Below are 70,679 nucleotides of genomic sequence, written 5' to 3'. Positions count from 1 at the left end.
AAGAGACGTGGCTCAGGTTGGGAGGGCTGAAGGGATGGGTGAGGGAACTCTCTCCTCTTGCGGGCAGGGAATGCTCTAGGCAGGTTCACACAAGCCGGAAAGGGAACGAACTGTGGGGTGGAGTACATTCTGGGACACCTCTCCTATCAAGTCCGAGCCTCAGTCCTGGGCGCCGGGTGACAGGGCCTCAGTGGGGTAGGAGGAAAGTTCAGGACCCCCCTGGAGTCCCTCCCGCTGTAGCGGGCCGCCTGTGGCTGTGAGCTCGCTGCAGTGGGGAGAGGGGCGAGCACAGGACATTTCGTGGCCGAGCAGGGTGGGGTTTCCAGACCTCCATCCCCATTCTCCACGGCAGAGCTGGGTACGGGCTGGGCTCGGGTGTCTCCCAGCCGAGAATCAGGCTTGTGACCTCAGCCATCCGGGCCTCTCTCTACAGGGTAAACATCCTCTATACTTTGGAAACTGGTGGGACAAGAAAGTCCAGGGGGTGACAAGGAGAAGAAGGGAAGGGAAGATCTGGGTTCTAAGGAGGAGGGAGAACCGGAAATTCTCTAATATTCTCAGTGGCCTTCCATGCAGACGGTTCGAAGCAGAAAATAGAGCTGTCGGGGTGGGTGGTTGTCTGTCCCCAGCTACAGAATGGTTCACAGGAACCTCAGAAATTAGACAAAGAACAGTGAGGAGGTCCAACGGATGAGAGAAGCAGAAAGGGAAGATTCCCAGTGTCATTTCTTGAGAATCACCCCCAAGAGCTTCTGTGGAGGACTAAGGACAGGAATAGTCAGCTTTCCCCAGAACAAGAGTGGGCACCCTGACTCTTAGAAAGGGACTCAGGAAATTCAGAGGTAAGGGTGGCTGTGGCTCTTCCCAGTGGTGGAGATGGTGGAGGTCGGAACAACTCCATTTCCTCTCCCACTCTTGGTCCAGCAGCAGGGAGAAGCTGTGAGGCCAAACCAGGCCCAGCATGGAGCTCGCTCACTTCTTGCCCAGTTTCAGGCCCCAGCAAGCACCTCATCTCCCTCGCCATGGCTTCTTTTGTACGCACAATTTCAGTGTCCATGCTGGACCCAAATCATTTAGTTCGGTGAGGTGCTTAGCACACAGCCCAGCCTAGAACTTACTGACTCAAAAAAAAGCACGCCACGTGCCTCAGCTTTCTCCCTGACTTTGCCAAGGTTCCACTGCATGTGATCCCCAGAAGCCAAGGCGGCTTGCTCGCCACCGAATTCCGAACAAGGGACAGGCAAGAATGAAAGGAGTGATTGGAGGGGTTGAGAAGACTCCTTTCCACACGGCCCCTGAGCCAAAGAAAAGGGGCGAGAGGGATGCATTCGCTTTGCGATGCGGTTCGGGCTGGAGCTCTGCACAACCAACCGGAGGTTCAACTGCTCTGAGCGGCAGCAGATTGAAGCCTGGCGCAGGGAAGGGGCAGAAACCCGCCAGCCAGCAGCCTGCCTTCAGGACCCTCAGTAACCCTGCAGATGAAAAATTCAAAAGAGCAACGTGGAAGAAAACTCAGGCCTTTCTGAGTTTGGGTCATCAGAAGACCTCTCTTGGAGCTCTCGGTTGGTTTGGTTGGGAAATTTTCTACTCTGTAAAATCGGAGTAACCGTGTGAAGACGCCAATGGGAGCCATGGCAGAGTTGAGGTGACCGCGCTGGAACGTGCAGCCTGTTCCCCTGAGGGAAAAACAGCTCTGAGCGTGCAGGGCAATTCAAACAACCCATTTGCGTTTGGGGGGCAGGTCCCAGTGGGACCTGGAGTCTCGGTCAAATCCATTCTTGCCGCCGCCGCCACCGCCGCCGCCGCACACTGGTTTATTCCGGTGCGGTATCCCCGGTTCATTAGGCGCTTATAGGGCACAGAGCTTGAAGGCGAGCGTTGAGGGGATCAATTCGTGCTCTGGGAGGCTTTGCTAGTGCGAAGCAAGCAGAGACGAGAGAGGAAACGGTTTGGCAACAGTTTGAATCCGTCCCAGCCCTGAGTATTTCCACCCGACACCAAGCTCTCCTTCCCGTCTGGGGAGGATCCTCCTCCCACCCCGCTGGGGCGAAGGCCTGGCTTTGCTGGGAGCCGTCTAGGGCTGCGCTAAGCTGGGCCAGGGGAGCGGAGTCAGAGGGCCGCCAGGGACTCCGCAGGCTGCCGGTGGAGTTGGGGATCAGCTGCTACCCAGATCTAGGCCCTGCGTAGTCGTTAGCGGCAGCAATCCAGGCTTAGGTGAGGACGAAGCGGTGCGGTAAAAATCACAACTTAGAAAAGTCGTCTGAAGGAGCCTTCCCTTGGCAATCCTTCCCTAACAGGACGTCCAACCCCTCACAGGCCTCCCTCTCCTGAACAGGGACCGCAGCAAACTACCCCCTAATGCTCCCCTACAGAGATGGGAAAAAGAGACCATATCCAACCACAAATCCACCCACAGTCCTCGGTCCAGGGCTTCTTATGAGAAGGGCATTTTCTGGCCATTTCTCTAGAAGCAAATAGAAAATCTAAGAAAATGAAAGACACAGAAGGAACAATACTTCATTATATATATATATATATATATATATATATATATATATATATATATATATATATAAATTTTATATGCATTGGTGTTTTGACTGCATGTATGCCTATGTGTCAGATCCCCTAGAACTGGAGTTATAGACAGTTGTGAGCTGCCATGTGGGTACTGGGAATTGAACCTAGGTCCTTTGGAAGAGCAGCCAGTGCTCTTAACCGCTGAGCCATCTCTCCAGGCCTGATACCTCTCCTTTCTATGCGAAGCAGCCTTTCACTAGATATGAATCTAGCTACTGTGCTTCTCTCCAAGAAATCGAAATTTCCAACCAGGCAACTTTTCATAGGTACATTGGACCCTAGGGACGTCAAAAGGGCTGCAGGCCATAAGGGACCCATTCAGACTCTGCCCAAACAGAATCAAATGATGTCTCAAGCTCCACTGGTCATGATTCAGATCTTTCACATTTAAATGCAGGAAAATACTGCAGAAATATCCAAATAAATATACGAAAGCATATTTTTCCTCCCCAGGATTCTGTTTGTGTTGATGGGTGTGGGAGACAAAATGGGGTATCAATTGGCTGCTTGCTGTAAAAAACTACGCAACTGCTCCCTTTGTATTTTTACTTCTCAGCTACTAAATGAGAAGAGAGAAAAAAGAATGCAAACTGCCTCTTCGAATGTGGAGGCTCTGCCTGAAGGGACTGTGAGAACTGACATGAAATCTGGAGTGGAGAGATGGGTGGAGTGAGGGAAAAATGAACTGCAATGCACCCTGAGTCAGAAGCCTGACTGAAGACCTGGCTCTGGGATCTTGCTGGCCTCAGCCTCAGTTTCCACCTCTATAGCATGGGAAGAATAAAAAGCTCCCAGGATTGCTGGGAAGAGCACAAGTGTTGTGGATATCCCTCCGTATGCTGTGAATGTGTGTTGCTCTGATTTGGTTGATAAATAAAATGCTGATTGGCCAGTAGCCAGACAGGAAGTATAGTATAGGCGAGATAAGCAGAGAGGAGAATTCTGGGAAGAGGAAGGCTGAGTCAGGAGTCACCAACAGATACAGAGAAAGCAAGATATGAAGGCAGAACTGAGAAAAGGTACCAAGCCACGTGGCTAAACATAAACAAGAATTATGGGTTAATTTAAGTGTAAGAGCTAGTCAATAGTTAGCCTGAGCTAATGGCTGAGTAGTTTTAATAATATAAGCCTCTGTGTGTTTACTTGGATCCAAGCAGCTGCAGAACTGATGGCTGAGAGAGATTTGTCCTGACCACGGGGCCATGGGAGCCAAACAGGACTAAAAAATTTCAGCTACACACAAAGTAATCTGAACCACTTTTATATTCAGTAGCCTTTCTTCCATCTGGAGTTGAACCGAAAGCAGGGTATGGGAATCTAGCTTGGGCCCGAGGCCCTGGGGAACGGGTGCAGGCAAGCATCCCTGTGGCTACTGGATGTTCTGACATGTGAGCTTAGCTGGTTCATTCTCTTCCTCTGCCACATCCAAGGGGAAACAAGAGCCCATTGCAGCAAGCCTGTCTCGGCCCCTGTTTGCTTTGGCCACGTTGTCATGGTCTTGCTGGCTTTGCCAACAGGATTCTGGTGTTTGCTATCCCGCTGGCCTGGCTGCTGAGGCAGCTGGTGCTCTGCTCCTGATAATCATGTTAACACTGCTCCAGGCGAGTGAAATCTGTCTCCAGGCTGCTGCCCATTTCCTGGTGCATCTGCCCCTTTCTCAGATGGATGGGTCCTATTGGACCATCACCACCCCAAGACTGCTAGGTTTTCGAAAGAAGGGTGCTGTGCCCACAGTCCAGCCTTTAAAATAGCTGCCCCAAAGGCATCAGGAAGCAAGCCAGGAAAAGCCCAAAAAGATGTGGGAAGGCTTTGCTTTACATCATGTCTTTATATTTTTCTAGGGGCAGGAGTCAATATTGGAGGCATACTGAGGGACAAGAAGGCAAGAGAGACTCCCGCAGAAGGCCGCGCTGGACCAGTCAGAACGCGTGGTTTTGTAGCAGGGTGGAGAAGCATGATTAGCAGGTGCCTGACCAGATGGGAAGAACTTGTACTCACAGTAATAATAATCTCATCCCCTCCCGCTCCAAGGCCACTCCTAGAGGCTCTAGCCACCTCCAGAGCACACAGTGTGCTCACAAGAGATAGGAAATACCCTCCACATGACACACTGCCTCTGGCTTTCCCAGGCTGCTAGTTAATAATGTAAGAGTCATGGCTGGAGAAAGCAAAATAATTGAACGCGACGCTTAGTAAAGTGCAGTTTTAAGGTCTTCATTGCCTTCCCAACAATTTACAAAACCCATTTTATTGCTTTTTTAGATTCCTCGAGTTGAAATACCACTGTGTGCTGTAATTAAGTTAAGTGACATGCCAGCTGTAAAGACAAGGGTTGTGAAATGATTACATTTGGCAAATGTAATCATCCAGCTTGGGTGGGAGGGGGGCCTGGAACAGCCGCCAAGCTGCCTGACTTATACTCCCTACCAGGGTGGAGGGAACATGGAATCAGCACTCAGCCTTTTAAGGTTAGCAAGAGCCACCCAGCCTGAAGTGACTAGGGCCCATCCAGGGCTGGGGGGAGCCAAATGATTCCTAAAACTGGTCATGCGTCAGAACCCTCCGGGAAGGCTTATTATTGATGAGCTCGGAATGAGCCCAAGGCGCCACTCATACCAAGGACCCACTACTCCCAGAGAGCAATATTTAATGTGCGTGCGTGCATGCGTGTGTGTGTGTGTGTGTGTGTGTGTGTGTGTGTGTGTGTGTGTGTTAGTGTTATGCATGCGAGTTCTTAGGGTCTTCATGACTCTGCCTTCTGAAAGTTGGGCTTATAGAGCAGGCATACCTTTTTTTGTGTGTGTGTGGATCTGGGGAATTCAAACCCAGAACCTCACTCTTGTACAGCAAGCACCTTTACCCTCCATCTCCCCAGCTCCTAGGACAGCTTTTAAAGTTCAAAAAACTTCTCTCTCAACCAGGCTGACTCATTCAGTCAAAGCAGCACGCACACATGAACTGTCCAGGTCCTTTTCCATGTGGGACACTGAGGGTTGAACCCAGGGCTCCATGCATGTTAAGGAGCTGCCCTAACACTGAGTCAAGACAACTCCAGCCTTACCCAGAGAATTTTTTACTTTTATTAGTGTTTTGCCTATGTGTATGTCTATGACATACACTGTGCCTGAGGACAGAAGAGGTCGCTGAATGTCCTGGAACTGGATTCACAGATGATTGTGAACTGACATATGGGTGCTGGGAACCTAATCCAGCCCTTCTCCAAGATCAGCAAGTCCTCTCAACCACTGAGCCACCTCTCAAGCCTCTACACTTGTATCTGTGTGGGTAGACATGTGAGTCTACGTGTACATGTGAGTATATGTGTGTGGGCATGGCTGTCAGAGGACTACCTACAGGAGTCAGTTGTCTCCTACCAGACGGACTCAGGGGACTGAACTCAGATCGTCAGGGGTGTTGGCAAGTGCCTTTTCCCACTGAGCCAGCCCTGCAGTCCCCAGGATGGCTAATTTTAACAACTCGGTCTTCAGGGACATCACTTTCGTGCTTGGACCTTCTCTGCCGGGGTCGCCGGAGAGACACATTCAAATGCTTTCTGAAGCAGATGAGGCACCATGTCCTCCCAAGTCAGCCTGGCTTCTCTCAGGGGGCTTTTCCTCCAGTCTTCTGCATCATTTCCTTTCTTTTTCCTTCCATCCACCCTGCTACTGTGTCAGCTCGCTGGCATTTGTCACTGGACACTTTCTTTTTTGACCGCTTCTCTGAGGTCCCTCTGCCTTTTCCCGACTCCCCAGTCAGTCCTCCTTTTAGGTGTTGTAAAGGCTTGAAGGCAGGACCACCCTGTGAAGCTTCCATCACCTCCCTCCTTGGGCCTCTTCCCTTCTAGTCCACCCTTCTCCTATTATTAGATACATCCATCCTCTAACACTAACTAAAACCTCTCTCCCATTCGAACCCTTCAAAGGTCTCCACTACACTCTGGGTTAAACAGTTCCCAGGATAACATTTTAGATCCTTTTCATAATTTGTTGAGCAAACATTTATCGAATCCCTATGAAGTCCTTGTTACTTTGGTTTAAAAGCAAGGAGTAAGGGGCTGGAGAGATGGCTCAGTGGGTAAGAGCACTGGATGCTCTTCCAGAGAACCTCAGTTAGATTCCTATTTCCCACGTGGTGGTTCACAACTATCTGTAAATACAGTTCTGGGGAATTCAAGGCCCCCTTTGGCTGCCACAGGCACTAGGTACACAGACATGTATGCAGGCAAAAACAAGGAGTAAGGCAGGCGGTGGTGGCATATGCTTTTAATCCCAGCACTCAGGAGGCAGAGGCAGTCAGATCTCTGTGAGTTCGAGGCCAGCCTGGGCTACAGAGTGAGATCCAGGACAGGCTCCAAAGCTACACAAAGAAACCATGTCTTGAAAAACAACAACAAAAGCAAGGAGTAAAACATGTAAAGCATCCTATAATCCAGCCACACAAACAATTCACTGTCATGAGGGAAGCTGTAATGTGGAAAGGAGTGAAGGGCCCCTGGGGTCCCCAGTGTGGTCTCTCAAACTGCCTTTCCATCTTCATCTCCCAACATTCCCTGCTAATTCAACCCAATCACACTAGACCTTGCATATCTATTATCTTCAGGGCTGTTGTTTTCTCCTAGGCTTCTATACTGCAGTCCACAACCCATACACGTTGTTTAAAATCTTCTTTATCCTTTTCTGATACCTTGAATCGACATGGACTTGGCCACCAGGTGGATGAGACAGTGTTCCCTTCTCATCCACAGATACTGGTGCCTAACTCAGGCTCCATCTGTGAACTTACAGTGTTCTATTGCACACTCCACAGGAGCAAGGCGTTCTCTGTCCCCATCTTCCCTCACCCCCATAAGCATTTAGCAGACAGTAACTTTCCACAGCCTATGGATGGGCGGAGCCAGGAAGACAGCCTGAGGATTTCCTTCTCACTGGAGAACACAGAGCGTTTCAGCATGCTAGGCAGATCATGCTAAATAACAGGGACGGCCAAAGAGCAAGATGTCAACATGAGCCTCACTGTCCAGAAATCACTCCGCATTTCAAGACGGGGACACAGAGCAGTACACCATGGGCAGAGTCCTTCTGTGTACTGGGCCCTGACTGACTACACTGAGTCCAGATGTCTGTGTGAAGCTGGCCGTGCCTCTAGAAGCAAGGATGCTGGTACCAAAATGTCTGTTAGGGAAAACAAGCCTGGCTTTATCTTATTAACAGGCTTCAATACCTTGGATAATTCAGATCTTTTCCTTGGAGAGTACTGTGGGGTTAAATGCTCCAGACATTTGCTGAGGTGGGACTGAAGTGGTGCTCACCTTTAGACCTCACTTCTGCCTTCCCATACTTCCTCTACAAAGTAGACCCCCTCCCTCTCCCAGAAATCCAACTCCAGAAGAGCAAAGGAGACAAGGGCCTTACATCACATTCTGGAATTTATCACAGCAGGGAACGAGCTGACAGGCAGGATGAGACGTCATACCTGGAGCCTAGCTACTCTGCTGTGCAGAAGGAGAGGTACCAACTTGCCCCAGACAAGGTCATTTCAGGCTCTTCGATCCTAACAAAAAGGGCAGGGCTTCCTGTGGACCATCCATCCCAAGATTCTCCAAAAGCTCCTGGCATGTTCAATAGATCAGTGAAGGGGGTTCTCAGGGGAACTACCACCCCACCTCCCATCTGGACCAGGCTCTTTCCCAGTATTGAGCATGGCAATTTATTTTATTAATGTACACATGAGGGAAGACATATAATTTCTGCAGGGCAATGGAAAAAACACCTGCAGGCTACGTACTTTCATATTACCTGTCTTTGCCAGCAAGACTGAAGGGGATAGCAGCAAGAGGCAGTCTGGGAACTGAGGTGGCAGGCCTTAAGGCTGGCTGCAGTGGGAGATGATTGCTTTGGCTGGTGAATTTGCAATTGTCCCGATGCTTTTCATCAAGACTCAGAATTCCACCACACTTAGTCCCAACTCTGCCTCCTCTTTCTTTAGAGAGAAGGGCGGACAAACACAGGCCAGCAGGTGGAATGAGGCTCTGGACTCCTGGAAATCAGGAGTCCTCCCCTTACTCCTCCCTCAAGTTGCTTATCCTGGGGGAGTGTTCTGGATGACAATGGCCATCCTGTGAGGGAGTCAGAGAAGCGGCACAGCTGAGGCAACTGTCCGAGGGGGCAGCACTGGATCCCTAGAATCCTGTGGTCCCATATTCCTGCAGCACTGTACTGACTGGGACGGCACGGAAGGCGCTGTCCTCAAAGGTGCCACTGAGACATAGTTATCAGACCAGAACTTCTAGATGAGGAAATGAAGCTTCCAGTCCACTCTGTAGACGTTGGAGACACTGTAGGAAGAGACAAACCATTTCCTGGAGTAAGAGGTAGGAAAGGAAAAAGGGCAAAGATCCAGTCTGATTCTAGAAAAGATGAAAAAAAAAAAAAAGATTATCTCTTACAAAGGCCTCTGGAATGGTAAAGTTAGCTAGTTCCCTTTTTCTCTCTTTGTGATGCTGTGGACGAAGCAGGGCAAGTGTTCTGCCACTGAGCTACACCCCAGCCCTAAAGTCACCGGCATTGTTTCTACCTAGTGAATCAGGAGGTGCTTAGGAGAGCCGTATCTGTGGTCACCAGAAATTCATTTTACCTGTATAATTACTACCCTGATTACCTACTACATTCCCACCCAGGACACTTGCTATGGATCAGAAACGCGGGTGCTGGCTGACTGTGGGTGGTGTACAGGACTGGTTAAAAAGCTGTGTACCCAATAGGGGCAAGTGTGCACAGGCCCCACCCTGACCAGACCCCACCCCTGACCAGGCCCCACCCCTGACCAGACCCCACCCCTAACCAGGCCCCACCCCTAACCGAGAAGCTAGCTGCAATTAACTCCTGCTGGTAAAGGGGAAACCAGTTTTCTCCAATGCAGTGTCCCTGGGTATATCAACCACACTCCAGGCAGGCTCAATGCTCAGGAGTAGTTGGTCAACGTAAGACAAACTCAGCGGTGTTTTTGTGGCCTTTTTTTTCATTTTGCTTTGTTTGGGCACTTTTTTTGTCTTATTTGTCTTTTCCCTGTTTTGATTTTCATTTTTGTGAGGATTATAAAATTGCTGTTTTGTTTCTTGTTTGTTTTGTTTTGGAGACAGGGTTTCTCTGTGTAACAGTCCTAGCTGTCCTGGAACTCACTCTGTAGACCAGGCTGGCCTCGAACTCAGAGATCCGCCTGCCTCTTGCTTCCCGAGCACTGGGATTAAAGGCGTGTTGTTTCTTGTTTCTTGGCATTTTTTTGTTCTTTGTTTTTTGGTTTTTTTTTTAAGAGAGAAAGAACAAAGTTGGGTGGGGAGAGAGGTTGGGAAGATCTGGGAGGAGTTGAGGGAAGGGAAACATGCTCAAAATATATTGTATGAAAAAGTATTTTAATAAAAAATATGGCAGGGCAGTGGTGGCACATGCCTTTAATCCCAGTACTTGGGAGGTAGAGACAGGCGGATTTCTGTGAGTTTGAGGCCAGCCTGGTCTATAGAGGTAGTTCTAGGACAGCCAGGGCTACACAGAGAAACCCTGTCTTGAAAAATCAAAAAGAAAAGAAAAAGAAAGAAAAGAAAATTACAAAAGAGAAGCTGTGTGCCAAGAGTTGGCTATCAGGGCACAGGCTTGTAATCCCAGAGCTTGAATAGGGGAGGTAGGAGGATGGGGGGTTTGAGACTAGTGTGATTTTGCCCAAAACAATTTTTGAAATAATAACACTAATTTTTTTTTTTAAGAGGCAGAAAGAGCAGGCAGGGGCAGCATGCTTTTGGATAGTAGTTACTTAACTTCTCTGCCTTGGTTTCCCCTTTTGCAAAGGGAACATCTGAGAGGACTGAGAACAGCTTTTATAACACTAAAAGTAAATGTGTCTTTGTCTAACCCACAGCAAGAGCATACAACCATGGTCACCATGGTCACCATCATTGAGGCCACCCACCTGGTCAAGCTTTAATCATCCTTGCGACCTTACTCACTGGGTTCTACAACCCCGAGATCAGTACCATTACAGAGATCCACATCTGGCCCCAGTGACCCATCCATTCCTTATATTATGTGCATCCAGAAGAAGAACCATGAGCCTGTGGTGACTTCTGCAGACAGATGGAAGAAACTTCCAGGACTCCCTTTCTCTCACGGTCAGGACAGGCTTCAAGTTCATAATAGCGTGGTAAAGCGGGAAAAATTCTGTCTGTCCTGAGTCCATCACTTGAGTGAGACAGGGCAAGCCACTTGACATCCTCAAACCTTGATTTTCTTTGTGGCTCAAATAACATCTGCCTTACTAACCTCACAATACTGCCATGAGGATTCCAGGAGCTATAGCGTACAAATCTGCCACGTGATGTGGAAAGTAAATTGTTATTATATTTACTGAACAAAGCCTTGATCATGGCCCGTGTGTGACTCCTCCCTCCCTCAGCCATCAGTTATCATGCAAAAGCCCTTTTCTTCCAGCAGGCCTCTCCATTTTTAATCACCGTGTATGGTCCGATGACTGTAACTCACCTTTTGTGAACTTGCTTTCTTATTTGTCAGTTATTGTGGTCTGCATTATTCAGGAACAATTTTTAGAATCCATTATTTGTCCTGAAAGCAGAGGGCCAGATCTGCCATCTGGTCAACCCTCCTAATATTCCCTGAGCCCTCTCAGCCTTTGCTCTCCCGGCCTCCTGCAGAAATGCCTTCACTGGAGAGTCATTGGTTACACCTCAGTTATGACGACTCAAGAATAATGATGGAAAAGACATTTGAAAGATGGGTGGTGGTATAGCTCTTGGGACTCAAAGTGGAAATGGTAGCTTACACTATAATCCAAGCAAGTGACAGGCTGAGGCAGGAAGCTCCCAAGAACTAGGCTAGACTGAGGGAGGAGGAGGAGAGAGGGAGGAGAGGAAGAGAGAAGAAAAAGGAAAGAAGGAAGGAAGGGAGGGAGGGAGGGAGGGAGGGAGGGAGGAAGAGGGAGTAGAGAGGGCCAGCAGCTAACACCCACATTGTACAGCCGCCCACAGCCACTTGTAACTCTAGCTCCAGGGTGTCAGATACTGTCTTCTGGCTCTGAGGGTACTGCCCTCATGGGCACAAACCCCACACAGATGCAACATATACACACAGTTAAAAATAAAAATAAGCGGCTGAAGAGATGGCTCAGCAGTTATGGGCACTTGCCTCTCTTGCTCTTGATCCATTCCCAGCGCCCACACGGCAGCTCACAATCATCTGTAACTCCAGTTCCAGGGGATCCAACGCCCTCTTCTGGCCTCCATGAGCACCAGACACGCACATGGCGCACATACATAAATGCAGGCAAAACACTTGTACACATTTAAAAAAATACATAAATCCTTACATAGCTCTAGCTGGCCTGGAACCCACAGAGCTCCACCTGCCTCTGCCTTCCGAGGGCTGGAATTAAAGGAGTGCGCCACCACATCTGACTTAAATACATAAATCTTTAAAGAGAATCAAGAGAAAATCTTTAGATAGACAGAAGAGATGCCTAAGGAAGAAGGGCTCTGGTCAATGGTGGCGACAGTTGGTGTTCTCAGGGAATCACGGACCTGTTAGGGGAACGAACAATGCTATGCTCAGCCTTTTCTGTCAAGGTTCAAAGTTTGATTCTCTAGTCCATGCAGGAAGGACTTTGCTGTCCCTCCCTTCACAGTTTTGTCTGCATTGTTTTTTCTTTTGTTTTTCTTTTGTTGAGAAAAGCTGTGTCCTAGACTGCCTTAAACCTGAGGTGATCGGTCTGCCTCAGTCTCAGTAGTGTTGAGCTACCAACCGCACCTGGCTGTCACGTTGTCCCAGTGTAACCCCCTCCCGTGTGTGTGTGTGTGTGTGTGTGTGTGTGTGTGTGTGTGTGATGTGTGGCTTCTGATTTTTATTATTGTTTTTATCATCATTATTATCTGAGGTACTAGGGGCAGAACTTAAGTCCTCATGCATTCTAGGCCAGTGTTCTACATCAGAGCTACATCTCCAACCCCTATTCATCCATACCAACAACCTTATTAAATAAAAGTTTTCTTCGGCTAGAAAGATAGCTTCGTGGTTACAAGTGCTCATTGTTTTTCCAGAGGACTGAACTTTGATTTCCAGCATCCACATGGGCATGAGGTCGGTGGCTTACCATCACCTATAGCTCCAACCCCAGGGGATGCAATGCCTCTGGTCTTTATGGGCACATGTACTCACATGCACACATCCACATATGAACACATAAACATAATTAAAATTAATAAAAGAGGCCTGAAGAGATGGTTTACCAGTTAAGAGCACTGGCTACCTACTCTTTCAGAGGACCTGAGTTCAGTTCCCAGCACCCATGTATAGTAGCTCATAACTGTCTGTAATTCCCAGTTCCAAGGGTTCTGACGCCCTCTTCTGGCCTCCACGGGTGCTGCGTGCACATGGTGCACAGTCATACATGAAGACAAAACACCCCTACGCATAAATAAAGATTAAAAAAAATTTTTAAAGATTTACTTATTTATTTATTATGTATACAGTGTTCTGCCTGCGTGTGTGTCTGCTTGCCAGAAGAGGGCACCAGATCTCATTACAGATGGTTGTGAGCCACCATGTGATAGCTGGGAATTGAACTCAGGACCTCTGGAAGAGCAGTCAGTGCTCTTAACTGCTGAGCCATCTCTCCAGCCCTAAAAAAACTAAATAATAAAAATAAACTCTTTAAAAAAGTTTTTTTGGGCTGGGTGGTGGTGGCACATGTAGCCTGGTCTACAGAGCGAGTTCCAGGATAGCCAAGACTAGACAGAGAAACCCTGTCTCAAAAAAAACAACCAACCAAACAAACAAAAGGTTTTATTTCTTTTATGTGTGTGATTATGTATGTGTGTGTTCATGCCATGGCACATGTGTAGAGGTCAAAGGACAGCTTCGAGAAGCAGTTCTCTCTTCTTAGTTTATGGGATCTGGTGATAATTGGGACCCTCATGCCTGTGGGCAAGAACCTCTCCCCCAGAAGCCCCCTTACTGGGCCTGAATAAAAGCTTTCAGAAGAATCTGTGACTCCCCACTTTCTTCTTTTTTTGAGACAGAGTCTCAGATAGTCCGGGCTGGTCTCAAAGTCCTTGGATTTCCTGAACTCCCTATCTGTCCTGCCTCCCTGACGCATGAGTCACAGCTGTAAACTACTTCTTTGAAACGGGGTTTCACTCTGTAGCCCTGGCTGGTCTGAAACTTGTTATGTAAACCAAGCTGGCTTTGAACTTGTGGTGATCCTCCTGCCTCTTGCTTCCCAAGTGCCAGGATTACCTGGCTGCCTAGCTGCGTTTTAAAATTCCTTTTAGAGGGCCTTGCTGTGTCTATCCCTCGCTCGCTCATGGAGCTGATCTTTATGCCTCAGCACCGTGAAGTACTTGGAATATAGGCACACGCCACTACCTGTGCTGAAATGCGCATTGAAATGTTTATGACACTGACATGGGGGGCACGTTTGTGGAGGTCAGAGGACAACTGGCAGGAATCAGTGCCCCTTCTTCCACCACCTGGGTCCCAGGGATCGAACTCAGGCCATCAGGCTAGGCAGCAGACACCTTCGTCTGCTGAGCCATCTCACGGGCTCTAGAACAGGCATTTCACAAACAGCAATGCCTGTGGGCTACGATTACTCAAGGTCCTTCTACAGTATGAGATGCTGGTAACCAGGGGGCCAGGTCAGCACATCTGGTAACAGTCTGGTTTCTGTGGCAGGAATGAGGGTGATGGTGGACCTCTGAGAAGCGCCAGTCTCTTCTCATGGATTTTGGTACATGATCTCCCTTCAGAGGCGCCTAGGCTTTGAAAGAGCACTCCTTACGGTCCCCCTGGCCCTTCCACAGTGGTACCCACCAGGTTCCCCCACCCTGTCATTCTGTCTCTTCCCTTCTCATCACAGGGCGAGCCTGTGAGGACAGTCATGTCAAGTGCACCTCGTGGAGGTGGAGGTGGTCCAGGACCATAGAAACAGGCCAAGCAAGGGTCACATTTTGAGGACAATCTCAGCTGCTGACTTACCTACAGGTCTTCAATCAATCCATCCACCCTCCTACATACTCAACACTCCAGAAAGGTCAAGAGGGGAATGAACGGTATACCAACCTATCCAGGGAAGAAGAGCAGGCACCCTACCTGAGCTCTCATATCCTCTGACCAGAGATCAGGCAATGGCAGTGTGCTTTGGGTCCCTTGTAGTACCCGGGTCCCTTGTAGTATCTGGGTCCTTTGTAGTAATGGAATGGTTTCTGCTAGGCCGAGGGTCCAGACGGGCCTGAGTGGCAACTACCAGAAGGTCATTCAGAGGTTCAGTATGGCTGTGAGAACCCTGCATGGGGAGGACGGAGGATACATCCATCTCTCTCTTCCTGCCAAAGCTGTGGTTGTGGAGGCAGCAGTCCTTGGGTAAGGACGGGTTTTCTGGAAAGGCAAAGTCATTGGCATCATCAGTTTGTGCTGCCACAGTGAGCACAAACTCCTCACAAAGGCCGCCTCCCACGAGGCTCCCAGGGCCCCAACCTGGCTCATGGTTTTGGAATAAAAAATTGGGGAGCTGCTGGCAGGACAGGAACTTCCGTTTACAGTCAGGCCTTGCTCCTTTCTTTCACGCAGTTTCTGTGGCCCAAGATTGGCACAGACACTGGGTCTCGTGTGAACAAGAGCTGGGAATGTTGACTATCAGCCAGCATTCTGTTAACTCTTTTGCTCAATGGGGATAGAGACTCTTTAAGCACATGGGCCAAGTCTCCATCATTAGACAGAGGGAAGAGTCTAACCCTTCTCCTGATCTGGAAATCCCAAAACCTGGGGCTTCTTTCAGCTGGCTCTTCTCTCCCTAACGCTTTATAGTTTGAATTTTCTTGTCATAGTTAGTTTTGTGATTTTTTTTGGTAATTATTTTTTTTTTATGTATATGGTGTTTTGTCTGTACGTCTGTCTGTGCCTCACATGTGTGCCTGATGTCCGTGGAGGCCAGAAGAGGGCATCAGGTCCCCTGGAACTGGAGTTACAGACAGCTCTGAGCAGCCATGTGGGTGCTGGGAATTGAACCTGGGTCAAGAACAGCAGTGCTCTTAACTGCTACGCCATCTCTCCAACGTTTAGTTTTGTAATTAAAATTTTTATTATTATCGTGTATGTGTGTATATGTGTGGGTCAGTATACCATAACACACGTGTGGAAGTCAGAGAACAATTTTGTGGAGTCAGTTCTTTCCACCCACCTTCATGTAGGTTCCAGTGATCAAATTCAGGCCAGCAGGGTCATGTGGCAAACACCCTTTTATCTGCTGAGCCATCTTACCAGCCTTGTTCATTTTTATTTATCTTTTAAAAAATTTTAATGCTGGGCAGTGGTGGCACAGGCCTTTAATCTCGGCCCTCGGGAGGCAGAGGCAGGAGGATCTCTGAGAGTTTGGGGCCAGCCTGGTCTACAGAGCGAGTTCCAGGACAGCCAAGGCTACACAGAGAAACTCTGTCCCAAAGAAGAAAATATTTGTTAGGACTAGAGAGATAAGCCAACATTTAAGACATTGGTTGTTCTTCCAGAGGACCCAGGTTCAAATCCCAGCACCGGTACAGTAGCTTGAACTGTCTCTCATGCCAATCCCAGGGAATCCAACTCCCTTTTCTGGTCCCCAAGGGCATCTGGCACAAACATGGTATGCAGGTATATATGTAGACAAAACACCCATACATGTAAAATCAATAAAGAAAATTATTTAAAATAAACTTAATTGTTTTTATGATGTATATGTGCCTACACATCTATATGTCAACCACATGGGTACTGATGCGCAAGGAGGCCAGAAGAGGGTTTTGGCTATCCTGGTGCTGGAGTTACACAGTTGTGAGTTGTCCAATATGGGTGCTGGCCCTTACTCATCTTCTTGAGAAAGTGCCTTGTTGTGTAACTCAGGCAAGCTGCAAACTCATGATCCTCTTGTCTCAACCTCCTGGTTGCTGAGTTTCAGGCATGTGCCACCAGACCTGGCCCTAATGCTAAGAGTTTGGATGCTGAATGTCCCCCAGAGGCCCGAAGTTAAGGTTTTGTCACCTGAAGTTCCTGAGAGAAAACGGAACCTACGGTGGCTAGCCATGAAGTGAGTTTCGTTCACCATGCCTCCCACCACTGCTGTGCAGGCGCTCTCACGGACAAGACCAGAAAGCAATAGGTCCGCCTCGTCACCAACTCAACTTTGAAAGCCATGAGCCTAAAAAAACCCTATTCTCTCTAGAAGTTAATGACGTGAGTCATTTTATCACAGTGATAGAAAGCTGATCGTCATGCTTAAGCTTGCGGCACACTCCAGCACTCACGTGACTTGGGAGCCGGAAACAAGCAGCGCTTCTTCTTCATCTGAACCTTCTGCATTATCTCTGACATCAGATGCTGCCTCCTCACTTCATTCTTTAGCAAGGTCCACCTCTGGTCCAAACTCCTGGGTTTGGAAGACGTGGCAAGTTTGGAACTTTTCTCCTGGGTCAGCTTGTGGAAGACCTGCTGCTGCTTGTACTTATAGAGCATATGGACACTCTCAGGGCTGCTGCACTCAGGGCTGCTGGTTAGACTCAGGCTTGCCAGGGATTCGAGAGAAGTCGAGAGCCGGGATGTGGGTTCTGGGGAAGTTTCCACAGATGTTAAGGGCTGAAAGAGAAAACAGCCTGGAATGAGATTGCAGGAGGCAGAGGGCTCCCTTCTAGCTCCTCTAGAAAGAGACAGCAAAAATGGTCGGAGTGGTGAGTTAAGAGATACCCTCAGGGGCTGGAGAGGCGGCCCAGTGGTTAAGAGCACTGGCTGCTCCAGGTCCAGAAGATCTAATGACCTCTTCTGGTCTCTGTGGATAGCTGACTCACAATGTGCACATGCAAACAGGCACATACACATATGCATACAATTTTTAAAAATTAATCTTAAAAAAAAGTTGACTCTGGGCAGGGTGTGGTGGCAGATGCCTTTAATCCCAGCACTCAGGAGGCAGAGGCAGGTGGATCTCTGTGAGTCTGAGGCCAGCTTGGTCTACAGAGCGAGATCCAAGACAGGCACCAAAACTACACAGAGGAAACCCTGTCTCAAAAAACCAAAAATCAAAAACAAAAAATCAGGGGGCTGGAGAGATGGCTCAGAGGTTAAGAGCACTGGCTGCTCTTGCAGAGGTCCTGAGTTCAATTCCCAGCAACCACATGGTGGCTCACAACCATCTATAATGAAATATGGTGCCCTCTTCTGGCGTGCAGATATACATGCAGGCAGAACAGTGTATACATAAAATAAATAAATATTAAAAAAAATCAAAACAGAAAGTTGGCTCTAGGATGTCTCAAACATTGTTCCATTAGCATACAATATCTCTATAATTTATTTATTTTTATTATATGTACATTGTTGTTTTGTCTGTCTGTATGTATGTATGTATGCCTGTGTGAGGGAGTCAGATCCCCTGGAACAAGAGTTGCAGACAGCTGTGAGCTGCCCTGTGGGTGCTGGGAATTGAACACGGGTCCTCTGGAAGAGTAGTCAGTGCTCTTAACCACTGAGCCATCTCTCCAGCCCACTGCAGAGCCATCTTAACAGCTCTCAAAGGTGCTTGGTTACTGCAGCCAGAGCTGAGTGAAAACTGTTATCAGAGGCATGGTTTGCAGACCGATTCCACCTGCAGGTCAACTTTCCGCTCTCCTCTTGTTGCCTTTCTGAGAGATTCTGAGTTTGACGAAGTCTTGCTTGTCTAAAGTAGTTTTTGCCACTGTACCCCACAATCTCTGCCAAACCCAACGTCATGGAGCCCCATTCTTGCTCCCTGTCTGTCTCTCTGTTTAAGCGATTTGAGTCTAAATTTTTGTTGTTGCTTTTGAGACAGGGTCTCACTATATAGCCCTGTCTGGCCTAGGACTCATTCTGTAGCCCAGGCTGGCCTTGAATCCACGGAGATCTGCCTGCCTCTAGCTCCCAAGTGCTGGGATTAAAGACATCCACCACCACACCTGGTTTAAAGTTTTTTAAAAATCAAAACTAGACACTCGACAGCTGAATATACTCTTTAGGTATTTCATTGTTGCTGTTTCTTCAGCTTGGTGCTGTAGTGGAAAAAGATTTGTAAACACAGTTGTCATTTGGTGTCTAACGAGGACTGGTCCAGGGACACTCACTCCATCCCAAGGACACCAAAACCCAAGGACCATCAAGTCTGTTATATAAAATAAATGTAGTGCTCATGCATCATCTACACATTTCATCCAAATAGTCCTTCATCGTCATTGTGGGGTTTTTTGTTGTTTGAGACAGGTCTTGTGGATCTCAGGCTGAGCAGTATGTAGCCAAGGATGACTTTGAACCACAGATCTCCCTGTCTCCACCTTTCTAATACTGGGATGACAGGTGTGTACCACCACACCTGCCTCTCATATAATTTATTAAATCACCTCTAGACGAACTTAATGTCTAATACAATGGAAATGCTACATGAATAGCTGTCACTCTATACTATTTAGGGGATGACGGTCAAGGGAAGAAGTCTGCATGCTGATGTGGGCCTAGCAGCGCACACCTATACTCAGTAAGAGCATCCAGACACAGAGGCAGGAGGCGCCTGAGTGAGAGGCCAGCCAGAGCCAAGCAAAACCCTGTCTCAAAAACAAATGCCAAGGGAGGAAGGGAGGAAGGGAGGGAGAGGGAGAGAGAGAGAGAGAGAGAGAGAGAGAGAGAGAGAGAGAGAGCGCCAGGCTGGCCTCAAACTCTGCCTGCCTCTGGAGTGCTGTGATTAAAGGTGTGTGCTACCACCGCCTGGCTTGTTTTGTTTTTAAAAAGCTTGTGTTTGTAATCTTCACAGGAGATACAGAGACAGAAGGATTCTGGAGCATGTGGGCCAGCTAGCCTAGTCTACTTGGTGAGTTCCAAGCCAGTGAGAGTTCCTGTCCCAAATAAACAAGGTGGATGGCACCTGCTGAGTGACACTCAAGGTTGTTATCTGGAGTGCACACTCACAGGCACACACACATGCATACACATTTAAAAAATGAAGTCTATATGTTTGGTAAAGATGTAACTTTTTTGAAACTTTTTTTGATCTGCAGATCATTGAACCTGTGGATGTAGAACTGATGAACATGGATGGAGGACTATATAAAGATTACATACTTGTTTCTGTGTTGTGGATATATATATATATATATATATATATATATATATATATATATATTCTTTTGGTTTTGAGACAGGGTCTCCATGTGTAGCCCTGGCAGCTCTGGAACTTGCTCTGTAGGCCAGGCTGGCCTCAAACTCAGAGATCTGTTCTGAGGTGTTTTTTTTTTTTTTTTTTTTTTTTTCGAGACAGGGTTTCTCTGTAGCTTTGGAGCCTGTCCTGGACTAGCTCTGTAGACCAGGCTGGCCTCGAATTCACAGAGATCCACCTGCCTCTGCCTCCCGAGTGCTGGGATTACAGGCGTGCGCCACCACCGCCCGGCAAAATATTTATTTATTTATTTATTTATTTATTTATTTATTTATTTATTTATTATGTATACAGTGTTCTGCCTGTATGTATGCCTGCATACCAGAAGAGGACACCAGATCTCTTAGAGGCAAGCAGGAAATTCAAAGAGAGAGACAGGAAGAAGGCGGGGGTGGGGGTGGGGATGCCAGCAAGCTGCCCAAGGAGCAACATGTAATGGGACGCAGGTAAAGCCACGGAACATGTGGTGATACATAAACTAATAGTTATGGGCTAATTTAAGATACAGAGTTAGCTAGCAAAAGGCTTGAGCCATGGCCATGCAGTTATAATTAATATAAGCCTCTGTGTGTATACTTGGGTCTGAGCAGCTGTGGGACTGGTGGGTGAGAGAGATTTATCCTGATCAGACTGGGGGCTGGAGAGATGACTCAGCAGTTAAGAGCACTTGCTGCTTTTGCAGAAGAACCAGGTTCAGTTCCCAGAACCCACATGGTGGCTCATAACTTCCTGTAACTCCAGTTCCAGGGGATCTAACGCCCTCTTCTGACCCTGCTGGCGCTGTATTCAAGCCGTGCAAATGCATACACTCAGGTGCGCACACATACACAAAAAATAAAATAAGCATTTACGACGGAACAGACTGGCCCTCAGCTCTGGAGCCTGAGTAACCTCCTGCTTCAGCAGCCTTCTGGAGAGCTGGGACTCCGGACTAGTGAGTCCCCTCACCTAGCTCATAAAGCTAAGTGTATGGGTAGGTGTGGTGGCACATGCCTTTAATCCTAGCATTTAGGAGGCAGAGACAGGTGGATCTCTAGAATTTTCGACCAGCCTGGTCTACACAAGGAGTTCCAGGCCAGCCAGGACTACATAGCGAGACCCTGCCTAAAAAAATCAAAAAACAAAACAACAACCAAAAAAAAAAAAAATGGAAATATATGTGGAAGAAACATAGGGAGCGGGCATGTGACAACATCGGCAATCAGTGTTGTCACTGACCAAGGCTTGCCAGCAGCCATCAGAAAGTGATGGACTTCCTTTCTCCAGAGACTTGAGACGGAACCTGGCCCTGCCCACACTTGAGTTTCTAGAACCGTGAGCATGAACAGCAACCTGCCTATGGAAAGAAGATGTGGAGAACAGTCTCCTCAGAGACGTTCCATGCTTACCTTCCCAGCAGGAACGCCATCCTGCTAAGCCGGCTTCACAACCAGAGAAACAGACTCCGGCAGCATCAGTGGGTACTCAAAGAGCTACAAGTTAGGATGGAGCAAGGACCAGAAAGCAAGCCTCTTAGCAGTCCCTCCCAGGGCACAGCCCTCTCCTTACCAGGGTGTTGCTGATTATGTTCATCGCAAAGGCTGACTTCACTTCCTTGACTTTGGTATTGGACTTGCGGAACTCTGTCCCCAAGCAGTTGGGATTTGAACTCCTCAGGTCAGGGACAGAACTGTAGTGCCTTGCGGACATGGGCTTGCAGGGGGCGAGGCTGGCCTCCTTCTTGGAGCCTTTCTGAGGGAGGCTTCCGGCAGTTTCGTTTTTCCTTATGCCTCTGATGTTCAAGAACAAGCCGGGCGTGCAGGATACTAAAGTCACTGGGTGGTAGCACTGGGAAGAGGAAACCAACACACAGCCGTGGGGAACGCGTCCTGTCCACCACGGGTTTATCTGCACCCCAGAGAAGGTGCGAGAGAGGCGACCAGAAAGGAAACAGGAGGCACCAGAGACTTTCTAGTCTGGAATTCTCAGCCCAGGGTTCTGGAACCCTTACAAAGCTCACGGCCGGACTTGGGGAGGGAGTCGGTGGCCATCTCAAACTGAGATTTCCAACAGCACAGTGTACACTTGATGGCAAGGTATTCCACAGCTTTCAGCAGATTCCTAAAGAGTCTGTGACCCCAACCAAGTTGAAAACAGTCCCTAACCCAGCTCTGTCCCTGTCCTTCCAGGCGAGTCTTCAAGACTAAGGAGATAATCAGGCATGGTGGCACACTCCGGCAATCCCAGCACTCCGGCGGCAGCAGAAGCAGGGGGATTACCACAGGTTGTAGCATGGTCTACAGAGTGAGTTCCAGGCCAGACAGCAGGGCTCAACAGTGAGAGTGAGACATTTTGAAGAAATAAAAGGTCAGAGGGAGGCTGGCAATACAGTACTCAGTTAGCAGCCTAGTACACACGAGGCCTTGGTTTGATCTCCAGCACCTGTACTAACCAGGCCTTATGTATGCCTCATGCCCTGTAATCCCAGCACTCGGGAGCTGGAGGCAGGAGAAGAATCAGTTCTACATTATCTTGGGCTACAAAACAAGTTTGGGGTCAGCCTGTGCTACATGAGACCCCTATCTTAAACAAACAAACAAACCCCACAGAAAACAAAACCCAAGAATGATAAGGAGAGGTACTGAAAAGTCATCCCGTGTCTTCTCACCGAGGTAGAAGAGATCCAGAGGCGGAGGAGGTAGAAGCCAAAGACTTAGATCCCAGGACAGTGAGGCAGACCACCAGGGGCTGGGCCACCCTGTGCAGAGTGAGCATGCGGGAAGTACCAAGCCTTTTCAGTCATCCGCATGAAGTAGTCTAAGGATGATGTCTCCCAGCAGCCCTCCTGAGGAGCCTGCTGGAGGGACATTCCCACCCATGTCGGAGCTGAGGGCAGTAAGTATACATAGTTGTGGAGCACACTCCCTACGTGGGTCCGGCTCAGCCTCTAGCACAGCCAGACTGCTCTTACTCCCAGAGGCAAGGAGGACAGCCCAGTGAGCATCCTCTGCTATCAGGATGGAGGGATCCTCTAACAGACACCAGGTCTGTGTGCCTTCTAGACCCCTTCCTTGTAGTTCAGCCCTTGGGCAGCCCATCAGTGAGTCTGGGCTCGGAGCAGAGGTCTCCGTGGCACCCTCCCTCGGATCGGCCCAAGCTGGGGCAGGGTGCTGGTTGTACACACCCCCCCCTCATCTGAGTTTACTTGTTTTGGGGGATGGGTGGCTGTCTTGCACTTCTGTTGCCGTGTCTCCTGCCAGGTTCTCACAGTCTTGTCTCTCGCCTGCTCACCCGGAGACTCGCCCTGCATCTCCGCCCTCTTCTCTTTCTTTAGGAACGGTTTTTTGTCCTGTTTTTGCCTCAGCTCCTGGATCAGCTGCCTGTTGATTGAAGGACAGGTGAGTGTCATGGGCTAGGGATCGAGCATTCTACTTGAGGGGTAGATAAGAAGGACTGGAGAAGGGCTGGAGAGGTGGCCCAGTGGTTAAGAGAACTTGTTGCTCTTCCATAGGACCCCGGGATTCAATTCCCAGCACCCACATGGCAGCTCACTACTGTCTGTAACTCCAGTTCCAGGGGACCTGATGCCTTTTTCTAGATTCTGCAGGTGCTGAATGCACTTACTGCACAGACATACATGCAGGCAAAAACACTCACAGCCATAAAGTAAAATAATAATAATTTTAAAAAAGATGGAATGGAGGAACAGTGTTCCTGCACAAGCGGCTGAAGGCCAAGAAATAGCGTGGGTAAGAAAGAGCCATCCTTCCAACCATCTCCAGACTGGGGAATAGCATCCTTTCAAGGAAGGGGGCACAGGTAAAGGGGGCCATTCACTTCCTCCTTCAGTGGAAAGAGGGCTTAGGTAGGAAGGCTAAGTTCGGGGGCTCCCATGCTGGGCCACTTCCTATGCTGGGCTCTCTGGCCAGCGGATCCTGGGACTGGACCAAAGGTGGTATACCAGAGTACATCACTTGGTCTCAGGAGTCAGGAGACAGGGTAATCCTTTGGTGTCGTCTTGCTATATGACCTCCTCTCTGCTCTGACATCCCCTCTCATAAATGAGGTGCTTGGTGGGGACTGGACCTAACAGGATGTCTCCCTTCAAGCTCTTGGATTTCATATAGCCTGGATACATAACACACTTATGAGGAGGTAGGGTGGACATGTGTCTCAAGGGTGAGCATCTAAAACAGCAGTTTATCTACTTAATGATCTATTAAATATCTACTATGGAAACTTCCAGTTCCTGGTCTTTGTGAGACCTGGACTGAATGTTCTTCTGTCCTCTGTAAGGTGGAGAACTGTGACACAGAAGTTCTCCCTGCCACTTTGGACTACCCAGAGGATCGGATCAAGCCACAACACCCAGCCCATCTCAGCCTGAGAGGAAGCCTTCCTACCGGGCATACAGCTCTCGGGCTCTGGAAGCAATAGTATTCTGGAAGAGGGAGCTATTGTCCTGGAAAAACTTCTCATACTTCTCCAAATTCAGACCAGGGTAGATGAGCCGGAACCCACCACAGTGTTTCTTCTCATATTCCTCCGTTTTCTGTAACCGCGCTGCCTGGAAACCCTTGACCTCTTCCATCCTGTTGGGGTGGAAGAACACAGGACTGCAGTTATGTCTTCTTAGAAGGGACATATCCAAGCTGGGTGTCATCTAGGGCCTGCACATAATAGTGGTTGATCAGTATTTGATAAATAAAAGCAAGAATGTTTCTGAAAGGGGGTTCTGGCACTCCTGGGACAGTCAGCGTCACAATGCTCGAGGGAGCTGCTTACAAAGTTTGACTGCTCAACCAGGTCTCTCCCTTTATTAGTAAAAACCCATTTCCCCCTTGGCATAATCAGAGCAGGCAGACTGTCGCCACCTTCCCATTCACTGGCCCATTACCCTTCTCTGGAGAACAGCAGCTTATACTTTGCTAAATTCCAGGGCTTCTTGGATGGATTTAATGAGCCTTTATGAGCTCCTGTGCTCTCAGGCTTCCTCACTCCACCCCCTAGGAGGAGGAGATCAGGTAGGGTTAGCAGGAGAAGCTTCCTGTACAGCAGGGACATCAAGAACCACCAGGCTTTCCAGCCAAGTAACACAAAGGAGGCCTTCCATGTGACAGCTAGCACATTCCTCCTGAGAGCATCAGGGACAGCTGGAGTTTAGAGCCGTCACCAGTGAGTCAAACTTATCCATGTCAGTTTCCTGACAGGAATCGTGGTGTCCTCGGCTCCCAGGACAGAACCACACAGCACCGAACTCTACCTCCTTCCGCCGGGCACACAGAGCAGGCATTAAAGCGCCTGAGAAGCAGTGCCGGTGAGCGTGGGTGACGTGTATTGTCCTAGGTTCCAGGGAAGGTTGGTGGAAACCAAGAAGCAACAAGGCCCCACCTTGAATGGGCTCGGGGCCTCCTGACCAGAATCTCTCTGCAGGAGGAAGAGGAAGACCTGGTTCTGTGCTAATGCTGCCCCAGGGGAGGCCGAAGCGCCAACTCCTGTCAGCACAGAACAGGGCGAGCAGACAGACTTGCTTTCCAGTGAAAACAGAAGAATTTGTTTCTTATATTGCTAGTATCTAAATCCTCACATGATATTAATCAATTTATTTTATATAATTATATGTGTCCATTTTAATCTCCAATTTCCAGAAACAGTCTTAGTAGAACTGTTCAAATTGTTAAATTCTCCATCATAAAATAGCTTCCTATATAGGATTATCATTTGTTAGCAATGACCCACTCTGTTGGGCACCGTGATATGCATCTGTAATCCCAACCCTTTTGAAGCTGATGCAGGAGAATTGCAAGTTCTATGGGAGCCTCTATCTCAAAAAACAAAACGAGAAGCAGAAACAAAGAAAAGAATGCATCCTAACAACAAACAAGCAAAGACAGGGGCCGCTGGAGAGAGGGTGTGCAAGCTGAGGGCCTTAGTCAGACCCCAAACTTGCACAGGAACCTGGGCGTGGCCTAGCCGACACCAGCATGCATACAACCAGCAGGCAGACAACCAGTATGCATACAACCAGCACGCATACAACCAGCATGCAGACAACCAGTATGCATACAACCAGCACGCATACAACCAGCATGCAGACAAACAGCACTCATACAACCAGCAGGCAGACAACCAGCATGCATACAACCAGCATGCATACAACCAACATGCATACAACCAGCATGCAGACAACCAGCACACATACAACCAGCACGCATACAACCAACATGCATACAAACAGCATGCATACAACCAGCCTGAACCCCTGCCGCTGAAGTGGGTGGAGACAGGCGGGTCACTGGGGCTTGCTAAACACCAGTGTAGCTCCAGAGACCATAAGGGGCCCTGTCTCAAAGGAATGAGATAGACAGGATACCTGATGTCCTTCTCTGGCCACTGCACATGTGTACACACACACACACATACACACGCGTGCGTGCGCACACTAACAACTACAACAGAAACCCTGTCTCAAAAAAAAAAAAAAAAAAAAAAGGACTGCAATAACAAGAAGGCCAGGGAATGTATGTAGCTCAGTGATTGAGTGTTTGCCTACCATATGTAATATGTAAGGCTCTGGGTTGAGCCCAGTATTTCTTCCTACCAATTCCAAGTCAGATTCAGATTCAGATTCTCTCTCTCTCTCTCTCTCTCTCTCTCTCTCTCTCTCTCTCTCTCCGCCCCCCCTCAGGCTTGCTAGTTAAGTGCTTTCACAATAAGATACAATTAGGAATCATTTTTTAAAATATCTATCTATTTAGTGTGTATGCACGCATATGTATATGCATGCCACAGAGGGCGCATGGAGGTCAAAGGTCAACTTGTGAGTGTCATCTCTCCCCTTCCATCATGTGGCCTCGAGGCTGACTGCAAGTGCCTTTACCCACTGAACCACCTCACTGCCCCAACAGTCAAGAACCTTAACTTCTACCAAATTACGGTGCCAGGCACTGCGGTAAGGCTTCACGTGCTAAGGTCCTTCAGTCCCCTCATGTCTTACGTATACATAGTTCCACTTCACAGAAAGATCCCCAAGGCTTAAGGAGTGACAGAAAGGCCACATAACTGGTAGATGTCAGTCACACTGTCTGGGACCAGGACAGCCAGTCTTGCTGAGGGCAGGGCAGTAAGAGAACGGGCTGCCTGGGGCCAGGGGCACGGCTGTACCTGATCTCCCGAGAGGGACACTGCTGTAAGAGCCGTCCCCGCTGTCTCTCTTCCTCCAAGACTTTCTTTTTGTCACAGCTCCCCAGGTTGACGAGGACCAAGGCATCGTAGAGCAGACTGTCTTTCACCTCTTTATCCAACTTGGAGTCAGTGGAGAAGCTTGGAGAATGGTTGACCTGTGGAGACAGGACGGCAGTTGGGGCTGGGGCGAACCAGTGTGGAAACAGAGGCGAGGCCAAGATGGCGCCTCCAGGGACTGCCGAGGCCCCCCTCACAGTCCTGGCTGTCAAGGTGAGTGGAAGGGAGGTCAGAGCCCCCTGGTATTCCAGCTAAAACTCCAGATCCTCGTTCCTCGTGCATGTTGAAGGGCTGCTGAAGAAGGTTCCGGAGGACCAATCTAATCGGGAATTGAAGTGGCTCAGAAATCTCTTCCTCTTCCTACCCACAGCATGGGGTTGGGCTTCCCCACTCTGTGACAACAGAATTCCCTATACCGGTGTCTGGACCTGGGTAGCTCAGGAAAAGCTGCTCCCACTTGAATCACTGGCAACCAAGTTTTGAGAAGGAACAGCCTCTTTGTGGGAAACACAGGAAGCAGAGTGGTCATTACAATCACTCTGTGCCTGAGACTGGGGGCAGCTGTAAATCTGGGTGGACCTCAAGAAGGCACAAGGAATTCTCTAATTCCCAGCCATCTACCCCCCTCTGGTGGCCACTTCTCAAGCTCAGTGTCACGCCCCAGGAGCAGCAAGCACCATGGGAAGGAGAGGCAGGGGAAGTTGATTGAAACAATACAGGTGAGCTAGGAAGGCAGAGACCCCAAAGCTGATGTACCCCAGTTACTGGGACACCCCTAACTTCCTTACCTCGAGCAGCCAGGGTTTGAGTTTGCGGTCCAACAAGATGTCAAACCCGAGAATTTCAAAGCAGGCGCTGATGAGCGTGTGGCTGGGGAAGCAGGTATGGTAGTTGTGTTTGATGACCGGGTGAGCCGAGATGAGTGTCTTGATGATGACGTCCTCAATGGCCCTCCAAATCTGCTCCACATCATAGCCATGCAACTTCATGTACGAGTTGAAGGTGGAGAGTTTCCTGAAAAGGGAACACAGAGCAGGAGGCAGGGAAGTTATTCCTGGTCAGCCAACACTATGGCGTGGTGAAAACCAGAAACTTCTGAGAAACTTCCGGAAGCAGTGGTGAAGAACACCCAGAAGCCAGGGTGACATCGAGGCTGGATCAAAATGGGAGGGTTCCTATAGGAGTCACAGTGCCAGACTCCTTAGGCCTCCAGAACCTCGGGGAACTTTCTAAAACAAAACAAAACAAAACAAACCTGTGGACTGAAAAAAGGCTGGGTACTAGATAGAAAGCTCTAAGAATGAACATGTGTGCGCATGCACGTGCACGGGCACACACACACACATACACACACACACACACACACACTCCTCACACTCCTCACATTACTGTTTTGCTTCAGCTTTGGCAGCAATGGTTTGTCAGGCTTTGGTGACCTTTAGAAACATGTGGGGAGCCTTTGAAGGACACTGACATCTTGGTCACACTTCAGTCATCTGAGGAGAGTCTGGGATCACTAAAAACAAAATCCTGCCGTGGGGCTGCCTACAGACAACAGCAGCCCCAAGGCATCTCCAGACCTAGAGTTACCAACTGTGCCAGGCAAACTGTACTGTCACCAATTTAAACACGAAGCCCCGCGTTCCAGGAAACCTCAGTCTCTGGTAGAGTTTGGTCTCAGCGTCCACACGGCGGAAGGAGAGAGCTGATTTCTACAGACTGTCCTTTGACCGCATGTGTACACCATGGCACCATGACATCCTCCCCCACGGCATCCCCCACCATGGCATCCCCCCCACCAGGGCATCTCCCCCGCCCCCTGCCAAATAAATAAATATAATTAAAATTTTGTTTTTTGAGACAGGGTTTCTCTGTGTTGCCCTAGCTGTCCTGAAACTCACTTTGTAAACCAGGCTGGCCTCAAACCCAGAGACTTGTCTGCCTCTGCCTCCTAAATGCTGGGATTAAAGGTGTAAGCCACCATGCCCAGCTAAAAGATTTTGGTTTTGGTTTTGGTTTTGGTTTTTTTCCAGACAAGGTTTTTCTGTGTAACAGCTCTGGCTGTCCTGGAACTCACTTTGTAGACCAGGCTGGCCTAGAACTCAGAGATTCCCCTGCCTCTGCCACCCAAGGGTTGGGATTAAAGGCGTGCTCCACCACTGCCTGGCAAAAAATTATTTTGAAAAACTCATTTCAGTGGACTCCAGTGAAGGGTCAGAAAGGAAGGAGCAGGACTGCCGCCCAGGAGCTTATGTTAAGAGACTGCTGGGCAAGTGATGGTCTGTGCGACCGCCACTTCTGTCTGAGGAAGCCTGAGGACCACCGCAGGAGTCACACGTGTGAAGCACCCCGGATGTGCTGACGTCAGGACAGATGAGCAAAGGCTCTCAACACAGACGCCATTTCTCTACCCGCTTCGTCGTCAGGTAGAAACACTGCACATAAATGGAATTTCCAGACCGTTGGGAAAGCCAAGCCTTTCTAGTGGGGAAGAAAATAAAACATTTAATTTGCCTAATTGGCAAATAAAATTTCCTGGAATAGACTACACAGTTCCCTGACTTCTTATAACACGTGTTACCAAACACAGCATAACCTTTTCTTGATGACTCAGGGCCCGTCACCATGAATATACTCTGCCTGGCAATTTCCTAATACCCAGTGGCGATTCAAATCACTGTAACACCAGGGGTTTGCCAGGCACGCTGAAGGATGAAGATATCTGGTGTCTGTCGAGAGCCCCTCCATACTCACAACTTTTCTATCTTTTTCTCTCCCGCTGACTGGAGTCCTGCTCCTACTGACCTTGAACCCCAGGGGTAAGGTGGGGGCAAGAAGGCTGGGGCCGCACTCTACGTCAGTTGAGAAGGCAAGATAGCATGAGAAAATTGTCTCAGCAGATGGGAGGGCTCCCAAAAAGAGAACGAGAGAGAGAGAGAGAGAGAGAGAGAGAGAGAGAGAGAGAGAGAGAGAGAGAGAGGAGGAGGAAGAAGAGGAAGAGGAGGGAGGGATAGGAAAAAAAGAAAGGAAGAGGGCAGGGAAAAGTAAGGGACAGGAAGAGACGCACACTGAAGGCCAGGACACATTATGGACTGAATATGTCCCTCCAAGGTCAAGTGTTAGAAACTTGGGCCCCCAATGCTGTTGTGTTGGGAGACCTGACCTTCAGGAGGCCTCTGCCCTCTTAAGTGGATTAATCTGTGCGTGGCTGAAAGGGTTGTGGGTGTGGCTCTGTTATAAAATCTGGCTCTCTCTGGCACACTGGCTGAGCTGGGGAGAGATGGGCCTCTAGGGGAGAGAGACTGAGCCAGGAGAGGCCAGGGTGGAGGCCCTGGGGGCAGATGACTGCTCCGATGGAGAAGGGGCCCAGAGAAGAGCGAGGTCAGAGGGGAAAGAGAAGCTGGGTGTCATAATCGGAGGTTCCATGCTAGAGCTGATGACTTTTTTGGCATGTGTGAGGCCCTGGCTTGGTTCAGTACTGCCAGAGGGGAATAAAAAATGTTACCAGAAGTGTCCACATTTTATTTTGATCTGGCTGCCCCATAACTGCCTGTCTATCTGAGCCTAAGGCGCTCTCCTCTCTCTGTCTCTCTCTCTCTCTGTCTCTCTTTCTCTCTCTGTCTCTCTCTGTCTCTCTGTCTCTCTCTCTCTCTCTCTCTCTCTCTCTCTCTTCCTCTGTCTGTCTGTCTGTTTCTATCTCTGGCTCTAGGGTCTCACTATATATCCCATATAAGCTAGCCTGAAACTTATAATCCTCCCGCCTCAGTCAAGAGAGCCCCTGAGTGCTAGGACCCGGCACCAGTATGTCCACCACACCACATGGCCTGGAGATGACATCATTTCTCACAAAAGCAGGCAAATAAAGTCCCTTCGACTAGAGAAAACTGACAGGACCAGAATACTGGGCTGCAGCGTGGCCCCTCTGAGCCTCACAGGGACCCCAGGAAGAGGGCGGGGCAGGGCCAGTTATCTCACGGGCTCAGAAGCCAGGAATGGAGGCTCAGAGACAGAGCAACTTGTCTGGGCTTACTCAGCAGACAATTGTCAAAGTGGGGTGACGTGGCAGCCTCCCCCACCAGGGATGCCGGCTACACACCTGTGCAGGAGCCTCCATGGCATCCACAGTCTGGGTGGGAGGAAGTGACAGGAGGAGTTTCAGATAACAGGGGGACTCCAGAGAAAAGGGCGTGGCCAAAGTTGCTCACGGTAACGCAACACCTAATCTCAGTCCTTGAGGCAGGAGGATTGGGAATTTGAGGCTACCCTGGGCTTCAACCAGTTCTAACCAGCCTTAGCAACATATCAAGACTTGTCTCAAAAACACTTTGGGGCCAGGTGGTGGTGGCGCACGCCTTTAATGCCAGCACTTGGGAGGCAGAGGCAGAGGCAGGCAGATCTCTGTTCGAGGCCAGCCTGGGCTACAGAGCAGATGTCAGGACAGGCAGGGCTACACAAAGAAACCCTGTCTCGAAAAACCAAACCAAACCAAAGCAAACCAAAACAAAACCACTTTGAGGAATTAAAGGCAAGAAGATCAGGAGATAAAAAGATACATCTTCAACTACAAGCAAGTCTGAGGCCAGCTCTGGTATAACACACACACACACACACACACACACACACACACACACACACAGACACACACACACACACACACACACACACACACACACACACACACACAGATGGAACATCTTCCCAGCCATACTTACACCCTCTTTCCAAGAAGGCTCTACTAGGAATAGTCCATGTTACTAAGATACCCCATGCCTCCCTGACCCACGAGCCCTGTGAGGTTGGCACGGTGAACAGAGCTGCTCAACCCAACTGTAGCACCCAGAGCTGTGTGGTGTGACCTTGGGCAACTTAACCTCTCTGAGACTCAGTTTCTTCATCTGTGAAATGGAGATAGGACCTAACACTCCTCCCTACCTTGAGTGCTCCGCTGACGCCTTGGCCAGTGTGGTAGGAAAATACCAAATACACAGGCCCTGCTATCTTGCCGGCACCTAGACGCCCCCTTTGGCCTTCCCATCTCTGCCCGGCCCGCTCATACAACTTGTCTACCTTTCTCTCAAATGCAAGCTGATGAGGCAATAACATGAATAGAGAAGCTGCTTGTGGGGGGGCAGGGAACCAAACCCCCAGGAATCCCTTATTTTCCCCAATCTGAAGGTTGGCTAGGCACGGGTCAGGTGACTCCAGGGCATCATGACACATCAGCTGAGAATCTAATGGACAAACACCCGAGAGGAATCACAGCTGGCAAGTCACTCTCACTTGGCAGCCTGGCAGTCAATAAAGGCTGTTGATCTGGAAACGTCAAGAGGGCAACTGTAACAAGGTATGTTTTGGTGTGTGTATGTGTTCTGCTGGGGAAACTGTCGGTGTTTATCTCCCCCCTCCCAGCCTCCCAAGGTTTACAGCATGGCCTCCTTGTAATGATTAACAGTCCAGAGAGCAGACATGAAGTGTCTGTTCTGGGCTGAGAGGCAAAGTCAGCTTTGCAGAGATCATGTGACCCAGGGTGGAAATCCTGGCAGGGACGCAGTGGGTTTGGGAAGAACCTGGAAAGATGTGGGAAGCGTCCGTCCCTCTTACCTCTTGCTGCCAGAATGAGCATCTTGAATGAAGTTGGAACTGTGCTTATTGATGGAATAATTAGTTAGGTGCATGCAGATCTCATCCTGGGGAGAGAGACACAAAACTGTGGGTCAGGTTGAAGCACAGGCCTCCTGGGTCCTCTCCATGCACTGTCCCCCCACCCCAGGCCACTCCCACAGTCCCTGGATCTTAAAGGGATGGGGAAAAAAGGGAATTTATAGGCATATGTAAAGGAGGTAAACGGGGATAATCCATAGCCTGGAGTATAAGAGACTCCAACTCTTTCTGAGACTGGGGGAAGACTGGACGCCTACCCATGGCCTTCTCTCCTTGAGGACCTTTGCACTGGAGTTCTGGAGTTGGTGTCAGGAAAGCCTGGCCGTAAGTCCCAGATGCACCACTGTCACTCAGCTAGACAGTGACAGTGACCCCAGACAAGTCCCCTATACTCTGCAGATTTTAATCTCATCTGGAAAATGGGGATAATAACCCCTATCTGGGAGGGCTCCCAGGAGGACTAAATGAGAAACCCATGGACCTGGAACACAGTAAGTGCTCATCAGACGCCTGCTACCTCCACGGTATCTGAGGATGTTTATCATGCCAAGGGGAAGGGGAAGGCAGCGTGTCCCCCCAGCTCACCAGGTTGTCTGTGCAGGGGTGGGAGTAAGAGGTGGTGGCAAAGCGAGCCAGTCCTTCATTGTACACAAAGACCCGGAGAGGGTCACAGGAGGTCACCAGCACGTAAACCCGCAGGTCAAACTTGAACCCGTCGATGATAAAGGGCTGGGTGGGAAAGAGAGAGGTCATGCAAGCGTCTGGGGGTGACAATCACAGGGGAAGGTGTCTAGCTCCCACCTCACTCTTGGGGGAGCCAGCTCCAGCATTGCCTTGTGGCCTAAAGTTAGGCTTGCCCAGGGTGGGGAGCAAGATAAAGAGATTTGGGCTCTGGGACCTGACAGGTGACCTTGGGGAGGTCACCGAACCACACTGGGCCTTGAGTTCCTGAGCTACGGAATGCTGCCAGCAGCTCTCTCTAAGAGCCGTGTTAGCAACTGAACCGAGTAACTAGGAAATCCTTCCAGGACGGGACACACGGTTGCCAGGGCAACATCCTGGGGGCCTTCTCCAAGAGCTCTTCTTGCAAGGGGTTCCAGGACCTTTTGTCTTAGGGAGACCAGCGCTCCCCGCCCCCCACTTCTAGAAGGACCCCTCACTGCAGTGGGCTCTACCACTGTGGTCTGTGACTGCCTCTGCCCCCGTCAGAGAAAGCTGGTGACTATGAACTCTCTTAGGTGACTCCGCTCTCTGAAATGAGGTGGGGCCTCCACAGACCAAGCTTTCATCCACTTGGGGAGGGGGGTCAGCCTGGTGAGGCCAGATCAGTGGTGGAGACTACAAGGGCGAGTGAGGGACACTGTGACTCAGAAAGCTTGTGTCTGATCAAATCCAAGGCACAGGACAGGCTCAGCTTCCTCTCCACCTCTGCCTTCCACTGACTTCATTTCACATTCTGTCCCACAGAGCCTGAGGCTGCTGTGGGCAATAAATATATAATCACGGCGAGGAAGTACCTTTGAAATATAAAGCTGACAGATCATATCCTCCCCCGGCTTGATTTCTTTCACGGTCCGGGTGATGAATATGCCTTTCCCTTGGCAGCCTGAGTCCGGCTTACAAATGTACGTCTTATTTTTTCTTGACCTGCTGTAAGTCTGCAAATCTCCCCAGCTATCACAGCAGGGAGGGGACAAGACATGCCTTTAGGTTGGGAGCAATGAGAGGGAAAACTATATTTATTTTCATTTATTTTTATTTTATGTTTTGTCTGCTTGTATGTCTGGGCACCATGTCTGTGCCTGGTGCCTGAGAAGGCCAGAATAGTGTGTTAGATCCCCTGGGGCTGGAGTTACAGGAAGCTGTGAGGCACCATCCATATAGATGCTGGGAATTGAACCTGGGTCCTCTGGAAGACCAGTAAGTGCTCTTCACTGCTGAGCCATCTCTCCAGCCCCAGGAGGTTCTTTATGAAAACAGAAAAGAGAAGCTACCAATGGAACAAAGTCCTGGTGCTGACAGACAGACAGATACTCAGTGGCCCAGCAGTCGAGAGACATTGAGCGTTTGGGAATTTACCCTGGATTCAAGCCCCGCACACACCAATTCCCGACTGTATAACCCTTTATTGGCTTCGCTTCCTCCTCTCCATCATCTACACCATGTGAACAATGAGGCTGACTCACGTGTTCCTTAGTTACATGATACAAATTGGGCTGAGTGATGGGAGGTGCCCCAGGCAGCTCGACTTGGGTCTACACATAGATTTGGAGTTTTGCCCCTGGCTGACAATAGTGTGACCTGGACCACCATCTCTTACTCGTGTCTCACTGCAATGCCTCCACTGAAGCCAGGAGCACAGGAAGGCAGATCACACCCTTGAACGCACTCTGAAGAAAGTGTGCTTGTGGATGGAGATGTAGGTCAGCTGATAGGGTGCTTGCCTAGCTTGTATGAAGTTCCAGGTTCAGTCTCACAGACATATAAACTGGGTATAATAGCACACACCTGGAATCCCAACACTCAAGAGGTGAAGGCAAAAGTTCAGCAGCTCAAGAACAACCTTATTTACATAGTAAATTCAAGGCCAGCCTGGGCTACATGATGCCATGTCTAAAAAAAAAAGTGTACTCAGAAGAAAGAAAGAAACTAAATTAAAAGTGGACATGGTGGCATGTACCTGTACTTTCAACATTTAGGAGGCTGAAGCAGGCAGACTGAGAGTTTGGGCTAGCCTTGGCTATATAGTGAGGTCTTTTCTCAAAAAAAATAAAGGTGGAAATCAGTATGGCAGTTTCTCAGAAAATTGGGAATCGATCTACCTCAAGAACCAGCCATACCACTCTTGGGCATATACCCAAGGAATGCTCAATCATACCACAAAGATACATGCTCAACTATGTTCATAGAAGCATTATTCGTAATAACCAGAACCTGGAAACAACCTAGATGTCCGTCAAATGAAGAATGGATTAAGAAAATGTGGTAATATACACAATGGAGTACTACTCAGCAGAGAAAAACAATGACAGCATGAAATTTACAGGCAAATGGATGGAACTAGAAAATATCATCCTGAGTGAGGTAACCCAGACTCAGAAGGACAAACATGGTATGTACTCACTCATAAATGGATACTAGATATAAAGCAAAGAACAATCAGACTGCAACCCACAGATCCAGGGAGGCTATATGGCAGGGGACCCTAGGATGACTGTGGCTTAGAATAAGTTTTGGTTTTACTCAATCACTGGGCAAGCTTTAGTGAAACATTTCACTATTAGGATAAGAATTTGTACTGTATCAAGCTGATAATAGAAAAAAAGTAAATAAATAAAAATAAAAAAAAATAAATAAAGGTGGATGAAAAGGAAAGGAACCGAATTAATGAATTATAAGTGTCTCAGCCTTGCTGTGCATGTGTTTTGTGCTTTATCTCAAAGGAATCGTCTGTCCACTGAGGAAGCTAGTGGCTACAGTGTCCACAAAGGCTGTGAAATCGGAGGCTCCTGTTGTCTGAATGGCAAACACGCTACCTTTGAAGTTGATGCTAAGCCCTGAAGAATGTTCCAGACACTTTATGAAGAGTCTTCAAGCCTTAGTTTAGGGAAGCCTGGGCGGAGAGGAGAGGATGGGATTCCGTGCTGTGTGAATGTAATTCTTTTTAAAACATCTTTTTAGATTTTTAAAATTTTATGTGTGAGTTTTGCCTACAAATATGTACGTGTACCATTTGGATGCTGGGGACCGAACCTGGGTCCTCTGCAAGAGCAACAAGTGCTCCTAGCTGCTGCTGACTCAACCCTCCAGTCCATTGGAATATAATTCCGATAGCGACACGTCTTCACTGCTGCCACCCTTCACAAGCCCTCATTGTACCCCAGGTCTTTTTTTTTTTTTCTTGCTACTTGGGGAAGGATCTAGAACAGTGGTTCATAACCTGTGGGTTGCGACCCCTTCAGGGGTGGATCGACCCTTCCACGGGTGTCACCTAAGACCATGAGAAAACACAGATTATCTGCAATGCGATTCATAACCGTAGCAGAACCACAGTCATGAAGCAGCAGCGAAAATAGTTTTATGGTTGGGGTCAGCACAACACGAGGAACTGTATTGAAGGGTCGCAGCATTAGGAAGGTTGCGAACCGCTGATCTAGAGAATTCACGTTCTGGGAGTGGATGTCTACTTTTGAAAGGAAAGGTTGGTGGCTGTCCGCGCCATCAAACGGGACAGGCTGGGTGGGCAGCCTTCTTTGCTCCCGCTCTAGGTGCCAACCACAGCCCCACTTCCTCCCTAAAAATTCAGAAACTGCACAGGTAAGTGGTTGGAACAAGTTCAAATCCAACAGCTTTCAGGGTCAGAACAAACTTCCATCCTAACTGTGGGTCTAGGCTCCAGGGCACCCAGCCCCTAATTGTCACTTCATTTTACAGGCAGAGCCTGTGTTTTCTCAACCTTGGACACACCCTCAGCCTTTTTCTTCCCTAACAGTAGGGAGAAACACAAAAGGTCATACGGGAAAGGAGAGTGGCAGCCAGGGAATCAGGGCAAAAGAGGAAAAAGAACAATGGGGGTGGAGAAGAGCTAGAAAGGGGCACTTACTCAGCGGGAAGACACCACGTCCTAGGGAAAAAATGGAAGTCTTTAGGAAACAGCTTTAGCATCCGGCTCATATTCCGGGCCAGCAAGTCCTTGCGGCAGATCTCGCTCATCCCAGGAAAATGATTGATTTTCTGCAGAGGAAACCAGAACTCATGAGCAATTCTAGCTGAGTGGAAGCAGGGCTATGGGAGTACCATGAGATCCCTTGAAGAGCCAGCGATCAACATGGGGCCAGCGCTGGCGAGACGCCACCCATCCAGGGAGGGACACACCTGGTAACTCTTCATTTCCATCACTCGTTCCAGCGACACTGAGAAGTCCGTCCAGTAGAGAGTCCAGTCGTCATTGTCTCCCGCCTCTCGAAGGCCATACTGCTGGGCTGCCCTGCGCACTGTGAAGGAGTTGAAGAAGGGAAGGGTCCATGAAGCACAGAAGCAGGAAAGAGCTCCTGTGGGGAGGTCTCTTTCCTATGCATCTCAGACCAAGTAGTGTAACAGGAGAGCTGGCTCCTTGGGACCGGAAGCCACTTCGCCTTGTGGACAGGGCAAAGAAAGAGTAGAGAATGGAATTGTTGTTGAAGGATACATCCTGGCTATATGGGATGAATGTTAGGACTGACCTCTTCCCTTTCCTAGGGAGCAGGCTTGCCTCCAAACACTAAGCCCTGCATGTAAACTAATTCTTAACCATAACCTAGCGCCAGGCTTAATCAGTGAGGTAAACTGGTGGGGGGAAATAACATTTGACACAATGAGTCTAACCTGAGCTACTTAGTGAAACCCTACCTCAAATACACGCACAAATAAATAAGACTAAGGGTGGTGATCACCACTGTGGCCCCGGCCTGTGATCGTTAGAGTGAGATTCTCAGTTTCCTCTAACGGTTTACGGAGCCAGGAGAACCAAGGATCTGGAGAGCCTGTTTCTCACCCTCGGGCACACACAGGAGGGACCTATTCCCACCCTTCTGTCTCCATCACAGGTCCCTTGACCACAGATGCTCACCACTGTCGTAGCGGCAGTTGGATAGATTAATCACCAATCATCTGGAAAAGAAAAAGGCAGACAGCAAGACAGAGACAGACACCCTGACCAGAACACAGGGCTGGGACCAGACATGCACGCCCAGCTGCCCCACTAAGCCTGCAGGGCCTGCCCATCCCATCACTAAGAGTGAGGTCGCAAAGGGGTGTAGGACCATGGACTTGTAGGTCTGTCATTATTTATATAGTCTGTTATTATTTGTATATATGTATACATTCCATTATATATTTATTACAATTGGGGTTAATTTTGCTTTCGGCTTGGTGTTAACATCATTGCCGCCACCCCCTTTTTAATTTTGTCAGCAATGGGATTTGAACCCAGGGCCTCCCACCTGAAAGGTAAGCACTCTTAAATTAACTCTACGCTGCATTCCCAGTGCTTTTTTTTTTTTTTTTACATCACCAGCCACACAGGGACAGGAATTTTAAAAGTCACACGTTCTTTTCTGGCTAAAATATTGTCCCCTTCTTCTCTCCCCACTAAGGGAAGCTATTTAGAAAGGAGACAAGCTCTCGGCCAGGCACAGCCGAGTGTTAACCCAGAACCAGGATGCACGAGCTCTGCTAAGTCACCGTGGTCCTGTTACACCGCGAGGATGTGAAATTCCCAGGACTCACGCGCACTTACACTTCGGAAGGGAAACTGTTCCTACTCCTTCAGCACGGAGCTCCCTCCCCACCCAGTCTTTAAAAAGCATTAAACACAAACAGAATGAAAATCAGAACAAGGTGTGACTCCGGGTTATACACACTATTATGGGATTCCATAAAACAGAACACTGAAAGTGGCTTCTTTTATGTGAACTGAAAGTAGTGTGATCTTGACAAGCCAAGTCCATGGTGTCTCCTTTTCCTCTCATCAGCCAAGACCTTCTTCCCTCCGGTCCTTCCTGATCTTATCAACACTGATCTGCACACACACACACACACACACACACACACACACACACACACACACACACACACACACCTACCTGCCCCAGCTCCTCGTTTTCCAATACTAACCTTTTTTTCTTCCTCTTCTTCTTGCCATGCTGCGGGGCGTTCTGAAGCCTCTTTTGTGTGTTCTCTTTCACAAAAGCCAGGGTGACAAATTCTTCTAGCTCTTCTAGATCTTCTGTAGAACCCTCCTCCCTCTCTTCGCCCCCTTCCTCACTTTCCGAAGTCAGGCACTGTAGCATCTTCCTGGCCCCGGAGGAGGCTCTGGAGAAACGCCAGCCCTCCCTGGAGAGAGGGCAGAGCGAACAGCAGTTGCGTGGTTCCACCTGCAGGGGGCCCTCCTCCCGTGCCATGTGGGAGTTTATAACCGTGCGCTAATTCCACCTTTGCAAAGGACTCTGACCTTGGGGACGCACTTAGCCAACCCCGGCCTTGGTTTTGGCCATCTGGGGTTTTCAGAGAGAGGCTGAGCTGCTCTGCTGGGCACCACCTGGTAAACAATCTTATTATTACAGTGAGTGTGTGTCTGGAGACGGCCTCAGAACTAAGCCTCCAGCCTTCCTAGCTGAGGTACTGAGTCCCGAGGGTGCACTGGAGGCGGGCTGAGGTCTGTTAACCGTTGCAGTGCTACATTCGGTCTCCCACACAGCAAGATGCAGGCATGAATTAAGGCACATAGGAGGTTGTAAATCAATAGATGTGGGTCCTGGGGACGGAACTCAGGTCTCCTGGAAAACCCGTACCTGCTCTAAACTGCAGAGACATCTCTCCAGCCCCCGAATATGTGTGTGTGTGTGTGCGTGTGTGTCTGTGTGTCTGTGTGTCTGTGTGTCTGTGTGTCTGTATCCAGTGTCCAGCATCCACAGCTCTTTAGGAACACACTTACTCCACTTCTATATAACCCAGGTCTTCAGGCCCACTCAGACCACACGCCTCTCAGGCAAGGCTCCTATGGTCGGTCATACAGCCCATTTATTTCACGGTGCTCCCACTCCCTCCCAGTCTACCCTCCCACAACCTCATCACTCCAGCCCCTCTCCTTTGGTGGCCACAGGCCTTCTGCTGCTTACTACCTGTTCTGTCCACACACACTCTTCGGATTAAAAGACAAAAAAAAATTTATTATCATTCAGATTATTATTGAAATCATATCAAAGAAGGTCTTAAAAATGAGAGGGTAGCCAGGAGATGGTGGCACACGACTTTGATTCCAGCACTCGAGAGGCTAAGGCAGGCAGATGTCTGTGAGTTCGAGGCCAGCCTGGTCTACAGAGCTAGTTCCAGGACAGCCAGGGCTACACAGAGAAACCCTGTCTCAAAACACACCAGTAACAACAACAAAAGTCACCTGTGGCTTGCCTACTCTAACAAAGCAACTTGGCCTTGGCTGTGAATTCTCTTTAATTCTTAAATTCTAATTGTAATCATTCTGACATCATATTACCCATTTTATAGCTTCTTTCTGCCCATTTAATACCATACCATAAAGGGACATTTATTTTGGCAAAATTTGCATGTCCCTAGCTATATTTATTTTTGTTCTTTTTTTTTTTTTTTAGTCTGTATATGTGTTAGAGAAGTAGGAGTCGGTTCTCTCCTGTTATGTGGGTTCTGGAATCAGGCTTCTTGTGAAGCATGCTTACCTGCGTGCCACGCCCACGACGGTGTCGCCCGCGTGACAAATGCCTTGGATGAGGTGGTTACGTGGGAAAGGGGGGCTCGCGGCCCTCAGGTCTATGCCCCCGGCGACCCCTTATCAATCTGCCCAAATCATGGTGCCAGGCTACACGGAACCACGCAAAATCTGCTTACAGAGGCTGGCTGACACTCTGCCTTTTTCTCTTTGCAGCTGTGACTATTGCTGTTTCCTTGTGTATTGATTTCAAGAAGTTCACTCTCAGTGTTCCTGATGTGCCCCATAAAGAGAATAATGATTCCTCAAAAGTGACCTCAATACCCCCACCTATAATTCAAGCTTTTAGGCAAACAGTTAAAGAGGGTCCTAGAAGTTTGGGGGAATTTATGAATGATTTAGAGCAAAAAGAACTTATGACTCAAAGGGACAAAGATTCTAACAAAGAGAGAATAAAAGTAAGAGTCCAGGAGCTCATAAACAATCCACATGCACAGCCAACAGCAGCTACAAGGAAACAGTTACAGAAATTAGCCATTCCTACAAGAATTATCCAGGGACAAATAGAATTTCTCATCAAGGGCCGGTGGTGGCAACCCCCTAACTTTAATCCTAGATATAATAATTATTTGGAGCCATTGCCCTTTACGGGAGCTAATGACAAACATGGGAACCAATGGGTGAATCATAATAGTACGAAAACAGAATGGCGTAAGTTACAGTTCATGGAAAGAATAGCTAGGTCCCAACCCCCCTGGTGCCTTCTCACCTGCAGGCAAAGGTTAAATATTTTCACACAAATGAAACCATGGTTAGAACGATGGTGGGAAGGGTTTAACTTTGATACAAAACAAAGGTCTAATAATTATGTAGAAGGAAAACTTCAGCTAGGGCCGTAATGTTCTCTATCTGGATGAGGGACCACAAAAGAGAAAATAACACCTGTACGCATGAGATCTGTTAGTCATTCTGAGAAAATTGTGTGACCACATTGTTAATTCTATGTCTATCGCCCCACTGGCCGATTGCCATGTTTCCTCAAATGAATGTATAAAAAACACTGCTTGATCTGAGTAAAATTGCAACAGTTTCGCAGCATACTCTGGTATCTGTGTCTGTCTGTCATTTGCCGAATCTCACTTATCCTGAGTACCTTCAACCTGTTCTCCCTCGGTCTGGTGTTCCTACTGAGACCCAGTCCGCGGCACCTGCGGAGCCATCTCTACGACCAGCATGTTCCTGGTTTTTGTTTTGTTTTGTTTTTTGGTTTTTTGAGACAGGGTTTCTCTATGTAACAGTCCTGGCTGTCCTGGAACTCACTCTGTAGACCAGGCTGGCTTCAGATTCACTAAGATCCACCTGGCTCTGCCTCCCAAGTGCCGGGATTAAAGGCATGCGCCACCACCACCCTGCATGTTCCTGGTTGTTTTTTTTTTTTTTTTTTAAATATTTTTTAAGGTTTATTTATTTATTATGTACACAGAAGAGGGCACCAGATCTCATTACAGATGGCTGTGAGCCACCATGTGGTTGCTGGGAATTGAACTCAGGACCTCTGGAAGAGCAGTCGGTGCTCTTAACCTCTGAGCCATCTCTCCAGCCCATGTTCCTGGTTTTTAAGGGCTATGAAACATTCCATGGAAGGCATGTATCTAAAGGAAACCAACCCTTGCCTTATTACTGGACATAACAGTTGCTTCCAATTTTGATATTATCTAAACATCCTAAAACACATTTTCAAGCTGGGGATGGTGGCTAAGGTCTGGCTACTAGGGAAGCTGAGGCAGGAGGATTACTGAGCCTAGAGAGACGATACCCTCTCCCCACCCCCCATTGTCTAAAGAAGAAAAACAAGAAACACATTTTCATGTAGAAAGGGACGTTTACTTCTTTGGGGATTGTTCTCTCTTGTCTGTCTGTTTATTTGAGACAGTGTCTCACTGTGTAGCCCAGGCTGGCCTCCAACTCAATTCTCCTTTCTCATCCCCACAAATGTCAGAGTTATATGTACCCCCTACACCCAGCTTTTGAGGGTGATTCTTGCACGTGTAATTCCCAGCACTTGGCAGGTAGATGCAAGAGGGGCAGGAGTTCAAGATCATCCTCAGTGAATTCAGTTAGGGGCCAGCCTGGACTACATGAGACTGTCTTCAAAAGACAATATTAAGGGATTAAATGGCTCAGAAGATTGTGCAGCTTCTGATGTGTGTGTTTGTGTGTGTGTGTGTGTGTGTGTGTGTGTTCACCATGTTACATCCCACGGGGATTTTAACAATTTCAGCTAACTACCTCCAGCAATAGGCGATTATAGCAACCTCTCCAGAGTCACTGGCTCTCTTAGGAATCACCTCCCTTTTCCATCCAAACTTGCTAATTCTAGACAACACCTACACTCCACAGCCGTGTCTTTGACACCACAGCGCCCTTACACTCCCTTCATGTGACATACTTCTGTGGCTTTGCCAAAGATTTTCAAATACATGTCCTAGGTAAATGCTCACCACCACCCCTGGGAAGGAGGGCAGAACCGTGGCACTGGCCAAGGATCGTGCTTACTTCTTCCCTCTCGGAAACATGGCTGCCCTCAGGACAAACAACAGAGAAAACCTCTGCCCGCTGTATGAGTCAACGTTCCCAGCGAACTTGGCAACGTTCGAGAGAACTGGGGAACGCCAAGTCTTGGCCTTGGGCTGCTCCCTTCCTCACAGGTAAACGACCAGCTCCACTCCCCAGGCCTTCAACAACGCTCCTCTTCACCAAGCCCTTACACAGGAGTGGCTCGTTTACCTAAAGGTTAATGTTAACTTGGCGAGAAACTGACCCCGATTTTGAACTCTGGAATTGTGTGTTGTTGGTGCCTTTTTTAGGGCCTTGCCCAAGTGGTAAGAGTAAATCATGTCTGCCTCAAAGAGAAGAACATAATGGCGTTAACAAAAGAAAAAAAAAAAAGCAGTTGTGGAGTTGTGGGGTTGAAAACCGTGACTTCTAGGCCAGTGTGAGTTAAATGATAAGACTAAGACCCTGTTGCAAACACGAAGTCCAGTTCTGTTTGCTCTTGTGTGACAGAGCCCCAGCACACACAACAAGAGACCAAACCTATGCACTTTTAGAGGAATGGGTCCTCATGCCTTCTTGTCCTCATCCTGCCGGTCCTGTACTCCAGCCTCCATACAATACAAGAGCCACCCAGATGGAACCTGAAACAGGTGCGAGATGGCAAACAGCAGCCCTTGCTACATGTGAAGTAGCTTGGCTTTGGCCTTGGTCCCTTTCTCTCTTCAGATTGATTTCTTTTCATTTTAGGTGTATGGGTGTTTTGCTTGTATCTGTGTTTGTGCCGCACATATGTGCAGTACCTGTGAAGGCCAGAGGAGGGCAACATATCCTCTGGAGCTGAAGTTACAGATGGATGTTAGCTGCCACACGGATGCTGGGACCCAAACCTGGATCCTGGACACGCAGCCCGTGATGGTTGTTTCCTGCCTCCAGTTCCCAAGAGTTAGGATTACAGGCGTGAGCCACCAGGCCCTCTCTCTTGCCCTTCTCTCCCCTCACACTCTGCACCCTGTTTTATGTCCAAGGCCGAATCCTGTTGCCTTCTCTCCAAACACTCCTGAAAGAACATCTTAAAACCTTGTCTGTGGCAGAATTGCACCCCAAATCTGGCCTGCAGAAACATCCCACTGGCCCACAGGAGACTGTGGTCATTGCTACAGTTGCTCAGTAGGAGTACTTCCCAAGAAGTAGAAAATGCACATTTCTTATTAAAAACACAGATTTCTATTTCCTTTTGTCAAAGTAGGTCTACATTCCTTCATGCCAACAATAAAGAACAGCTGAGTGACTCTCCTTAATATTTCTTTCACATTCTTGTAGTGTCTCTGACACAGAAACCAAGTGACAAGCAGCTTTATGTTTATAATACCATTGAGAGAATTGATTTTTTTTTTTGGGGGGGTCTGTGCATGTGGTGTGTGTGTGTGTGTGTGTGTGTGCATTTGTGCAGGTGCATTTGCCCATGCATGCGTGCGTAGAGGCCAGAGGTCAATGTCTTCACCTATTTGCTCACCACTTCATTTTTTGAGACAGGATTTCTCACTGAACCTGAAGTTTGTCGTTTTGGCTTAACTGGCTCGCCAGTGAGCCCCTGAGCTCTGCCTGTCTCTGTCCCTATCTCTGCCCCTGTCTCTGTCCCTGTCTCTGCCCCTGTCTCTGTCCCTGTCTCTGCCTGTCTCTGCCCCTGTCTCTGTCCCTGTCTCTGCCCCTGTCTCTGCCCCTGTCTCTGTCCCTGTCTCTGCCCCTGAGCTCTGCCTGTCTCTGCCCCTGAGCTCTGCCTGTCTCTGCCCCTGTCTCTGTCCCTGTCTCTGCCCCTGAGCTCTGCCTGGCTCTGCCCCTGTCTCTGCCTGTCTCTGCCCCTGTCTCTGTCCCTGTCTCTGCCTGTCTCTGTCCCTGTCTCTGCCCCTGAGCTCTGCCTGTCTCTGCCCCTGAGCTCTGCCTATCTCTGCCCCTGTCTCTGCCCCTGAGCTCTGTCTGTCTCTGCCCCTGTCTCTGTCCCTGTCTCTGCCCCTGAGCTCTGCCTGTCTCTGTCCCTGTCTCTGTCCCACTAGTCCTGGGAATAGACACACTGGGGACTGGGATCCTAATGCTTGCCCAGCAAACAGTTTACCCTCCTGGCTATCTCCTCAGCCCTTATTTTTTGTTTTTTTGAGACAAAGTTTTGCTGTGTAGCCCTGCCTGGCCTGGAACTTGCTGTGATTCTCCTGCTTCAGCCTCCCAAGTGCTGGGGTTACAGGCTTGCACTACCACACTTGGCTCAACCCCCACCCCATTTTCTTTTTTTAAGTGAAATTTTATTTATTTTATGTGCATGTATAGGTGTGTATGTGTGCACGTGTGTATATGCCATGGCATGTTGTGGAGGTCAAAGAACAACTTGTGAAAACAGTTCTTTCTTCCACCACGTGGATCTCAGGGATCAAACTTGGGTCATCAAGGCCTGGTGGCAGATCCTTTCGCCTTCCGAGCCACTGCCCACCCACTCGGCTTTCTTGACCATGGGCGAGTGTATCAGTTTTCTCATAAGGCCTAGAACTCTATGTAGCAGTAGTTGGCCTTGAACTCCAGCCTCCTGCCTCAGTGATCATAAACTGAGCCACCATGTCTGACCTGATTTTCTCACTGGTACTATATGCCTGTCCACACCAAATGTCTGAACTTCCCAGTTTTGTTCCTGCATATTATTAGCCTGTAAGCAGAGGGTCTGTTAGTTTCCTTTTGTAGAACTGTGGATTGAGACCTCACACAGGATGATGGGTGAGCACTCTGCTCCTGAACCCTACGTTAGTGCCCCTGAAATTTTTTTTTTAAGCAATTCTGAGTTAGAATAAAAACTGCTTCACTCGGGGATCAATGAAAAATCATTCATCCATTCATTTTTGTTGAATGAGGATTGAACTTGGGGCCTTAAAAAAGCTAGGCACAAGGTCTACCATCAGCCCATACCCCATTACCTCCCACCCAAAGCATTTTAATTTTATGATATCAGAAAAAACATAGAATTGACCCAGCTAAACCCAGACTGGCCTCAAGCTTGCTAAGCAGCCAAAATGACCTTAAACTTCTAATCTTCCTGCCTCTAGCTCCCAATTTCTGGGCTTATAGGTGTATACCACCACATCCAGTTTATGGGATGCCGAGGATCAAACCCAGGAATGTATTTAAAACATTTTCTAAGCTCTCAAGGAATCCCTCTATATTACAGCAGGGAGAAACCTTGAAGAAAATCTAATTCAACCATCCACTTATTTTCAGGACAGCTTTCGCTCAGGCAAGCACATGCACATACTAACGACACTCATCTGGATTAGAGACCAAGCCATGGCAGCCAGGACCAAAATTCCAGCCCCTACCTCCATTGTCTTTCTTTTAGCGAGGACAGCAGGCAGACAAAACAGACCAAGACCCTTGGAGGGCTCAGGAGAGAAGGTTAAGTCAGGCACGGTGATGTGTGCCTGCAATTCACGAACATGGGAGGCTGATAAAGAAGGGTCACCAAGAGTTCCCGGCTAGCCTGGGCTACAAGCAAGACTCTCTCTCTCCTCTCTCTCCCGCCCCCCCCCCCTCTCTCTCTATATATATATATATATATAGTGTGTGTGTGTATGTATGTATATGTATGTATCTATGTATATGTGTGTACATATATATGTATCTATGTATACATATACATGTATTATATAATACGTGTGTGTGTGTGTGTGTGTGTGTGTGTGTGTTTTCAATCGAGGTGATGCACAGCTTTAGTCTCAGCACTTGGGAAGCAGAGGTACTCAGATCTGTGAGTTTAAGGCCAGCTTGGTCTACATTGTAAGTTGCAGTCCAGCCAGAGCTACATAGTGAGACCCTGTCTCAAAAACAAAACAAAACAAAACAAAAACAAAAGCAAACAACCCCCCTCAAACAGAAGACCAGAAGTTGTTATTAATGTATTAACACACAATGGCACCTTCAGTTTCTCCTAATGGCATAAAAATGTCCATTTCACCTTTCCAAATAGGATATTTGAGACACTGATGATTCCTCCCTTGTTAGCACCGGTTTGATCTTGAGATCTTCCAAGTCAAGAATAACCAACCAATCCTAGTTAGACCGCATGGAAGTGCCCTGCATTGGCCACCAGGGGGAGGCAGTGAGTACTGCCACGGCCCTGTAAAGGCTCGGCAGGTTGTTTGGGAGAACAGTTGGTAACTAGGTCCTTATTCTTTTCTTTTTTGAGGGAAAGCGTGTATTTGTTTGTTTTTGCTTTTGCTTTGTGACTTAGGGTCTCATGTAACCCAGGGTGGCTAGCCTTGACCTTCCAACTCCTAAGTGAAGGGTTCACCAACAACCCCACCATGCAGGCCTTGGGTCCACTTCTGAAGGATTAAACGTGTTTTCTACTCTTCGTCCCCTGGCACTGTTCCAAAGGGCGGAAATTTTTTTAGTGCTTTCTTTTGCAAGACTGAACGAATACCAGAGTCCTATAAACAGCAGGAAAGAATAGTTGGAGGGCTGACTAACAAGAATGATGGGGGAAGCCATCTTGACGGTCAGCCAGGCTCTTTTATCTGTGTTTCAAAGCCCACACTCTTCCAAGTCTGTAGGAACACATAGAGAGCCAAAGACTTTCCTGTATTGTCTGCCCATGACCTCCTTCTCCTTCCTTCATCATCCCCCTGGTCATCTTTGAGTCATTCTCCCACTAGAAGCATCCCTAGGAAGGTCTCCAGTGGACAGCTGTTGGGAAAATAGTCAATGGACAAAAGAAAAAAAAAAAAAAAAGAGCACTCTGGATCTAGCTTTGGTTTAGCCTTCTGATTTAACGGGGCACAAACAGCCAAGTTATCACTCCTTTATTCATTCTCTGTCTTCTCTGGGAATACAAGAGCACCAGGAGGATAAGAACTTCACCCCCATGCTCGCTTCGGCAGCACAGATACTAAAATTGGAATGGTACAGAGAAGATTAGCATGGCCCCTGAACAAAGATGGTACGCAAATTCGTGAAGCGTTCCATAATGTTTTTAAATAAAAAATCTTAAAAAAAAAAAAAAAAAAAAAGGGAGGGAGGGGCTGGAGAGATGGCTCAGAGGTTAAGAGTACTGACTGGTCTTCCAGAGGTCCTGAGTTCAATTCCCAGCAACCACATGGTGGCTCACAACCATCTATAATGAGATCTGGTGCCCTCTTCTGGCCTGCAGGCATACATGCAGGCAGAACACTGTATACATACATATAAATAAATAAATAAATAAATAAATAAATAAATAAATAAATAAATAAAATCTTAAAAGGAAAAAAAAAGAACTTCACCCCCAGAGGCACAGTGGCTCCTGTGTGTAAGCCCAGGACTCAGGGGGTTGAGGCTGCGAGGGCTGAGGAGAAGAGCTGGGGCTATGTGACCAAGCTCCAGGTTAGCTTAAGAAACATAGCAAGACTCACAGAAGGAGCAGCCAGACGAGAGCTAGTGATTACATTAGATCTGCCCGCACAATCCAGCCAGTGCCGAGAATAACAGGCCAGCCAGACTGACTGGCAGCAATAGGAGTCTTGCCCACTCAGATGCCATCTTTTATTCTGCTAGAAACTGGGGGCATTTTGTGATATTAGAAGGCGCAATTTCCTTTCTTTCATTCACTGAGTTGTTTGTTTTAAAGATGCAGTTTTCAGGCCAGGGTCATGGCCAGCCATTTCCTCCATGACACTCGGGAAAATATCAGCCTAGGTAAACCTGGATCCACATACCATCTCTATTTCCTTTCTTGTTTTTCCTTTCCACGGGGTCTCACTATGCAGCCTAGGCTGACGCCAAGTTTGAAATTCTCTTTCCTCCGCATCCCCCAAGGGGCTGGGATGGCAGCTGAGTGACAGCCATGCCTTGTACTCTTTTGCTTTCTACAGTGGTGACCCTAGGTAGTGAACTCTACCTCACTTCCCTCCTAAATAAAGATACTATTCATCTCGTTCTAAAGACCCAGCCAGTATTTCTACCGCTTTTCAAGTAGTGCTTGGTTCAAAATAAGTACCATATTATCAAGTAAGGATATGGGGGAGGGGGGAGGGGGTGGGGGCTCGTCGTTGAAGCACTTGCCCAAGCCCCTGGGTTCGATCTCCAGCACCCCCAAATGGTGATGACGACGACATGAATGATAGAACTGGTACAAATACTAAACAAAAATTTGGGAGCGCCTGGCACATAACAGCAGTTCATGAACATTTAGTTCCCTCCCCATTTTGTTTCCAAAAGTAAAGGATATATTTCCCTAGAGCTCAAATTCTAGACAACTTTCTCAAGGCTCGAAGAGTATTCAGGACGGGCCAAATAAACAAACAAACAAATAAAAGTGAGAGGCAAAAGAAAGAGCTGGAACGGGAAAGGCATCGATGTAGGTAGGCATCGGGTTATTCCAGGCAGGAAAAATAAACCAACAAAACTGTCTTTCTAGAAGGATTCTTCGGACGAAGTTAAAAATGATGACAGACCCGGCGTGGGTAGGGGGAAGAGGTGAGGAGTTCCTCCAGTGTCCCGGAGATGGTTGGTATCTAAGGGACTGCGCCCCGGTGGTTAGGTATGGAAGGGCGGGAAGTGGGTATTAGTACCAGGGACAGAGAAGTGATGAACCACGTCGGGAGCCTAGGGTTGGTGAGGGTGAGAGGCTGGCCTCTGGGGACGCCATCGAGGAAGGCAGAGGGGTGGCCCTGGGTAGAGCCAGTGTTTGAGGGAAACGGCAGTAGGAAGGCGGCGATTTAGGGCCAGCACCCGGTTTCCGAGCTTCCTTACCCGCTATGGCTACTGCCGGGGCTCTCCACGGTTGGGAAGCTCTCATCTCTCGCAACCACCCTAGCCGACCCACACCTCCACGGAGCAAGGAACCAGGCTCCCATTGGCTGCCACACGCCCGGTACGGCGACCCCGACCTGCGCCCCTCCTAACCTCGGGTCCGCCCGGCCCTCATATTTGCATATAGGGCCTCCCAGGCTTTCGATTGGCCCCTGCAGCAGGCGGCCATGCCCCCTCGGTCGGGAATCTGATTAACCGTCACTGCGCCCGCCCGCGGAGGGAAGCGCCTAGGTTGTCCCTGGAGACGCGGAGGACGCTCGGGCTCCGCTGCCTAGCGCCAGGAACGCGTCTCCGCCTGGCCCCGCCCCGCCCGCGCCCCACCCACCCCACCCCCTCACCCCTGGGTTCGGGCGATGGGAGTAGGGGGTGGGGGGGCTGCACAGGGGCGCGTGGAACGCGGCCACCCAAAGCTGCTGCTCTTCAGATCGGCCTGGAGAGACAGGCTTGCTTTGGTTTTAGATTCTCTAGAGACAAGTACTTATCCCGGACCAGAAGCTGGATGCTCGGCGAGAGAGCAGTGGATTAAAAGCACGGAATCAGTAGTTTTTTCCGGGCTTGTTTGTAACTGTGGGGGCCGTGGGCTCTCCGAGGGTCAGCGTCTTTCACAGTATAATGGGTATTGCAAACCTATAATGAGCCGCTCCGGCTTATTGGATCATGAGGTCTCTTCCAGAATTTGGAGGGGTCATGGTCTGCACTGAACCGACCAGTAAACGAAGGCCGCCCACACCGACTGCAGAGTCGGTGAGACGTAAGGGAGCACGGGTCTCATTTGATTGTATTTAGGGTGGGGAACCTCTGTAGTGACTGGATTCAGTCTTTTCGTTTCCTCCTTTCTTAATCTATACTGCCCACCTGCCAAACTGCCTGTAAAGACAGACAGGCAGAAAGAAAAAAAACAAGTTCTTCCCGCAAGTGCTGGTTCAGCATTTGTTGAAAGATCAAAGGATTGATTTGAAGCTGCTGTGTTTTTAAACAGCGGGGTTTTGTTTCGGACAAGGCTTTTTGGCCTGGGACGTTGATCCTTTTGTCTCTACATCTGGGATCACAGGTGTGCGTTACTACACCGGGTTTAGCCGTGCTGTTTAACCATCCTGGGGATTGATCCCAGGGCTTTGAACATGCTAGGCAAGCACTCTACCGACTGAGCTACAACTCCGTCTTCCTCTTCATTCTTAATTTTTTAGGTGCTTGACTTGATGTCACTGAAATGTGGCCGTTCCTGCGGCAAAGGTTTAGTCTCAAGAAGTAGGATAGTGAATGGATCCTCACTGCTGAAAACCTTTGCAAGCAGCTCGAGAGGAAATGTAGGCACGAGAAACACGGAAACCTTTAGCGGCAAGCACTAAAGGAAGAGGTCGAAGCTAAGTGTCTGATCTAAACGAATCCAGGAAACTTTCTGTGGGGTTCTTTGTTGCGGAATATTCCCTTACACTGTGTGAAGATGTGTCACCGTGATTGGTTTGATAAAGAGCTGAATGGCCAATAGCTAGGCAGGAAGAAATTAGGCGGGACTTCTGGGGACGGAGAGGCTCCTGGAAGAAGAGAGGCCGAGTCGCCAGCCAATACTAAGTCTTGTGTTGTTATTTAGGAGCTGGCCATACAGAGAAGGACTTGCTACAGTTCTTAGCAGCTTTCCTGGGAACTGTGCCAATGAGTGTGCCCTGGAATTATGCAATAACGGGCAAATGCAGGAGAAGGGGCGAGGCACCAAGCTGGAGTGCTGATATGAATCTGTAATCTGTCATCCCAGGCTTAGTGAAACAGGATCTTCTACCCGAGGCAACCTGGGCTACAAATCAGACTCCTGTCTCAAAGCCCAAAACAAAAGAAAAAAACTCACCCAATGAAACCCAAGGCCAAGAAACACTGAGGTCTCACCTCCCTGTCCTGTGTTGACCTCGTCTGCTTTGCACTGACCCTTGAACTTTGCCCATGAGTGTCGTGTGTAGGTCTCTAAGAGGCCCAGCTTCCTTCTCCTAACACCCTTCCATAACCACACACAAGGACAATTACTAAATGTGACTGTAGCTCCGTCCCCAAGAGCTGCTTTCTGCCATTGCCCAGAGGAGAAATGTTCCAAGCAGTCAAGTTTATTAAGTCAGAAACAACAAAATCCCCACTAACATAGTATAAAATTATTTCAGAGTGAAAACATTTGAGCCACACTACATGCACAAAGAAACTGAATCAGAGTTTCTCTTCTCTGAAGAAAGCAGCCACCATAAACCTGAGGGGAGGTTGTCTCTATCAGAGAACCTTTCTTCTAGGGTACCCTAGAGAGAGTGCTGTGTTGGGGGTGTGGCTTAATGGTAGCTTGTCTGGTAAGCACAGGGTCCTGGGTTTGGTCTCTAAGCATGGGGAAGGGGCCTGGGGAGTCGTCAACAGCTACAAATAAACTTTCATCCCCAGCTGTGTGGAGAGCTGGTCTGCTGAGGTGGTGACCTAAGCTGGAAGTTTGCTTCTCACCTGCTGCCCACACACTCAGGAGGCAAAAATAGAGCTTAGCCCCAGGACAATGGCAGCCTGTGACCTGATGTTTACATTCACCCTGGAATGAATAGAAGAACCAAGGTGGAATCAACAGCCATCTGCTACTCTTCTAGAAACCTCTTTACCACCCACACCCCGCCTTCTCTCTCCCCTGCCTCCTCTCTGGTGCCCTAAGGGCTCAAGTGACCACCATCAACTGGCCACCCAGCAGATGTTTCCCTAAGACCAACTGTCACAGCTCTGTTCTCCTCCCCCCGCCATCTCTCTATTTTCCCAGTATTTCACCAATCTGCTCTACTCGGCTGGGGCTTCAGTTTCTCTGACATCCCACCCCCACCCCATCCCTCCGGAGCCATATTGTGATGGAAATGAAGGACAGGATACTGGACTGAACGGCAAAGATTTATGGTTTACAGAGGGGCTCCATAAAATCCCTGACAACTGGTTATTTATGAGGAAACTGGCTGCAATGGGAGCTAACAGGCCGATGTCTGGAGAGGCTGTCCTCTCAGGAGGGCTGACAGGAACAAGCAAGGTGAGCAGGCGAGCTGCCCCGCTGTAGGCCAAAGCAGGCTTCAAGAGTCAGGTATACCCGCAGGCCAGAGACCAACGGCCAAGAAATCCTCTGTGCTAGGTAAGCCAGAGACCGGAAAACCAGCTGGGCGTAGTGTCACAGACCTGTAAAACTAGCAACACGGAGACGGAAGCAGAAGTGGAAATCCAATAGCTTGGATTTTATAGAAAATTCTAGGCCAGCCTAGGCAACAAAGGAGATCCTGACTCAAAAACAAAAACAAAAAATATAAAGAACAAAACAAAACAGAGCAGATGTGGTTTTTCTAGACCTGTATTCCCAGCCCTCGGAGTGGAGAGGCAGAAGTGTTGAAAGTTGGAGGCCACCCTGGGCTGCATAGTGAGTTCTAGGCCAGCCTGAATCACACAGAGAGAGAGAGAGAGACCCTGTCTCAAAAAATAAGTTTATTCATTGCACTCCAAAAGGATAAACCTGCGGTTCCCCCAAATGTGGGAAATTCGACTGCAGGGAGTGGGCGAGTGCATGGCATGCATCCTTTCCCCTGAAGAATAAAGTAAAAAATACATTAGTGAATAAATAAATAACAGGAATGGGGAAATGAAATGAAAGAAGGGGGTAAGTGGGAGGGGAGAGGAAGGAGACAAGGGAAGGAGGGCTGGAGATGTAGCTCAGTTGGTAGAGTGCTTGTCGAGAAAGCATGAAATCCTGGGTTCGATTCCCCAGCACCTCTTTTTTTTTTTAAAGATTTACTTATTTATTATGTCTACAGTGTTCTGTCTGCACATATCCCTGCAAGCCAGAAGAGGGTACCAGATCTCATTACAGATGGTTGTGAGCCACCATGTGGGTGCTGGGAATTGAACTCAGGACCTTTGGAAGCACAAGCAGTGCTCTTAACCTCTGAGCCATCTCTCCAGCCCCCCCCAGCACCTCTTAAACAGGGTGTTGTGGTGCACACCAATAATCACAGCACTCAGTAAGTAGAGGCAGAGGACTCAGAAATTCAAAGTCATCATCAGCTATATCGTTAGTTCAAGACCGACCTGCCTGGATACTAAGACACTGTCTCGAAAGAAAGAGAAAGAGATAAAGACGAAGTCACTCATTTAGTAAAGGGCTTTGCAGGCCTAGGTGTGAGAGGTTGAAGCAGAGTGTTGAGGGTCTTCCCAGCTGTCAAAATATTTGGACTGGGACCCCACCTGAGAACTCCAAATAAGCGATGAGTGTGCATGGGTGTGTGTGTGTGTGTGTGTGTGTGAGAACAAGGTCCCAGACCCAGCCTGTTATTTTCACTGTTGTTTTTCTTCCTAAGGCACCCACCTGACTCAATAAACACAGTGAAGACCCTCAGAAGTTTCATTTGCTCAGCAACTGACATACAGGCTCTTTCCCAGGCTTGGGATCCTTCCAAGTAGTTAATTAGAAAAAAAAAGATCTTTATTCTGATCCCCAAATCAGAGTCCAGCCTGACAACGCTTTCTTCTGGGATGATCAAAATAAAGCCAAAGATGGATTTGAGGTAGGCCATGGGGAAGAGGCAAAGGGTGCTGAGGAGGTGAAACTTTGCATACCGCGGATGTATTTTTCTTTAAGTGTCATTCATGTGGGGATGTTGTAGAAATGTACACAACTGGGCTGGCACAATATCTCACTCCATAAAGTCCCCGCAGCACAAACGTAAGTTCAGACCCCCCAACACCCATGTCAGAAAGCCAGGCATGGTAGTATGTATGTTCCTATAATTCTGATACTAGAGAGGTAGAGACAGGAAGATCACTGTTGCTTGCTTGGTTAGCTAGTTTCAGATTCAGTAAGAGATGCTACTTCAACGAATAGGGTGGGCTGTGGCCGTGGAGAGCTTTAGAGCTTCGTTGACATGGGTTTTCTCCTCATACAGAGATGAGTCCAACTTGGTCCTGATCATACGCATTAGTTACTTTTCTGTTGTTGTGGTAAAACATCATGATTGAGGAAACTTAAGGAGAAAGAGTTTATTTGATCTGACAGAGAGTCCATGCTGGCAGAGTGAAGGCAGTTGGCATGGCTACTGCGGGAACAGCTAAGAGCTCACATCTTGTTCCAAAAGCAAGAAGCGGAGAGAACAAATCAGAAATGGCACCAGATGTTAGTTATTTAGGCGGCACTCTTACCCTTCGAGGAAATGTCACGAAACACAACAGAATCCACTAACAAGAGTTTTATTAAGATAAGAGAGACAGACAAGTGCTCAGGACTGCGGAAGAGACATGTGTGTGGAGAAGAAGGAAGCCGGGAATATGGTGCCGGCTTATAAAGGCTGGGTGGCGCACGCGTACACAGGTCAATGTGGCTACTCCACGCATACGCGTAGATCACATGATTGTGTTGCGTGCTCTTACGCAACCATGCAAAGCCACGGGGTCCTGGTCACACAAGATGCCTTGGCCTGGAAATGGCTATTTTGACCTGGAACTGGCTAGGCGGAAGTGTCTAGGTCCGCCGGACGTGCCCAACTGTGGGGGTGTGTTGTGAATCTATCAGTGAGTCTTTAAACTTTCCAAACCTGCTGTAGGCGGGCTTTTCTTTCCTGCCAGCCAGTTCCCAAATAACCAACATATAAATTATAAATGCTTGGCCAATAGCTCAAGCTTATTACTAACTAGCTCTTACAACTTAAACCATTTCTATTCATTTATGTATTGCCATGTGACTCGTGGCTTTACCTGTCCTCCAGCATATCTTGCTCTCTCTGCATCTCCTGGTGACCTCTCTGACTCTGCCCTTCTTCTTCCCAGTGTCCTTAGTCTGGTTTTTCCACCTAATCTTACTTATCCTGTCCAGCTATTGGCCAGTCAGCTTCTTTATTAAAACTAATCACAGCGTAATTTACACAGTGTACAGAAGGATTATTCCACAGCAGCCTGCTTCCAGTGACGTATTTCCTCCAATAAGACCACACCTCCTAAACCTTTCAAATAGTGCTATCAGTTGGGAATCGAGCGTTCAAACACCTGAGACTATTGGGGCATCTCATTCAAGCCACTGTATCATAGGAACACTAATGGCTATAAGACAGCTCAATGTGGTTACCTTTTCTACCTACCAGCATGTGATGGAATTGTCTTAGACACTGTGTCTATAACCTGGAAACTAGACTGTGTCCCTTTGGTGGTAAATACAGGTTAAAAAATAATAATGAGCCGGGCGGTGGTGGTGCACGCCTTTAATCCCAGCACTTGGGAGGCAGAGCCAGGCGGATCTCTGTGAGTTCGAGGCCAGCCTGGGCTACCAAGTGAGTTCCAGGAGAGGCACAAAGCTACACAGAGAAACCTTGTCTCGAAAAACCAATAATAATAATAATAATTAATAATAATAATAATAATGAAGTAGAAATGGGCTGAGAAGTTTAAAGCACTTGCTGTACAAGCTTGAAGATCAGAGTTCTGATCCCCAGAAGCCCACTTAAATAATATGTAAGTGTGGATGCTTGTCTGTAATTACCACCCCAGAGGGTGGAGACAGGGATTCCCCAGAACAAACTGACTAGCAAGGCTAACCATATCGGTGAGCTCTGGGTTTGACTGAGAGGCCTTGCCTCAGTGAAAAAGGTGGTGAAAGAGCAATCATGCATGATTCTTCTTTTTTTTTTGGGGGGGGGAGGTGGTTCAAGACAGAGTTTCTTCGTGTAACAGTCCTGGCTGTCCTGGAACTCACTCTGTAGACCAGGCTGGCCTCAAACTCAACAGAGATCCACCTGCCTCTGCCTCCTGGGTGCTGGGAGTAAAGGCATGCACCACCACTGCCCAGCATGCTTTTTAAAAATGTAGTACTTCTTTCTTTTTTAAATATTATTTTCATCTTTATGTACATTGGTGTTTTGCCATGAGTTTTAGGTCCCCCAGCTCTAGAGTTACAGACAGTTGTGAGCTGCCATGTGGGTGCTGGGAATTGAATCCTGGTCCTCTGGAAGAGGCAGTCAGTGCTCTTAACCACTGAGTCATTTCTCCAGACTAATGAATGATTCTTGATATCAGATTCGAACCTCCACATGTGTCTGCACACACATCTACACAAGTGTACACACACACACAAACATTCATACACAGACCCCCACACACACACTTACAAAAGAGAGAGAGAGAGAGAGAGAGAGAGAGAGAGAGAGAGAGAGAGAGAGAGAGAGAGAAAGGGGCAAGAAAATAAGGTGGAGTGGAGCTGGAGAGATGGCTCAGAGGTGAAGAGCACTGGCTGCTCTTCCAGAGGTCCTGAGTCCTGAGTTCAATTCCCAGCAACCACGTGGTGTGGCTCACAACTACCTATAATGAGATTTAAGATTTGGTGCCCTCTTCTGGCATGCAGGCATACATACAGGTAGGACACTGAATATGTAATAAATAAAAATAAATAAATAAATAAATAGTAAATAAATAAATAAATAAATAAATAAATAAGGTGGAGTGTGATGAGGAAGACACCCACCTCTGTGTTGCATATGCACATGTACACATTTGGGTGTGCACGCAGATGGCATGCATACCACATGCACGTACATAAAGAGAAATGTGTGCAGCCACAGAATTAGGGTTCCTGCTACATCGTCAGAGTTCTTAAAGATACATCCCCACCGTCCAATTTATTTTCAGATAAGGAAACAAGGTCTAGAGGATAGGATGACCATCTCTGGCCTTAGTTGTCCCCCTCCCCCTCCCCCCTAGAGCCCATTCCTCCACTTGTTCTCACACGTGATGTCAGTGAAGCAGAAATAGAAACTGCAGTCCCTCCTCTTTCGAGTTCCCGGATTTCACTGTGGTTGGGGCGCTGACAGACAGAGGCCCTGGGAATGAGTCTGCACAATGGAGATCCCAGCCCTTATCTTCCTGTCTTCATCTTCATTTACCTGTGGTGATATTTTGTTTGTGATCTAACAAATAAAGCTTGACTGAAGATCAGGGTGTGGAGCTAAGACACTGGTTAGCCCTAGAGGTCAGGCAGTGGTGTCACACACCTTTAATTCCAGCACTTGGGAGGCATAAGCAGACGGATCTCTGTGAGTTCAAGGCCACCCTGGGATTTTAGATTGATCTCTACAAGAGAAAGAGCCAGGCAGTGGTGGCACACACCTTGGGATCTCACACTTTTAATCCCAGCACTAGGGAGGTGGAGACAGGAAGTGATGTGGCTGGGCAGAGAGAGGAATATAAGGCAGGAGGAGACAGGAGCTTGGGGGTCCTTTCATACTGAGGATTTCGTAGAGGTAAGAAGTCTTGCCAGGCGGTGGTGGCACACGCCTTTAATCCCAGCACTCGGGAGGCAGAGGCAGGCGGATCTCTGTGAGTTCGAGGCCAGACTGGGCTACCAAGTGAGTTCCAGGAAAGGCGCAAAGCTACACAGGGAAATCCTGTCTCGAAAAACCAAAAAAAAAAAAAAAAAAAAAAAGAAGTCTTTCTAGTGGTTGGCTGCTCTGCTTCTCTGATCTTTCAGCATGTACCCTGATATCTGGCTCCAAGTTTTATTAACATTTTTTTCCTAGAAAAGGTTGTCCATGGCTGTTTTTCAGGCATCCTTTTCTTGGTGTGAAAGGTTCCCTGAAACAAAGAAATGTGTTCTATAGAATCACCTGCACCACAAGGAGAGATAGTTGGAATATTCCTTTATTTTTTCTTTTGTTTTTATGAGACAGGGCCTTGCTGTGTAGTCTACAATGGCCTCACACTTGAGATAGTCCTTGTAAGCCGCCTAAGTACTGTGATTATAAGCATGAGCTACAAGCCCAGCATCCCCTTTCTTCCCCCAGCACTGGGGACAAAACCCAAGGCCTCAGGAGTGCTAGGAAAGCACTAAGGCACATCCCAGGCCAGATCTATTCCACGAGACCTCCTATGTGCCACAGGCACACACAGCCATCTATTAACACTCCATGGAATAAAACGCCGCTATGCGAAGCTGTCTTTTTATATTTTTGTCAAAGTGCTTGGAACATCCATTTCTCATTAACACTTATGGCTGGTAAGGCAGGGTGTAGGATTTCATATAGCCCAGGCTGGCCTCAAACTTGCTATGTAGCTGAGGGTTACTCTGTACTTTTTATCCTCTTACCTCAAGCTCCCAAATCCTTGGATAGTTGGTGTGACCCATAACATCTCTAGTTTATTTAATGAAATTTTTGACTATCCCAAGTTTTAAAACCACCAATTTGTAAAGTAGAATGTTTGGCACATGTGTAGGTTAAAAACCAGTGGTATCAGCTGAGCATGGTGGTGCACGTCTTTAGTCCCAGCACTCGGGAGGCTGAGGCAGGTGGATCTCTGTGAGTTCGATGCCAGCCTGGTCTACAGAGTAAGCGGGACAGCCGGGACTGTTACATAGAGAAACCCTGCCTTAAAAAACAAACAAACAAAACAGTGAGACTCTTTAGTCTCTTTCCTCCCACTGATCATCCAGTCCCCTTCTTTCTCAAACCCGGGCGTGGAAACAATCTGTACCCTATGAAGTCTATGTAATCCCAGAGACAGGAAACTGAATGTAGGGAGAGAAATCCCTCCCCACCCTCTTTTCCCAAGGAATTGAAAGTCCAAAAGCCCAAGTCATTTCAGATGGGAAGGGCCAGGCTGAGCAGGGCTGGAGTAAGGGTGGAGGAGAAGGTTGTCCATTGGTACAAGACAACCAGTATGATCAAGGATGCTCCTACACCTGCCTCTTGTTCCTCCCCTTTCCAGTCGTCCACATCTGGTTCGCCCAGACGCAGTCATCCGTACTAGCCAAGACAGCGGCCACTCACCTCTGCCTATTTCAATTTAAATTACATAAAAATGTGTTTTCTCTGGGCTAGCACGACGGCTTATCATGTAACAATGCTCACTGCTAGAGCCTGATGATCTGGTTTTGAACGCCAGAACCCATATAAAGGGAAAACGAAGAACCAATTACACAAAGCTCTCCAAGGCTTCTTTAGGAAAACACTGAATAACAGGTAACCGTAGTGAAGCTGGAGAGCCACTGTGACTGGGGGCCCCAGGTTTGGGTGGAGGTAGGGGGCATCCTCGAAGGCATCCTGTCACCAAAGATCAAGTTCTCAGAAGAGATCTACCTGTACTCCTTGCCATCAAGAAGTCTGAGATAGCCGAGCGGTGGTGGCGCATGCCTTTAATCCCAGCAGGCCAGCCTGGGCTACAGAGTGAGTTCCAGGAAAGGCTCCAAAGCTACACAGAGACACCCTGTCTAAAAAACAAAAACCTGAGATAATTGATTTTTTTTCTGGTTTTTTTGTTTGTTTTTGTTTTGTTTTGTTTTGTTTTTTTTGTTTTTTGTCACTACTACTGGGGACTAAAATAGTCACATTGGTTTAGGCATTAAGTGCTCCAAGGAGGTAGCCATTGGCCAGCCTAGGGCCCATCATCTTGCCAAGCTTTCCACTGTTTTAATGTGAAGAGGCTGTTAGGAGAACAAGATCGGAAAGTCCCATGCTGTCCCATGTGAGGTGACAGACCACTGCCCAGGCTGCACTGCCACCCTGGGCAACGTCACCAGGGCCACCTTTGATGCCATCTCCAAGACCTACAGCTATCTGACCCCTGACCTGTGTAAAGAGAATCTGTTCACTAAGTCTCCCTACCTAGTAGGGAATCACCAACCATGATGTGAAAACGCACAGGAGAGCCCCTGTGCAGAAGACCCAGGTTCCAGCTGTGACTATCACATAGGGTTTTTATACATGAAAAATAAAGTGAGGGGCTGGAGAAACGGCTGAGCAGTTAAGGGCAGATATTGCTCTTGCAGAGGACCCAAGTTCAGTTCCTAACACCTACATCAGGTGGCTTACCAGCCTGTTACTCCAGCACTAGGGCATCTGATGCCTCCTCTGACCTACATACATACATACAATGTGTGTGTGTGTGTGTGTGTGTGTGTGTGTGTGTGTGTGTAGTAAATATATATTTTAAATGTAGGGAGCAGAGAAATCCCTGAGTGAGTAAAGGCCTGAGTGAATGTGTATAGTTGTCACGGGCATTGCTATACCAAAGATCTTGATGCCTCAGCCCCAAGGGAGTGGCAAGACCTCCTCTTGGCCCTTCAGAGAGATGGCAAAGGCTTCCTGGGGGTCCAAGCGAGAAAGATTGATCAAGGTGAACAAAAACTAGCAACCACAGCTTCCACCTCTCAGATGTTTATGGACTTAGTCTGCTCACCTACTGATTCCTCCTACATAGACTCGCTAACTCCTGCCTCTGTGCTGAACATAATAAACACTCTGAGGTTCTGGGTTGTTACTGGCGGGACTCCGTCAGTGTTCACACAACCCACCTGACCCCAGCTTTTCTGTACACGGTCTGTGCGTCTGTCCTTTCCTCATCGCTTCACTGACTCTAGACAGGGTTCTGAGACAGAGTCACGTGGGATATGGCAGAAAAGAAAAGGAACATGAATTAAACCTCTTATTTGATTTGTGTGTGAGGGTTTTACCCATGTATATTGTATGTGCAGTACTTGCATGCCTGGTCACCGAGGAGGTCAAAAGAGGGCGTCCAGAAAGTAAGAAAAAGACACCCACTGGAACTGGAGTTACAGATGGTGGTCAGTTACCATGTGAGTGCTGGGAATCAGACCCAGATTCTCTGTAAGAACAGCAAGTACTCAAGTGCTGAGCCATCCTCCAGCCTCATGCTTTGTTTTTATTTTTGTTCTGAAGCAAGGTCTCCCTATGTAACTCTGGCCCAGAAATCACTATGTAGTCCAGGCTACCTCAAACTTTCAAAGATCCTTTTGCCTCTGACTCTGTCTTGAAATTATAGGCATGTATGATCCTGACTGGCAAGTCTTCCTTTTTTTTTTTTTTTTTGTGTGTGTGTGTATGTGTGTGTGTGTGTGTGTGTGTGTCGGGGGTGGTATATTGAAACAGGGACTCTCTACCTAGCCCTGGCTGTCCTCGTACACACAGACATCTGCCTGCCTCTGCCTCCCAAGTGCTGGGACTAAAGGTGTGCACCACCATACTCAGCGTTTTTTTCTTTCTTTTTTAAAGACTTTTTATTTATTATATATACAGTGTTCTGCATGCATGTGTTCCTGCACAACAGAAGAGGGCACCAGATCTCATTACAGATGGTTGTGAGCTATCATGTGGTTGCTGGGAACTGAACTCAGGACCTCTGGAAGAGCAGCCAGTGCTCTCAACCTCTGAGCCATCTCTCCAGCCCTGCTCCGCACTTTTTTTTGGTCTTAATAAATTTGGCAACCTTTTGCCTGACTGTGGGTAGAAAGTCCTTAGTTTTCTCAATTTTTCTATTAAAACATTAAAATGTGTTTATTGCTATTGTTGTGTGCATGATGCGGGAAGGGTGTGTGTGTGCATTTGCACTACTGCACACATGCAGATCAATCAACAGGCTACTTTGCAATGTTAGTTTTCTTTCTTCTAACTCTACTTGGGCTCCCGGAGAGAATTTAGGATTGTGCAGTAAGCGATTCTCCTAGGGAGCCATTTTTCCAATCTGACTTCCTCAGGTGTTACAGAAGGCATTCAGAGAGTGTGAACGAGAGCACCTAAGATGTTCCTAGAAGGCAGAATTAGGATGTTTCTTTCCCCGTCTGAAATCTAAGACTGCTTCAGAAGCATAAATGTCTTGGTCATGTGACCCAGAGCATTTTCTTCCAGATTCAAACTGTTGGAAGGCCTTTGAGAAGGGACACTTCTAAACTTAGCCTTCCATAGGCAGCGTGCACTTAGTGTCATCTGGGTAATTAAAGGAAAGTAGCAGCTATTGTGGTAGTTCACACCTCTAAGATTGCATTCGAGAGGCTGAGGCAGGAGGACTGCCCTGACTTCAAGGCTATACTAAGATAATGGCACAGTGAGACCCTGTTAAAATGGTTAAGAAGACTTTAGTCGAGACTGAATGGGAGAGAGATTCATGCTCAATCTGTAACTACAGTAAAGACTGTGAGAACGTATAACCAACAGGCTGAGTGAAGAAGTCCATGGGTGATAGCACAGGCTTATAGTCTTAGGACGTGAGGGGATCTGGACTACTAGGCCAACCTTGGCTACATATCAAGTTCAAGGCTATCCTAAAAGAAGTCCTGTCTCAAAATCACAACAAACGGGTTAATGAGTTGTGGCATGGACTAAGTGGCAACCATTGCTGCTTGACGAAGTTCCAGAATTTCAACTTTTTGGATCACAATTCTCCAGCACCCTTTTACTTCCATTTTTAATAATTCTCACTATGTGTTGTGGGAGTTTCTTTATGTCTTTTCCTTTGGGAAATTTTGTCTTGGTTTTGAAGGATGAGAATGTATAAAATAGCAGCCTCTTTAAACAAAATAATTCATTGGAAAAAATTCCTGCCACTGTGGAACCATATAGTGTGATAACTGTGCCTACTGTTAGAATTCCTAGCCACTCCGCTAGCTACATGACTGTGTGTGTGTGTGTGTGTGTGTGTGTGTGTGTGCACGTGTGTGTGCTGTTCAGTAGTCAGGCAAGATGCTTAGTCATCCCAGGGCCTTACTCCTACGTAATCCGTGTGCTGTATGATCACGTAATCTGTGCGCAGCATGGTCACACAATCTATGTGCATGCGTGGCGTAGCTATGTAAGCCCATATGTACATGTGAGGGGGTGAGGGGACCTATAAAAGTGGGTTCCACCTATTCCTTCCCTCTCTTCCTGCACAGTCATTCCATAGGCCTGTGCACACCTGTTCTATTCCCTTCCTTTAATAAACTCTTATACTGGGTTTTGTTGTGCCTCATGGCTTCTCTCACATGGTAAACAGTGCCACTTAATAAATAACATTGTAGCCGGGCGTTGGTGGCGCACGCCTTTAATCCCAGCACTCGGGAGGCAGAGCCAGGCGGATCTCTGTGAGTTCGAGGCCAGCCTGGGCTACCAAGTGAGTTCCAGGAAAGGCGCAAAGCTATGCAGAGAAACCCTGTCTCGAAAAAACCAATAAATAAATAAATAAATAAATAAATAAATAAATAAATAAATAAATAACATTGTGCTGCTTAATTAATAACATTGGTGCCAAGACAAAAGCGGGCCGTCCTGGCACTCTGTGCCCAGGATCCTGTACCAAGGTTTGCTCTACCTACAACTGCCCATTTTTCCATTTGCCCGGCCACTGGACCACTTCACACAACACCAGCTGCTTCGATTGGTGAGTTTTCCCTTTACCAGCCAGCTTAAACAGTTCCCTGGACCAATGAGAATGACCATAGATCGTCCGGTGTCCCTCTGGTGTCCTGGGGATTGGGGAAACCCCGTTCACAGCCTTCATTGGCTATGGTCGGCCCCCATCACAGGCTTAAATCTCTAGCCATTTACCATGACTACAGTCTGAGATGTCGTTCTCACTGTCAGACCCTCGTCCTCGGGCTGCCTACGCCCCACCCTCATTTTCTGTCTTGCCGAAGCATTGAATGACTTGAGCCAGCCTCCTTCTGTCAGACCTTCATCCTCCAGCTACGTACACTCTGGCCCTCATTCTCTGGCTTGATGAAGGATTGAATGACTATTGCCAATTGCTGATGCTCATTTGATCTCGGAGACACCTGAGATTGTAGTCTTGGATTATGTTTGTTTTTCTTATTTTTTTACTTTTATTTTTTTCTCTTTGCCACAGCCATGGGAAATAAGGCTTCCAACCCTATTAGTCCCACCTCTCCTCTGGGATGTCTTCTAAAAACTGTTAATGCCTTACTTAAAAACCTCTAAGCTTGTCTGGTTGTGCACTAAAAAGTGGCTTAAATATCCCTTAGATAACAATAAAAATGGCTATCTAGTGGCTCACTGGACCCTGATATTCTACGGGAATTATCTAACTCCTGCCAGCAAATGGGCCAAAGGAAAGAGTTACCTTACATCCAAGCTTTTTTTTTTTAACCTCAGCTCTAAACCCTCCCCTCTTGATTCCTTCTCTCCTGCCCACATGCTCCTAGCTGCGCAGCCCGAACCTGAGGAATCCCTGACTACTGCTCTGGACCCTGCCAATGAGCTTCCACCTCCCGCTCCTGCTCCTTGGGCGTCTGCCCCTTCGGCTCCTCCTCTAGCCCCTCCTCCTTTCTGATATCAGGCTGCTCCAACTGTCCGACTCTGGCTCCCACCTTCACTCCTCCTGTCACTCGTTCCCAAGCTGCTAAGGGACCCGACTCCAGCCATGCCAACCCAGCAACCATTCTCCCTTTGCGAGAGGTGGCTGAGGTAGATGGACTGGTTAAGGTTCATGTCCCTTTCTCCCTCACAGAACTCCCTCAGATAGAAAAAAACAAAACAAAAACTGGGCTCTTATACCTCTAATTCTGCTTTCTTCATTAAACAATTCCAATATATTGCCCAATCTTATAGCCTTATCTTTCATATATGTGTGTGTGTGTGTGTGTGTGTGTGTGTGTGTGTGTGTGTGATACTTTCTAATAACCTACTCTCTGAGGAGTACAGGCAAGTTTGAGAGCAGGCTAGGATACATGCAGACAAGGTTCATCAAACTAATGCTGTCCATCCACCCAGGGCCGAGGCAGTTCCTGATCAGGACCCACATTGGGATTATAATACCCCAGTGGCTCTCTAGCTAGGAATTGGCTTACAACCTGCCTCCGGGCAGATCTTCATAAGGCTGCCCTCAAACCAGTAAACTATGAAAAGCTAAAAAACATAATTCAAGATAAGGAAGAAAATCCATCTCATTTTTTAGAATGGCTTACAAAGGCTCTCTTACAATATACTAGTCTGGATCCTGAGAGCCCAGAGGGCAGACAGCTTCTTATGACCCACTTTGTCTCACAGAGCTTCCCCAACTTTAGGGCTAAGCTTAAGGGTCTGGAGAAAGAGCCCCTGACCCTGCAGGCAGAAGTCTTGATGATGGCATTTAAGGTGTACCATGGGAGAGATGAGAAAGCCCATAGACATGACTGCCAAGTGCTGGCACAAGCTATCCGACCGGCCGCCCAAAGGCCTTCAGGTCCCTGTTTTAAGTGTGGTAGAGAAGGCCACTGGGCTCGTGCCTGCCCTGTCCCTCGTGGGCCACCATCTGGGCCTTGTCCAAAGTGCCACTAAGAGGGACACTGGTCAGCTGACTGTCCCCATTCACCTTGTGGCATGGGGACATCAAACGAAGACCACCCTCCAGTCGATCTCCTAGGCTTGGCAATGGATGATTGAAGGGAACCCAGGGTAGCCATTACAGTATCGGGGTGATCCATTTCCTTCCTTTTGGACACTGGAGCCACTTACTCAGTCCTGAGGGAGTTTTGGGGTCCCACCTTTCCTTCTTGTCTCCCTATTGTTGGGGTTGGGGGACAGCCTTACCTGCCTCACCAGACCCCACCACTTAATTGTATTTTCAGGGGTATCCCTCTCACCCACACATTTTTAGTTGTGCCAACCTGTCCTGTGCCCCTAATGGCAAGAGATTTTCTAGCTAAGGTAGAGCTTTTATTTCATTTGCTCCCCCCATTTTCCTTACCCCAGACTCGTCAGTAGCTCCTTCTTCCTCCTCCTAACCACCCTGCCTGCTAGCTCTAACATTTCATTTCCCTTGTCAGCCTCTCAGGTGGACCCCAAAGTATGGGACACCCAGAACCCTTCTGTTGCTAGGCACCATCCCCCTATTATTATCCAGATTCAGGACGCTACCAGGTATATTACCCAAGCTCAGTACTCTCTCTCACTCTAGAGCCTTAGAGGACTTAAGCCTATCATTTCTGACCTTCTCAGAAAAAAAGCTGCTCCACCCAATCTCTTGGCCTTTTTACACCCCCATACTTGCAGTTACAAAGTCTTATAGCAGAATACTAGACATTATAATATCATGGCTATCAGCTCAACATTTTAAATTCCCTGTGGCTGCTTCTTAATATGTTCAAAAATTCTTCCAAGCTCCATAGCCAGCTTGAATCCACCTGGACAGATCAGATCCACTTCAGATAAGTATAATTCAAACTTTCCTGGTCCCAGGACCCCCACACACACCCCGGGACTTCTCAGGGACCTCCCCCCACCAAGGTAAAATTTTTTTCTAAACTTCCTCTTCTGCCTCACCAGCACCTTGTCAGACCCAAACAGTCACAGAGCCCAAAGCAGCAGAAGATAATGGACGATTCCCAGAGCAGTGGAGGACAATCAACTACCTCAGGATGTCTGGCTACCCCAAAAGGCCCCTTCCCTACCCCCAAAAGTTAACCGATGCCCACCGAGTCAGCTGGAAGCAGTTGCAGGAGAAACAGTGCCCCTGTTCCCGTTTACCCACCATTTTTTTTTATAAAACAAAGAGTCTGGAATGTTAGAATTCCTAGCCACACCCCCCAGCTACATGCGCTGTCCTGTAGCCAGGCAAGATGCTTAGTTATCCTAGGGCCTTCCTCCTATGTAATCTGTGCACTGTGTGATCACGTAATCATCTTCACACAGAGTGGTCACACAATCTATGCCCATGCGTGGTGTAGCTATGTAAGCCCACATGTGCATGTTCAGGGGGGACCCATAAAAGCAGTTCCACCTATCCCTCCCCTCTCTTCCTGCACGGTCATTCCATAGGTCTATGCACACCCCTTCTAGTCCCTTCCCTTAATAAACTCTTATAGTGGGTTTTGTTGCACCTCGTGGCTTCTCTCTCATGGTAAACATCGCAGCTTAATAAGTAACATTGTGTCGCTTAATAAATAATACCTACTCCCACACAAACTAACACCAAGCTGCTAGAAAATTTAGATAGTAGCATATGCTGGATAAATAAGGTATATTTGATAATCAAGATTTATAAATTCCAGCTGGGCGTTGGTGGTACATGTCTTTAATCCCAGCACTTGGGAGGCAGAGACAGGCGGATCTCTGTGAGTTTGAGGCTAGCCTGGGCCACAGAGTGAGTTCTAGGACAGACACCAAAGCTACAGAGAAACCCTGTCTCAAAAAAACAAAGAAACAAAAAAATGTATAAATTCCTCAGGTCTACTCAGGTTCATAGTAATATTTGTCTAGTTTCATCTTTGCTCACTTTAAGTTTTAGCTATTTGGATAAACTAAGCCATATTTTAAAAAACCTGAAACATTCTATAATAGTGTGTTTGGTGTCCCCCCCTCCCCCAAGAAAGTCCTTTTCCCAAGGTCAGCCACTCCTTCAGGGACTTGAGGGAAGTTCTTACTTGCTAAAAAGGGAGTCATTCTGATCTCTGGCAAAAGGAATTTGTGACCCTCCATTACCTTATAACTGGTGCCTATTAACTTTCAAGGTCAATGCTAGCTTCCTCGATCCCTGATCTCAAGACACAACCCAGCTCACATCCCCCATTTAATCCTATGTGCAACTATAAATTATCAAAGGTGTATTTTTTAAATAAACTCTCTGGCAGCCATTCCAGTTCACCCTCAGATCATGTCAGTCTCCTACTTTCCCCTCACCCACTCTACATATCCTCTTTGGGACTTGAGCCACTCTCCCACCCCACCCTACCCTCACATCCAACCCCACCCCAGCCCCCAAGCCCATCCCACCCCAACCCCAGCCCCATCCCACCCCCACCCTCGCCAAAGCTGGTCTCAGGCAGAGTTGGTTCCTTGGTTAAGAGCACTTGTTGCTACTGCAGAGGACCTGGGTTGTATTCGCAGCACCCACATGGTGGCTCACAATCATCCATAACTCCGGCTCCAGAGGATCCAACATCCTCTTCCGATCCCTCTGGGCCCCAGGTGCGAAAGTGATGGACATACATACATGCAGGCAAAACACCCATTCACATAAAATAAATAAAAACGAACAGAAACTTACTTTTTGAGTCAAGTCACAGAAGACTCTGAAAGGTTTATAGATTTCCTGTAAGGTCGGGTGTGAGACACTTTTTTTTTTTTCTTTTTTTGAGACAAAGTCTCAGATAGCCTAGGCTGGCCTCAAACTTGCTTTGCAGCCAAATCTGGCCCTGGACGGCTGACCTCCAATGCTGAAATTACAGGTATCTACTACCAAGCCTGATCGTGTGTGTGTGTGTGTGTGTGTGTGTGTGTGTATGTGTGTGTGTGTGTATGAAGCAGGATGAAATGCCAGAGTCTAATCTGTATCTATAGGACTATCTATTTATCTAATCTTACCTGTATCTATAGGTACACATGCATACATATATATGTATATATCATCTCTATCTATAGCACTAAGTATCTACAGTGCATGAAGTTTTATGTAGAGGCAGGAAAAGTAAGATAAACTCCCAATACCCTTTCAAAGACACAACTTTAAGCAAATTTAAAAAATAAATCAATAAAAAGAAAAGACAGTTTGCTCTAAGGTAGATTAAAGAGCACACCCAGTGGGTCATCCAAGACACTACGAGTCCCAGGCGGCCGGCGGCGGGGCGGGGCTTGTGGCTGTTGTGACGCCGTGGGCGGGGCTTGCCCGTCCCTTTGGCCTTTAGCCCCGCCCACGGGCCTTTGGGTTCCCTGTTGCTGTTGCGCCGCTGCTGGCTGCTGTCCCCGGTGAGTCCCTGAAGTGAAGGGGGGGCAGTTGAGCCCTTGGGGTCCCCGAAATTCGGACTTCTGGGCCTTGGGACGGGGCCACAGGCAGGCCACGGCGTGGCGGGCTTCCGCTTCACCTCGGTCCGTCCCGGGAGGCGTGGGTCAGCGAGGGTGGCTCCGGGAGGGCCTGGAGCGCCTACCGCGGCCTGGGAGGCCCGGGACGATTTTTCCAGAGGAGGGCGAGGCCGCGGGAGTTTGGGGTTACAGGGCTTGTGACCCGCGGGAGGACAGTCGCCTCCGACAGGAGCCAGGGTCCTGGCGCAGTGGCCGTGCGTTGTGGCTCGCGGTGGTACCCCGCCCCGCCGCCCCTGGTCGCCGGGTTCCGAACACCGAGCTTCTAATGTGTCACCGCTATAGGCTTTCAGGCCCACGGGCCCAGGGCCCCGCTGCGTCACCCTGACCCGCGTCACCCTGACCGAGTTACTTTCTCTTTAGGTCTGTTTCCCTCTGTGCCAGCAAGTTAGCTCCCTGAAATCTCTTTCCCTCTGTATCCCGTCCTGGCAGCCCCGATGGAAAGGGAGGTGCCCTGCTGCGTTACAGCTGATCTCCCGTAGCTTTCTCCCCAACTCACATCTCAACACCAATCGACGTGTTAACTTTTTTTTTCTCCCCCTGTCATTTGAATTCTTTGCCCTAGAAGCAAATCCACAACAAGTGCCTATGGATGGAACTTAGGAGAGTAGTTTGGATGTTGTATCATAACTTCCCTTTTACTTTCTTTTGCAAAACCCACATATAACAAAGGACTTCATTCACTAGGTCTTTGTGGCTTGTGTACCACACACGATTAGGGATGCCTAGATGGCTCACTTTCCCAAGTGTTGCCGGGAGTTCTGAAACTCTCTACCTTGTAGCAAGCAGGACAGCTGCCA

General features: G+C 48.3%; 2 protein-coding genes, 1 long non-coding RNA gene and 1 other non-coding gene across 8 annotated transcripts in view; 3 read left to right on the top strand and 1 right to left on the bottom strand.

Annotated features, from left to right (window-relative positions):
- Positions 1 to 3,395, top strand: part of LOC131917633 (uncharacterized) — a 3,961-nt gene extending 566 nt beyond the window's left edge. The window contains exon 2 of the long non-coding RNA XR_009380718.1: positions 3,137 to 3,395. This is a non-coding gene — a long non-coding RNA (uncharacterized LOC131917633). The remainder of the gene's footprint in view (positions 1 to 3,136) is intronic.
- Positions 3,396 to 14,732: 11,337 nt separating this feature from the next.
- On the bottom strand, positions 14,733 to 50,381 carry Ttll6 (tubulin tyrosine ligase like 6). 2 transcript variants are annotated; one of them, XM_059271611.1, is made up of 15 exons: positions 50,243 to 50,381; positions 39,359 to 39,576; positions 38,312 to 38,350; positions 37,579 to 37,697; positions 37,307 to 37,437; positions 34,221 to 34,377; positions 33,289 to 33,432; positions 32,644 to 32,729; positions 27,831 to 28,056; positions 26,965 to 27,140; positions 24,204 to 24,392; positions 23,006 to 23,180; positions 21,370 to 21,648; positions 16,913 to 17,240; positions 14,733 to 15,014 (listed from the first exon to the last, which is right to left on the bottom strand). In XM_059271611.1, exons 1-15 carry the CDS (start codon positions 50,344 to 50,346, stop codon positions 14,758 to 14,760), a joined length of 2,628 nt encoding a protein of 875 aa, XP_059127594.1. In that variant the 5' UTR covers positions 50,347 to 50,381; the 3' UTR covers positions 14,733 to 14,757. The 2 variants fall into 2 exon arrangements, with proteins under 2 accessions (XP_059127594.1, XP_059127595.1); XM_059271612.1 differs by lacking the exon at positions 50,243 to 50,381 and having other exon boundaries at positions 14,734 to 15,014; positions 38,312 to 38,352; positions 39,358 to 39,443.
- On the top strand, positions 48,378 to 48,484 carry LOC131918084 (U6 spliceosomal RNA). Its single transcript, XR_009380833.1, has one exon. It is a non-coding gene; the product is annotated as a U6 spliceosomal RNA (small nuclear RNA).
- A 19,284-nt stretch (positions 50,382 to 69,665) lies between the features above and the next one.
- Calcoco2 (calcium binding and coiled-coil domain 2) overlaps positions 69,666 to 70,679 on the top strand; it is a 32,624-nt gene continuing 31,610 nt past the window's right edge. For all 4 annotated transcript variants that reach the window (XR_009380717.1, XM_059271609.1, XM_059271608.1 and 1 more), the window contains exon 1: positions 69,666 to 69,768. The gene's annotated coding sequence lies outside the window, so the exon portion shown is untranslated. The remainder of the gene's footprint in view (positions 69,769 to 70,679) is intronic.

This window comes from Peromyscus eremicus, chromosome 8a (assembly GCF_949786415.1).
Source record: "Peromyscus eremicus chromosome 8a, PerEre_H2_v1, whole genome shotgun sequence".
NCBI lineage: Eukaryota > Metazoa > Chordata > Mammalia > Rodentia > Cricetidae > Peromyscus > Peromyscus eremicus.
The sequence above is the reverse complement of the archived record's forward strand: the minus strand, read 5'-3'. Positions and strand labels throughout refer to the sequence as shown.

Coding starts and splice junctions, on each gene's coding strand:
- Ttll6 (XM_059271611.1), bottom strand. CDS start 50,346: ATGGGAGCCTGGTTCCTTGCTCCGTGGAGGTGTGGGTCGGCTAGGGTG. Junction 39,577..50,242: donor CCCGGCAGTAGCCATAGCGG/GTAAGGAAGCTC, acceptor CCCTCTCTCCAG/GGAGGGCTGGCGTTTCTCCA. Junction 28,057..32,643: donor GCTCATTCTGGCAGCAAGAG/GTAAGAGGGACG, acceptor TTCCCTTTTCAG/GAAACTCTCCACCTTCAACT.